At 38.4% G+C, this 72,089-nt stretch overlaps 1 protein-coding gene across 1 annotated transcript; it reads left to right on the top strand.

The window, feature by feature from the left end:
- The first annotated feature begins 46,716 nt into the window (after positions 1-46,716).
- LOC141618808 (uncharacterized) lies at positions 46,717-47,193 on the top strand. Its single transcript, XM_074435881.1, has one exon. The coding sequence runs from the start codon at positions 46,717-46,719 to the stop codon at positions 47,191-47,193; it is 477 nt and encodes a 158-aa protein (XP_074291982.1).
- Positions 47,194-72,089: the final 24,896 nt, after the last annotated feature.

Below are 72,089 nucleotides of genomic sequence, written 5' to 3'. Positions count from 1 at the left end.
ACCCCTTTCTCAAGATCTCTGTGAACATCCATGTTCATTGGCATCACGAGAATCATTCTAGACATAGAATGCTAAGGGTAACGAATTTCTTAGTGTTCATGTCACTACTTTGTGTCTTGACATGACGCGAAGTATTCGAACGGTTCCAATTTTCCACAAAAATTGGTGGCGACTCCACAAATGCAGGCTTATTAATCCTTTCACCGGTTTCAATGCCTTGCAAATCGGTAACGGCCCATGACGTGCCTCGGGCTCGCGCTGGAGTTTCGTGGGAGAAGTGCCGCCGCCTCGAAAGCAACGTGGGGGTGCGCGCGGCGCGGATGGCTGTGTCCACAGTTTGGCGAGTCCGCTGGGGATGATACACTTAGACTAAGTCTAGTGTTACCTAGGGTGAAACTTGAACAAGGTTAGGGAATTGGTTGTACGAGACAATTGTCAATTTTCATTACTCGACCATCATAGGTCGTTTTAGCCAGCCTTCCTAGGCTTAACCCAACCAATTCGACCGATCGTCCCATCTGGACGGTGCAAGTTCCTATTTGCGCCCAAAGATGGATAGCGATTGACGTCCACTATACCACGATACTTACTCATGTTTGTATCAAGAGCTTTCACTACTCGAGCGAATGGACTAGGAACCGACCCGACTCATGTTTGGCATGGACCTCTCCACAAACCGAGGTATGATAGCTTGATATGGCAACTCACTTTTAAACCAAAACCCTTCTAAAGGCACTCAGCATACCGTTATAATAACTATGTTTGTGTTTGTACCTTCTATGTAATCACCTTTTGTAAACAAAACAATGACGAAATTTTCAAAACCTTTCTTCAAAATACAAAAATGTAAATCTTTCAAAATGGCCTAAAAGGCTCAAAGTCAACAAAATCAAGTCGAAACTCTGTGAAAATTTCAAAAATGAACCATTTTCAAAAATCAAAATCAACACGCCTTCAATCACACACAATGATTTTCTAGGATAACATTCCAAAACCAACCTTTTTTTTCTTTCAAAAACCCGCATGACACAAAAGGACACACGTCTCCTTTTCCCTTTCGAGTCAGTCCATGAGTCTTGTCTTGTTTGAGTAAGTGTGCAAAGTAATCGATTGTTTCTTGATTCCTCGTCGGTTCTTATCCCCAATCCAAAATGGTCGGAGCAAACGAAAGTCCAGCAAGCGTCCAGGGTCCACCTGATGGTAATGGTAATAATCAAGTTTTGGCCGCACTAGTGCGTCTCCAAGCTAGTCAAGACCTCACCTATGCTTGTTTCCAAACAATCGAAAGTTGCATTGTAGCCGTGGAGGCAAGACTTCCTCCTGCGGAGGGTCCTATTCCTGACATCCATTTGCACGACGACAATCCTCCACCCTTCGAAAAACCTGAAAAGGATTCTCCACCTATCCTTACTGAAGCTGAAACGCATCTTTAGTACTTAGAAGAGCAACTAATGTACCTCAAGGGAAATGACATCTACAGGGAAAATAGCCAAAAGTATGAAGCAGTGAATGGCCAACTACAACCAACTTCAACATGACTGACATCCCGAAATTTAAGGGGCACGAAAACCCTCTAAACCACATTCGTGCTTTCAAAGATTACATGTCTATTAAGGGCATCAAGCCAGAGATGTTCTTAAGAATATTTCCTTCATCTCTCGACACCATTCCCAAACAGTGGTTCTACTGTCTAGACCACAAGAAAATTTCTACTTGGGATGAAGAAGCCATCGAGTTCACTAAGCAATACGCGGATAATGCTGAGATCCAAGTTAACATGCGCACTCCAGAGGTTCTTACGCAAAACTAAAAAGAAGGTTTCACCGACTTTCTATGTGGGGGGAGGAAGACTAGTACCCAATTTGTTGAACGTCCAGACAAGGCCACTCTTGTGGAGAAGTTCCTGGACAATCTGAGGCCCATCTATGCAAATCACTTGAGGTAACAAAACATCAAGTCTATTAAAGATTTAACGGTGTTAGGTACAAGGATCGAAGACGATATTCGTAAAGGACTCTTGTCCAAAACTATGGGACGTGGATATCAAGGTTCAACACCAGCTGGAAGTCGTTCCCACGGTTCCACTAGTAAGACCGACAGTGTCAATCTCGCCAAGTCATCCAAGAAGAACAATACACCAAGAAAGTTCACCGACATTGGTGACACATATACAAATGCGCTGAAAAGGTTAATGAAGCAAGGTAGAATCCAACCAATAGGACCCACACCTGACCTGGAAATAAAGTACAAATTCTGGGATGACAATGCTTATTGTGAGTATCACAGGTGTAGATACCCATATCTGTCGATATTGGCATTTATAGAAATCCTGTCAAAACACCCGATGATGATAGGACAACATGTATTTGCTAGTTGGCATTGTCATTTTTTAGAGTTCGTTTTACGATATGGAATGAGCGTCGTCGATGAAGCGTTTTATTAATGATATTTAATTTAAACGTTCTAATTCTTATTTAATTTAAATGATGTTTAAATTAAAGGTTTTAATTCATTTATTTTGAATTTATTTTCTCAAGTGTATTTTATTGAAAATAACATTAGTATTTGATTTGAAAAATCATTTTATGAGTGTATTTGATTTGAAAAATCATTTATTTTAGTGTGTTATTTGATTTGAAAAATCGATTTCGAAAGTTGAAAAATCGTTTTAATCACACGATTTGTGATCTCGTTTTATGCTTGATTTGGGCTCGATTTTCGACACACTTTCGACCCAACTTCCTCTCCAATAACCCACGTTCGATTCTTAGCCAAAGCCTACCCCAAATGCTTTGTTTAACCCACCTAAAGCTTCTTCCAAACATCCCCCCAACACAGCCCAATTCCTTCCTTTACATGTGTTTGTATAGCCCATCGAAAGCCCTTCTCAACCGACTCAAACTTGGTCCAAACCCGCAACCCATCACAACTAACCCGTGCTCCACATTACTCACAACAAACAAGCACCTAGACCACCTCGAAAAACTTCCACAAGTCCATCCAAAACAGGCCCCAAAACGAAACAGCCCACGACCCCCTGTTTTCGTTCAGCTCAAACCCGAGTCCAAAACCCGCTCCAAACACCACTTAAACCCGTGCCCAATACCCTAAACCATACCCTAGTATCCTAACCATATTACCGTAGCCTAACCACCAAGAAAACCCTAAAACCCCACGAAATAGCTGCTGGACAGCAGCTATGCGCAGAGCAGCCCGTTTGCCTCTCCCCTCTTAAACCCTACTTTAACTCCCTATAAATTCCTCCCCTATAAAATACATCAATTTATATAAGCTCTCCACATATCTTACTGACATTAACAAGTCTCAACCTCCATAAATGAACTCTAGTTACCTCTCAAAACCCTCGACAAAACCGACATACAAAACTGAGAATCAGTTTGTGTGTCCTCCTTTCAACCCTTCGTTCAACCATCAAACCTCCATTAAAACTCGAGTTTCTTGCTCCTAATTGACCATATAACATCAATCTACACCTTAGATAAAGATTCACGAGCCAAATTGACCTTGAGAGCACACGAATCCCTTCGAAAAACAGAGTGTCATACACTCTGTTTTCGCGGCTTTTCCTGTCTGTCCAGTTCTGTTTGTGCTCGTTTTTCGTGACCAATACCTCAGAACAAGCTTGTTTTGTTTTAAAATATATGTTCTACTCTCTTTCTAGTTTTCAAAACATCTTTCAAATCTAATTTTCATTGAGAAACGAGTGACAAATTGTAGTTTGAAGGTTGCTGTCCAGGTTTACCAAAAAACGTGTTGTTGCTTTGTTGCTTCGTCGACGACGGCCCCTCGAGATAAAATCTATGATCGATTACGAACCAAGACGGTGTCAACGATACATGTAGGTTGAGGGTGCATAAAAATCTCTCCTTTCTCTTTTTTAATTCCGTCATTTAATTATGTTTATTACATCGTATTAATATCGTATAAATTGTTAATTATGAAATAATTAGTATAGATACGAGTATGAGTTGAAGTGCTAATTTGAATACCCGCGTTGACTTGAGTTGGGGAAAGAAAGCCACTAGATTGGTCGGTCATTTCCCCTTCTCATTTACATATCCTCGCATTCAGATTCGGACAGAACTAACCCAACTAATTTGTTTTAATAAACGATGTTTATTGTATCTTGTTGTTGTTGAATGAAGGAGAACGGGATTAGTAGTATGATTTGAGCATGATGATTGAATTTATGAACTACACTTGTCTTAATTTGGTAAAGTTTATGTCTTTGATTATTAAAGCATGTTAATTTGATTATCTTATCATGTTTTATTTAATTAATTCACATGTTTGTTAATCTATCTTATGCTAAAGAGTAAGAATATCTCTTTCCTTCGTCTCTTTGTTTGTTTCTTGCTAGAATAGCTAAATGAACTTCATATGCTAAAATAACTTGACGAGTTAAATGCATTAAATCGACATAGAATGAAATTCACATGTTGAGGTTTAAAACAATGATTGGATACTCGCATGAGATACGTATCCAAAATAGCCATCGTTTTATTTAGTAGAGACCGTTATATTTACGGGCGGGGTTGGGTGTTAATTAATGAAATTAAAATAAACTTCCCAACACGTAATCTCACAACAACTTAAAATTTCTACAATTTGGTTTCTAAATTCCATTTAAAAATTTAGTGGCGACTCTTTCAAAATCAAAAGTGTTTAATATGAAATAATAAACATAAAGCGGATGTAAATTCTCTTGTCCAGAATTTGGCGACTCCGCTGGGGACAGTGAAACTTGAAAAGTAAAACAATGGCTATTAGGAATATCTATCACATGCATTTTTTTATGTTAATCATGCATAAACCCTTTGAGACTTTAGGATTCGGACCATCCTCCTCAAGAGCTTTCTTGTACGCTCGAGATAAGGGGATGACGTCCACTGTGTCTGATTTAAATATCAAAGGTGCTTCCATGTGATTATCAAGTGCCATACCTACCATATAGCAACGTGCGTATGGGGGGAGACCACTCCTTTAATCTCGTGGGATCACTGGCACGGACCTTATTTTTGAGGACCGACCAAAACTTATAAGAGTATAGGCTCATGCATAATCCATAATATGTGAATGACTAAGTGCTACTTGTCTTCCCAAGTCTGTTTTCCTAACCAAGTCCTTTTCAAAACCCATCCTTGGATCAATGTTTTCGAAACAATCGGTTTGCCCACCCCTTATTTTTGAAATTTCTGGACCTAGTTAGGTCCAAATCTTTAAACCTCTTTTTAATTCTGAACTTTTGAACCTACCTCTTTTGAAAAAAGAATCATTTCCAAGTCGAAGTGCTGCCGAATTAGGATTAGAATTTTGAGCAAATCAAGCCTTTTATAAAACGGCCTGCTGCCCATTTTAAAAGCTTATTTCGATTCAATCCTTTTTAATTTCAAAATCCAATAAACCATAATCCAAACCTAACACAAACCTAGAATAGAGTTTGAGTCAGTTGGGTCAAGTCTAGTCTAGTTGCTCTAGTTTAAGCCAGGTTTGGTTTTATCTAGGGTTCAAGTGAACCAAGCTTGTCTAGGCTAGAACACAACCCTAGTGGGTTACCTAAGTCACCTCTTAGGTCCAAGTCAAGTAGGTCGACCACTTGGTCAAAGTCTAAGCCACAAAAACACCCCATCTAAGACACTATGGGGTGCCCCCATTTCCAAACCAATGAGCCATGTCTGGTTTCGATCACGGTTTAGTCACACCAAGTCTATGTCAAGTCTATGCTAAGTCTGTATCAAGCCTATGTCTAGTCCAGTCTAAGTCCAAGTCTAAGTCAGTTGAGTCAGGTTTTAGTCCTAGTTAGGTCTAGAACCCTTCTCCTACACCTTAACCTTGCACAAGTGAGTCACTTAGCTTATTTCCCAGGTCTGTCTGTCTTTGAATCAGGTCTGAGTCAAAGGTCGAGTATGTGAGTCGAGTCCTTTTTGTGCAGAGGTTTGATTTAAATTTTTGATTAGTTCGGGGTTCCTTTGTAGAATGGCCGCCCCAGACCACAAAAATGTCAACGGAAGCACTATTGACTAAGATGAACGACACTTTGGAGCTGCTTATAGCTTTCTTGGCTGTAGTTGAGACTAAGGTAGGTTGGGAGGCCCCTGTAACCACCACCCCGGAAATATCTGAGCTTGAAAGGCGATTCAAGCTTGTGGAAGACCAACTGAAGCTCTCTCAAGGGGAGAGCATCCACTACGAGAATGCTAGGGCATATGCCCCAATCCAGGAGGAGCTCCCTAAGAACTTTGTGCTCACAGATATCCGTAAATTCAAGGGAACTGAAAATAATCTGTAGCGCATTAGGTCCTATTAGGAGCACCTTATTCTAAAGAGTGTGTCTGCCAGCATGCTAACTGCTATTTTTGCCCAATTCTTAGAGGAGCATCCAAGGGCATGGTTTTACAACCTAGATCTAAAGAATTACCCTACATTCGAAGATCTAACTATTGAGTTCTGTAGGCATTATGCTGACAATGCTGAAATCCAGACAACAATGAGGACTCTCGAGGTTATAACCCAGAGAGAAAAGGAATGCTTTACAGATTATCTGGCTCGTTTGCGCGCTGAAAGCGTGAAATTGACCAAGAAACTCGAAGAGGTCAATATGGTCGATAAGTTTGTAAAAAATCTGCAACCAGCTTACTGTAATGAGCTAAAATATCAAAACTGCTCACATTCAAATACTTGACTCAAATTGGGAGGAAAATCGAAGATGACCTCCGTACGGCGGAGTTTTCTAAACCCAAGAGATACCCTGGGGCTTCCTCCTCTAAATCGAAAGCAACTACTAGTGCCAATCATGTTCAAGCTATTAATTTCCTGGGAGGAACTTCCAAGAAACCACAATGCTCTACTCCAAGAGTGTTTACTGACATTAGGTGTATTTATACATATGCCCTTGAAAGACTCAAGGCCCAATAGAAGCTAAACCCAATCGGCCCAACTCCTGAACCACCCTTGGAACAACGACCCAAGTGGTACAGGTCGGAGACATACTGTGCCTACCACCAAGGGAAGGGGCACGATACAGAAAAATGTTTCTGCCTCAAGCATGAAATCCAAGATATGATTGAGAATGGAACAATCTCAATACCCACTGTGAAGCCCAATAATGTCACCAATCCATTTGGGGATCATTCAAATGCGATGTTCGTTGAAGACAGCATCGATGTGTCCCACCTAATCCATCCTATATGTGGCCTAAATGGTTTCCTTGTGGGGAAACATTTCATTGATTGCTCTAAATATCTCCCAAGCATAGAGAATGAAATTTGATTTGGAGATTTTGCCATCGACGACCCCTTACATTCTCGGAAGTGCCAATGAAATCAATGGCATCTAGGATGATGATGAGGATTATGTGTACCTTGAGAAGGGCACAACAATCCCCTATACTCGGGACGAAGTCCAAAAGCTAAGGAAAGAGGCTCTCGAGTCTAATCACTTGACACGAGCTGGCTGATACCCGCACGACCTTTTTACCTTCACTTTGCATCATCTGATAACGGGTCGAAGTACAAAACCTCGACTTTCCCAACATATGCATCTGATCCATGATAGTGCTTTACATATTGGCCGTTAACCTTGAACCTTTCTCCAGCAGAGGTCTCCAATTCAACTGATCCGAACTTTGTAACTGCTGTGACCGTATAGGGGCCGGTCCACCTGGATTTCGGCTTACCAGGAAATAAACGGATACGAGCGTTAAAAAGAAGTACCTTATCGCCAATATGGAACTCGCGCTTGATGATTCTCTTGTCGTGTCAGTGCTTTGCTTTCTCCTTGTAGATCCTTGCATTGTCATAGGCCAGCAGCCTAAATTCCTCCAGCTCATTAAGCTGTGTCATGCGTTTCTCACGAGAGAGGTTAGGATCCAAATTCAAATCACAAATAGCCCACCAAGACTTACGCTCTAGCTCAACAGGTAGATGACATGTCTTACCATAAATCAATCGGTATGGTGACATCCCGATTGGCGTTTTAAACGCGGTTCTATAAGCCCATAAGACATCATCTAACTTAAGACTCCAATCTTTCCGTGATTTAGAAACAACTTTACCTAAGACTTCTTTCAATTCTCTGTTAGAAACCTCAACCTGACCACTAATTTGGGGATGATACCCCAAACCTCTACGATGTTGGACACCGAATTTAGTCAATAAAGCACTAAGTTGTTTCTCTTTAAAATGCATTCCCCCATCGCTAATGGCAACCCGAGGGACACCAAAACGACGGAAAATGATATTTTTGAACAGTTTAATCACGGCCTTTGCATCGCAATGGGGGGTAGCGATAGCTTCCACCCATTTGGATACATAATCCACAGCTACGAGGATATATTTATTACCTTGACTGCTCGGAAAAGGTCCTTGATAATCAATGCCCCAGACATCTAAAATCTCAACCTCAAGAATGCCTACCTGTGGCATCTCATGTCTCTTGGAAATATTCCCCGACCTTTGACAAGCGTCGCACTCAAAGAACAAAATTGCGACAATGCATGCACGATTGGCCAATAGAAACCAGTTGAGTACCTTAGCTACGATCCGGACGGACCGTGATGACCACCATAAGCAGAAGAGTGGCAAGCCTCTAGGATATCCTTCACCTCCCACTGAGGTACGCATCTCCGGATGAGACCGTCTGCGCATTCCTTGAAAACATAAGGATCATCCCAAAAATATTGTCTAGCATCATAGGCAAACCGCTTCTTCTCCTGCCATGAAAGCTCGGGTGGTATCCTACCTGTCACAGCAAAGTTAGCAAAATCAGCAAACCACGGAGGTGGATAAGACCCTGAAGTAGTAATAGGTAAAAGACTCTCATCAGGAAAAGAATCATTGATAGGTAACGAATCCTCCCTTTCTGTCAGCTGTAGACGAGATAGGTGGTCAGCCACCACATTCTCAGCTCCTTTCTTGTCTTTAATCTCCAAATCAAATTCCTGCAAAAGGAGTATCCACCTCAAAAGCCTCGGCTTCGCATCTTTCTTAATAAAGAGAGTCTTCAACGCTGCATGGTCAGTATAAACAATAACCTTAGAACCTAACAAATAAGACCGAAATTTGTCTAAGGCAAAAACAACAACGACTAGAAACTCTTTCTCGGTGGTAAAGTAATTAATTTGAGCCTCATCCGAGTTCGGCTCGCATAATATATGGCATTCGAGCTTTATTCTTCCGCTGTCCCAAAATCGCACCGACCGCATAATCGGCATCACACATGATCTCAAATGGGAGGTCCGAATCAGTAATTTGAATGATTGGCGCAAAACTAGGGCCTCCTTTAACCCGTTAAAAGCGGTAAGGCACTCATCGAAATTCAAAGACAACAGCATCCTTAAGGAGCAAATGTGTAAGTGGTTTAGCAATTTTTGAAAAATCCTTAATGAAACGCCGGTAAAAACCAGCGTGACCAAGGAAACTCATCACTCCTTTAACATTCACGGGAGGAGGTAATTGCTCAATCACCTGCACCTTTGCCTTATCAACATGTATACCTTTATCAGAAATCAGATGCCCTAACACAACTCCCTCATTGACCATAAACTGACACTTTTCCCAGTTTAAAACAAGATTAACATCTATACAACGCTGCATGACTTTATCAAGGTTAGCTAAACAACGATCAAAGTCACTACCATAAACTGAGAAATCATCCATGAATACTTCCATAATATTTTCTATATAATCAGAAAAAATCCCCACCATGCACCTCTGAAAGGTAGCAGGGGTGTTACACAATCCGAAAGGCATTCTACGATATGCAAAAACACCCTGTGGACAGGTAAAAGTAGTCTTACTCTGATCGTCCGGATGAATAGGGATCTGAAAGAACCCTGAATACCCGTCTAGAAAACAGAAAAATTTGTTAGAAGAAAGTCTTTCAGTCATTTGGTCAACAAAAGGGAGGGGGAAATGGTCTTTCTTGGTGGCGGCATTCAACTGTCTATAATCAATGCACATCCGCCACCCTGTCACTACTCGAGTTGGTATTAATTCATTTTTATCATTTTTGACCACGGTAGTCCCTCCTTTCTTCTGGGACTACCTGAATCAACTAACCCACTTGGAGTTGCCAACTGTATAAATAATACCTGCATCGAGTAGTTTCATCACCTCGGCCATAACAACTTCCTCGCATCTTCGGGTTCAACTTGCGTTGACCCCATGCTCAAGGCTTGTGGCCTTCTTCCAACTCTATCCTGTGCATACAAACAGCAGGGCTGATGCCCTTAATGTCATCCAAAGAGTAACCCAAAGCCTTCCTGTTTTTTTTAAGTACACACATCAAAGCAGACAGCTGGTCATCATTGAGCTTAGAGCTAACAATAGCTGGGTACTGCTCCGTATCATCGAGAAAAACATACTTAAGATTAGGAGGAAGTGGCTTACGCTCTGGCACTTTTACCTCTACAGCATAGACAGAATCAGCTTCAATGGTGTAGCAAGTGTTGACCAAGTTATCGTTGGCCAAGCTCAAAAGCATCTCATCTTCTTCCTAATTGAGCTCGTAGCTCTCCATTGAGGCTACCAAAGCATTTGGCTCCTCAAGATTCTCCATCAGATTACCCGCACACTCATCTAAACGGGTTAGATCGGCTAAGGGATCCTTGGCTAAGGATTCCCTCCAATTACAAGTAACAACCCCTCAACAATATCAATGGAATAACACGTATCCTCATCAAGAGGTTCGATCCGCCTTGTGAGCAAGACTGAACTCAATGGTGTCATCCCCTACCTCTAAGGTGATGGTTCCGCGTTTGACATCTATCACAACCCCAGCTGTATGTAAGAACGGTCTGCCTAAAATAATAGGTATCTGACTGTCCTCTGCAATGTCCAAAACAACGAAATCGACAGGAATAAGAAACTTACCCACTCGAACGGGTACATCCTCTAGAACACCTATAGGTCTCTGAGTCGATCTATTTGCCATTTGAACGGTAATATCGGTCACCTTAAGTCTACCAATGTTTAACCTTTCGCAAACAGAATACGGCATGACACTAACACTGGCCTCTAAGTCACAAAGGGCCTTTCCAATTACGTGGTTACCTATAGTGCAAGGAATTGAAAAACTACCCGGGTCCTTTAATTTAGGTGGCACATTAACTTGTGAAAGAGCATTACATTCCTCCACAAAAGCAACATTACCATCATCACGAAAATTTCTCTTACGATTCAAAATATCTTTCATAAATTTAGCGTAAGAGGGTACCTGGGTAATTAAATCAGTGAAAGGAACCGTTACCTCGACATTCTGGACCATCTCCAGAAACTTACCAAACTTACGCTCCAGCTTAGTAGCCTTCAAACGCTCCGGATTTGGGACTGCAACACTGGCCGTAGGATCAGTAACCTTCGGCTTCCGTAGGTTTAAAACCCCCATCAAATCATCAATGAGTGACGAATCATGCAAACTAGTTGACGGATTTGCATCCTGCTCTGGAGTACCAGTCGATCGACTGATATGAGTGGTCGATCGACCAAGTAAGCAGGGCGTGAATAGTTTCTGTCCAGAATTGACTTCGTCAGGTGTCTCAGTCGATACACTGAGAATGTTGGTTGATCGACTGGATGTGCTGGGTGTGAATAGTTTCTGACCAGAAACTGTTTTATCTGACGCTTCAGTCGATCGACTGAGAATGTTGGTCGATCGACCAGAAGTACTGGCATTCAAGCTCGTTTTTGCACCAGAATTTAAACGAGCTTCTTCATCATTTCCCGAGTCTTCCTTTGGCTTGTCGGGACTTTCATAAGAAAGGCCACTTTTGAGATTGATGGCATTGATCGTCTCAACCGGCCCTTCACATTTGCTTGAAGAATTAGCAGCTTGCTTAGCCTCCATATTCTCCAATTGTTTCACAAAATTCCTTGAGGACTCAATCCCGGCTGCTTCCATATTCGCCACTTGAACCAAAAGGAGTTGGACCATCTCTCTCAACTTCTCGATCTCATCTGAGTTTTGAACAGGAATTTCGACTTTCTCCTTGGAAGCTTCAGAAATCTCGAGCTTCTCGAGACGGGTAGAAATGGAAGTTATAAGTGTCACAACGGCAGTCATTTCATCACTTTGCTTTCGTGACTTTCCACGTGAACTTCCAAACTCAGCTCTATGGACTGCCATCTCCTCAATAGTGTTCCAACCTTTACTTTGACCGGTATTGTTTTGAAACCTGCCATTAGCAGCTGCATCCAGGATGACCTTGTAATCATCATATAGAGCGTTATAAAATAGGTTGCAAAGATACCATTGCTGAAAACCATGGTGAGGAACAACTCGGACCAAACTTTTGAAACGTCTCCATGCTTCACAAAAATCCTTATCGGCTCCTTGCTGGAAACTTGTGATTTTACTTCTCAAGGCGTCAGTCTTTGAAAGTGGGAAGTACTTCTTGTAGAAGGCTAATGCTAGAGATGTCAAGTCCGTGACTCCAGTTGCTACCCTATCAAGGTAGCGGTACCAATCTCGCGCTGAATCCTTCAAGGAGTATAAGAACATCAACCCCTTTACTTCATCCCCGTCACCCCATAGGTATGGAACAGCAGTAGTCCGTGAAAATCTCCATATGCTTCAAGGGGTCCTCATCTGGTAGACCAGCAAACTAATTTCGCTCCACTAAATCGATATAATAAGAACGAAATACGAAGCTACCCGTAGTAGGGGTAGGTAATTGGTACCCCGTCGGAAGATGGTGTTCCTTTGGCTGTAGATTATCATATATTGTAGCCATAATTGCCAAAATGAGAGTACTCAAGTCTTCCTCTCAAAAACCTGTCTTCTAACTGTGCAAAAGCAAAACTAGAAGCAAAGGTAAGCAACGGTCTCAAGGAACAAAAGTTCCTTGAGACAAGAAAAATAAACTAAAATAAAGCAAACAGAATTACACCGTCCCCCCGGCAACGGCGCCAAAATTTGATACCGTCGTTTAGTACCAAAATTAAATTTATAATTCCAAACTAAAACTATAGCTAGTGATAGTAAGGGTCGAACCACAGAGAGACAAGGTTGATTTTGTTTGCTATTTTTCAGTCTATAAAAGTAACAATTAATTGGGGGGTTTTGAGTTGGTTGATTAAATGGCTAATTGCTAAAATAATTAAATATTCTCAACAAGATGAAACAGGGATCGGGAACTTCGGTTTACCATGGCAAAAGTCAGGTCAGTAAGGCAGCAGAGGTCTTATAATACGGTCTCAGGGAATGTAAGCTAACCTTTCGATCGATGCTCAATTAACCTTACGGCTTATTTATTCCCTAGAATTTATCAAAGCTTTCGCTCAAGAGAAAGTCCAAATCTAACGATAACTCAAATTACCAATCTTTCAATCTAGTAAAAAAATTTATCAAAAGATAACAAGACCAATACGGAAGAACTCATACTACACAACAATCCTATATTAATACCATGGCTCACCTTGTTCCCAATCAAAGAAATTACCTACGCATAATTATAACTATACTAACTTCAAAATTAATAGTAAAGAACAAATTTGACATAATTGAATCAAACTAAAACAAAAGGAAAGAACTCAATTGCTGAAATTAAATTGATGAAAACAAGAATCAAAATAACAAGGAAATAAGGAAGAGAAAGAATTGCATAAAAAGCTTACTAATTGAATTCAAGAACAAAGTATTAAAATCGAAGGTTTCCGTCTCCAAGCTAGATCTAAAACTGAGTTTTTCCAGAATGAAAAGCATAACCTAAAGTTGTTGCGTTCTACTGATAAAAAGATACTGAAAGTTAATTACAAGTTGGGCTTTTAAAAGTCTAACACGAAGAAAAACGTATCAGCTTGAAAACTGGTCGATCGACCGGTCAGCGTGGTCGATCGATCGGTTGTAATCCAAAGAACCGATGAGCTTTAGTGGTCGATCGACCTTACACCTAGTCGATCGATCGATGGTGCTGTCGAAAACACTTCCTCTCTTCAAAAACAGCTCCTCACTCCAATGCACGCATCCCCGAGGTGAGTGAGTACGACTCTCCTTCTTCTGGGCTTCCTTGAAGTTGCCTCCGGAGGACGAGTTAGGCTTGATTTAGCTTACTTCCACTCATTCCTACAACAAGTCATAGAAAATGCAAAGTAAACCGTTTAGGGAGAAATAGTAGCCTTAAGCTAACAATTATGCATAGAAATACGTGCCAAAACCGCAGATAAAGTGTATAGAATATGCACGTATCACTGGCCGCCCATTTCGAGTGGAAAAGGCCACTAATGCTCCAACTGCACAAGCTAAGGAACCTACTGTAGTCGAAGCCCTTAGTGAGGGGATAACCCAAGAGGTCCCTCTCATTAAGCAAATACAAAAGACTAAGGCCGATGTTTATATCTGAGAGCTCATTTTGAGTTCATTCGAACATCGACAAGCCCTATTACAAGTACTAATGAGCATGAACGTGTCTCCAGATATTGCTCCAAATGACGTGGTGGCCATGTTGTCCGAAATCCAACACGACTTGTCAATGCAGTAACCCTTTCTGATGAGGATCTACCCTCTATAGGGCCCAAACACGGCCTAGCCATGTACATTGATGTGACATACCTTCAAACGCATGTCCTATGACCCTTGTCGATGACGGGTCAGCTGTTAATGTTCTACCACTAAGGACAGCACACGTTTTGGGCCTTGACAAAAAGGACCTCACTCCAACCACTCAAACGGTTCGAGCCTTTGATGGGACGATTCGCAGGGTAACCGGGATTGTCGACCTAGTAGTTCAAACTGGGCTCATTGAAAGGAAGGTTTGTTTTCAGGTCATTGATGTGGCCTCATCCTTCAACTTATTACTGGGAAGGCCCTGGATCCATGGAGTGAAAGCTGTAGCCTCCACTTTACATAGAAAAATTAAAATCCCTCACAAAGGAGAAACTGTCACCATCGATGCTACCCCTATCGTAGTAACTGGAGGAGATCTGGCCTCAGAAGTAACACTCGATACCTCACATGATGCTTGTGGGTTCGAGTTTATAAACGTGATCGACTCCTGTCCTGAATTATAAAACATGGACTTGTATACTGGAAGTCACGTCTGTTAAACCATTCTCAAGACTTGGAAGTACTTTGGTTTCTCTCTATACCCTCGAAAGGAGGATACCTTGGTACTAAAGGGCGTAGTCCCTAAAGGAACGACGTTCGGGTTGGGATACGAGCCTACTGAACAAGATCTCAAAAAGAAATGAAGGACGGTTACAGACCGAAAACCTTATCCACTAACACTGAATGGATACTTCGTGAAAGCCGGAGAAGCAGAACGTTGTCTCGACTTTCCCGAACCTCCTTTTGGCGAAAAGAGTAAGAAGTTGGTCCCTGGAATTGAAATATTCCAAGATTGTCACTACATTCCGGAGGATGTGCTATCCGGGACACCCAGAAAGGCCGAACCTACCCTAGTTGAAGACGGGAATGCCTTAGGTCTCCTTTTTTAGGGAAGAGAGAGAAATGGAAAAACCAAACAAAGAGTTGGTTAGTATGATCCTGCGAAGCGATAGATTCAATCCCTCTACCCTCAACACTGATGTAGCTCCTAAAGGGACTATATCTGTATGGAGGAAAACTATCAAATGGACTGACAACAGAGGTTTGCTCTTCAAGCTGACCACAGGAGAAGGAGAGATGCTTAATCCAGATGATGATTCTGAGTCTGAGTCTGAGTCTGATAAGAGTCTTAGGGTTGAGTCTAAACAATCGAGTGTTGAAAACACCCCTTCCCCAGTCTTTCCTTTTGATGTACCTCCCCTAGCTCCGGTATTCCAGGGCCTGTCCCGAATGCCACTCCCATTCCGCAACTGACCTCTGATCAGTTGGACCAAATGTTAGCGCATTTTGCGCAGTTTCAAATTAATAATAAGATGAACCAGTTTGCTTAGGACTCATCTCCTTTACATTGCAATCCCATTTCTGAAAATGTTGGTTTTAATAATGACTTTGAGAATGAGGCCGAGAAGGGACAAGTTGAAGAAGAGGAAGAGGAGATAATACCGCCTCCGCAATTGGTTAAGGGGTTAGAGGAACATGACCAAAGAAACTCTGTTATCGAAGATACGGAAACCATCGATGTAGGAACCACCTTAGAACCCAGAGAACTCAAAATAGGTACCACTCTAGATCCTACAGAAAAACAAGGGTTCATAGATTTGCTGAATGAGTTCAAAGATGTCTTTGCATGGTCTTACAGAGATATGCCAGGAATCGATAGGGAAATTGCAGAACACAAAATCCCAATCAAGCCAGGGTTCAAACCAATCAAACAAAAATTACGTAGAATGCTTACTGAGTGGTCATTGAAAGTCAAAGAAGAAATCGATAAACAACTCAAGGCCGGGTTTATTAAAGTATTCGAGTATTCAGATTGGGTAGCCAATGTAGTACCAGTACCTAAGAAGGATGGGAAAGTCCGTGTGTGTGTGGACTTCTGGGATTTGAACAAAGCTAGTCCGAAAGATGACTTTCCATTACCTCACATCGATATCTTGGTTGACAATACCGCAAATCATGCCCTACGATCTTTCATGGATGGGTATGCCGGATACAATCAGATAAAGATGGCCGAGGAAGATATGCACAAAACCACATTTATCACGCAATGGGGAACCTATTGTTACACGGTAATGCCGTTTGGGTTGATAAATGTCGGGGCAACGTACCAAAGAACCGCGACAACGTTATTGCACGATATGATGCATAAGGAAGTCGAGGTGTATGTCTATGACATGATTGCGAAATCAAAGGAACGTGACGGTCATCCAAAGGCCTTATGAAAATTCCTTGAAAGATTAAGGAAATATAACATGAGGTTGAACCCTAAAAAATGCGCCTTCGGGGTTACTTCCGGGAAGCTCCTGGGTCACATCGTCAGCCACCGTGGTATTGGGATTGATCCTTTGAAAATCAAGGCCATTATGGAAATGCCTTATCCCAAAACTGAGAAATAAATTCGAAGTTTCCTGGGTCGAATCCAATATATAAGCCGCTTTGTCTCGAAGTTGACAATGATATGTGAACCGATCTTTAAGAAATTGAAAGTCGGAGAACACGGGATGTGGGATGACGAATGTCAAGCCGCATTCGACAGGATCAAAGAAGTTCTGTCTGCTACACTCGTGCTTAGTCCACCCATAGCCGGATTGCCGCTATCCTTGTATCTAACAGTAACAGATACCGCGATGGGAGCAATGTTGGCCGAAACTGTGGAAAAAGAAGAAAAGGCAATTTACTACATCAGTAAAAAGTTCTTAGAATATGAAGCTAAGTACACCACATTAGAAAAAACATGCCTAGCCCTAGTCTGGGCAACAAAGAAGCTGAGACACTATATGCTGTGTTATAGTGTCGATATACCCGAATGGATCCAATCAAATACCTATTTGAAAAACCAGTATTAAATGGCAGAATGTCGAGATGGACTCTCATGTTAGCTGAATTTGATCTTAAGTACGTACCCTTGAAAGCAGTGAAAGGAAGGGCTGTCGCCGACTTCCTCGCGGACAATCTAATAGAGGAAGACAGTGTTACGGACATGTGGTCTTTCCTAGATGAAAACGTGGTTCATGTCGAAGACGAAGTATGGGATCTTTATTTCGATGGAGCAACGAGTAGCATAGGATATGGGTCAGAATCCTCCTCATTTCACCAAAGGGAGAACATGTACCTGTATCCATCAAGTTAGATTTCCTCGCCACCAACAATGCTGCTGAGTACGAAGCATGCCTACTGGGTTTGCTCAGTGCTATCAGTTTAAATATAAAGAAGTTACTGGTACATGGTGACTCATCTTTAGTCATTAACCAAGTAACAGGGTCGTGGAAAATCAAAATTAATAGTCTGGCACCTTACCAGGCTAAGATAGAGGAATTTGAAAAGTATTTCGAGGAAATACACTATGTCCATTTACCTAGAGAAGAGAATCAATTCGCCAACGCTCTGTCTAAGTTGGCAGCCTTGGTTAACATCCCAGATCATATAGACAGCATGCCACTATGTGTCGAATGAAGATTGGCACCATCATACATAAATGAGATTAATGTCACTGAGGAAGATGAGATCGTACCTTGGTACACATCGATCTTGAAATTCAAAGACACAAGAGAATACCCTGACAACCATGATGCTCGGGGAAAGCGAGCATTACGGATGCTCTCGACCCAGTTCGTCGAGGCTAATGGAGGGAAACAATACAAAAAGACCGTGCAAGGTGTCTTATTGCGATGTATTGATCAAAAGACAGCCGACAAAGTCATGGAGGAGGTTCATGACGGGGAATGTGGACCCCACATGAATGCTCACATGTTGAATCGTAAGATCATGAGACTTGGTTATTACTGGACCACAATGGAAGCAGATTGCCGACATTATGTTCGACATTGCCACAATTCCCAGATATTTGCAAATGTACAGCATGTACCGCCCTCTATGCTATATACCATGACATCACCTTGACCATTTTCAACCTGGGGGATCAACATTATCGGAAAGGTCAACCCTTCTGGGTCAGGAGGACATTGTTTCATTTTGGTCGCAATCGACTACTTCACGAAGTGGGTAGAAGCCAAGTCTTATAAAGTGCTAAAAGCAAAGCAAGCAGCACAGTTCATTCAAAATCAGATCATTTGTCGATATGGGACACCCCACGAACTCATCAGTGATAACGGGACCCATTTCTAAGCTGAAACGGAGGTTATACTCGAAAAATATAAAATCAAGCACCATAAGTCATCACCATACAGGCCACAGACAAATGGGGCTGTAGTAGCTGCCAATAAAACACTTACAGCCATTTTGAGAAAATGTCTGATAACTATAAAGATTAGCCATTGAAGACACCCTTCGCCTTGTGGGGATATAGAACTTCAATCAGAACAGTCACGGGGGTAACCCCGTACTATTTGGTTTATGGGATGGAGGCAGTTCAGCCCATAGAACTAGAGGTACCATCCCTAAGGATATTACTTGAGAGCCAAGTTTTTGAAGCATATTGGGTCCAAGCTAGATATGACTCTTTGGTTTTACTGGATGAACGACGCTTGAACGCATTGTATCAGGTTCAACTCTATCAGAAAAGGATAGAAAGGGCTTTTAATAAGAAGGTGAAACCTAGAAAAATCAAAGAAGGACATTTGGTGTTGAAATTGGTTCGTGCACTACTGCCAGTAGACCTGAGGGGTAAATTTAAACCAAATTGGGCAGGCCCGTATTTGGTGAAAAGAATTCTGATAGGAGGAGCGGTTCAGCTGACTGATCTAGATGGAAACGACTTTTCGAATCCTATAAATCTGGACCAGTTGAAAAAATATTATCCCTAAAGAACTCATTCTCCAATGTTACGAAATAAAATTCGGATTGCATTTGTATTTGAGTCTAGTTTCAAAGTCTGACATTCGTTGTCTCTGTATTATGAATTATGAACTATGAACCCGGTTTGATTCTGTTGAAAAGCAGATACGTAGGCAACTCTTTAAAAGAGTACAACCGAAAAAATGTAATTCTAAATGCAAAACTGGGAATTTCTAATAAATAATATTTCCTTTATTTATTTCAATAATTATGGGCGAAGCCCATGGTGTCTAAACCATCTAATAATAATAAAACATAATATAATAGCTACATGTCCCTCCTATAGCCGAGTCATGTAAACCATCACGAGACTAAGTCTCACCCATCTTCACTCTAGCCCGTTTCTTCTTAGGAACTGCACTCTCTTCACACGGGCCCAGTCTGTCTTTTGCACTTGGTCGGGGACCCAACCTCTCAGCCAATGTCGGCCCATCATCAGCCTTTACCTCCAATCTTTTCCAAACTCTTGAGAACTTAGGATCATCTTTAGGGTTTTTTTCAGTCTTAGGTTCAGACCCGGTCGCAGTTAAATTCATTTCAAAGAACGTTCGATTTTTAAGGCTTTCCTCATAGTACTTCCAATCTACAACATCATCCTTCTGAAGTTTCCTTCTGATTTCAGGGGAAGTTTCTTTGACCCATCTTAAGTATGAAGGAGACACCCATGTCGAGGGAATTAGCTTGGACATGCGCCATAAGGTCCTACGGTGCCAGGTATAGAGCCACGCCTAGCAACGAGAGTGAGTGAGGTTGAAGGGCAGTCCTGGGGCGGTTTCTATTAAGGGAATCATTTGTGGATTGCCAAATTGTCGAAGAACACGGTCCGAATAAATATAGATAGGGTGATCCAAACCCAATAGAGGAATATGTCTTGTCTTATCAGCATCAGAAAGGCCTGTGAAAGAGTCTATAGCCAGCCCGGATAAGACCCACCGAACATGGGACCCCACACCAGAGTCAGCACTTCATGCCAATAAACAGACAACCTATTCAATTTGTACCTCAGAGGCTGACTGATACAACGCCTCACATGATACTTCTTAGGTAGGGCAGAACAATCAAACAATTCAAGGTGATCGAAGAGCCATACCTAGTAAAGGTAGGAAGTGAATAAGGAGAAAACAAAAAAAGAAGAAAACAAAAAAAGAAAAAAGGGAAAAACGACGAAAAAAAACAGAACAAAAAAGCGAAAAGGAGAAGAAACCTGAAAAAATAAGGAAACCTGAAGAAATAAGGAAACCTAAAGAAATAAGGAAAGCTGAAGAAATATGGAAACTGAGGGAATTCAGGAAACCTAAGGGAAATAGGAAAACCTGCCTAAACAAGGATTGACCACCATGCTTTCGGTCATAGGGGAGGCCGCGGCGCCCTTCAACCAGATTTTTGTCCTTCTGCATCCCTTGCGCGGATTTTTTATTGTCACATTTCGAAAGTCGGAACGGCTAATTTACATTTCTACCCTTATCAAGTCAAAATGTTTGAGTTAAAACCCGTACACACTTACGGCTTTTTATTTTTTTATTTTTGTTCGAAGGTAGCGGGCTACGCCCACATCAGTCACGAGTCTCACCCTTTTATCACATTTCAAAATGCAAATCGAGTCTACCCTATCCTTTCACCTTTGAAAATCGGGATTTTAAAAACTTTTTTCAAAGATCGATGATCATTTCCAATTTCAAAACGCTTATCCGGGTCGATGGCCCATTTTCATGTCCATTTTCAAAATGTTTATTCGGGTCGATGACCACTACTACAAATACAGGCAACCACAACGGCCCTTTAACAACGCTTATTCACGAAAATCATCAAAACACGTTGTAGAATTTATTCCGCGAATTTTACCAAACTTAATTACAACGGTTATGTGTTGTTAGCCGTTGTTATTTGTTTTAACAACGGGTCATACTTAAACAACCGTTGTTAATGAAAAAACTAATAACAACGGTTAAATTTTAACCGTTGTTAATGGTTTGGCGCCAAATTAGTGAAAAGTAATCACAACGGTTATATTAGAACCCGTTTTTAATACTTTTTAACAACGGTTGTAATCTCAATAACCGTTGTTATTAATATTATGAAAATCTTAAGAACAACATATTGCTTTATTCTGCTATACGCTACAAACACAAACACAAGCTAATACTGCTACTATATCATCCTCCATTCCTCCCTGATCGTCTCTCTGTCTTCATCTCCGTCACTGTTGTCACGTCTTCTCTCCCTCATCGCGCGTGTTTATCAATCAGGTATATATATGTTTCTTAGCAACGCTTATTATAACTAGATATAGGATTTTTTGGGTTATTATCTAATTTGTTGATAATTTAGCTTAATTGCTTTCCTGAATTTCGTTTATTTGTTTGCCTATTATTGTATTTTCTGAATTAGTTGCCTATTATTACGAATGTAGAATAATGACTCGAACTTGGATGATTGATGCAAATATGAGTGACCGCACCTACAAGGATGGTTTAGCTGAATTTTATGAATTCGTTTCGAACAATTTGAATGGTTCTTCTAGTATTGCATGTCCTTGTGAAAGATGTGGTAATATTAGCTATATGGCTTTTCTGGACGTTAAAATACACCTAGAAAAGTGGAGATTTAGTCGATCCTATACACTTTGGATTTTTCATGGGGAATCATTAGAGGAAGAGAATAACTCTTAAGAAGATGATGTTGAGGTACACGAAAGGCTAACTGATGATCCTGAGTTTGCCGAGTTTTTTGAGTTGGAAGAGTTGGAAGTAGAGAAGTTGAATGTTGGGTCTATAGATAATGAAGAGAATGATGATGAGTCCATTGCTTTTGAAGATGTAGGTGATGACACTAGTAATTGGGATGACCTTAACAACATGTATGAGAAGTTGTGTGAGTCTGAAGCACCTCTTTATCATGGTTGTAAGTTCACAAAAATGTCGGCTGTGGTGAAGTTGTATAATATCAAGGGGGCAAATGGGGTGAGTGACACGTGTTTCACTAGTTTTTTAGCCTTAATAAAGGAGTTGCTTCCTGATGGTAATGTTCTACCTGTTAAGACATATGAGGCGAAAAAACTAATAAGAGGAGTGGGTATGAAATATGAGAAAATACATGCATGTCCAAATGATTGCATATTGTATCGGAAATTATATCAAAACTTAAACAATTTCCCTAAATGTTTGGAGTGGCGTTATAAGGATAAGGAAGGGATCCCGGCTAAGGTGTTGTGGTATTTTCCATTGATACCAAGAGTCATAAGGATTTATGCGAATCCCGATGATGCAAAAATGTTAACTTGGCATGAAACAGGAAGAATAAATGATGGAAAGCTAAGACACCCGGCAGATGGTAAGCAATGGAAATCGTTCGATGCTAAGTATCCCGAGTTCGGCAATGAACCTAGAAACTTACGTCTAGCGCTGTCCACTGATGGAATGAACCCACACGGAAACATGAGTAGCCAACATAGTACTTGGCCAGTAGTGTTGGCTATTTATAACTTACCTCCATATGTGTGCATGAAAAGAAAGTATTTGATGTTGTCGTTGTTAATTTCCGGCCCTAAACAACCTGGAAATGATATAGATGTATATTTGGAACCTCTTCTAGATGATTTGCGATTGTTGTGGGATAGTGGGATAGAAGTATTTGATGCATATAAGAACGAAACTTTCAATTTGAGAGCGATGTTATTGTGTACAATAACTGACTATCCGGCTTATGGCGACCTTTCTGGGCACACAGTTCATGGGAAAGAGGCTTGTCCATTGTGTGGGGAGGATATCGAGTCTGAATACTTGAAGTCTTCTCGTAAGTATGTGTATATGGGAAATAGGAGGTTCTTGTCTCATGACCATTGTTATCGCAAGATGCAAAAAGCATTCAATGGAAGACAAGAACTTCGTCAACCTCCTAGAATTTTGAGTGGGCATGAAGTTTATCAAAAAGTAAAGCATATTGAGATAGATTATGGGAAGAAGAGCGGCTCTAAATTGTCTACTCGTGGGTATAAGAAAAGATCCATATTTTTTGATAAACTTCCATATTGGCCTGACACGGAGGTCGAGCATTGCCTCGATTTCATGCACATTGAGAAAAATGTCTGTGATAATATTATCAATACCCTTCTCAATGTTCCTGGTAAAACAAAGGATAACGCCGCAGCTAGGGAAGATATGAAAATGATGGGTATTAGGCTAGAGTTGGCACCACGGAAGAGAGGTAATCGTACATTTTTACCGCCAGAGCTTTTACCCTTTCACGGAATGAGAGAAAAGAGTTCTCAGCATGCTTGAATGGAATTAAAGTGCCACATGGTTATTCGTCGAACATCAAAAGCCTAGTGTCGATGCAAGACCTAAAACTCACCGGGTTAAAGTCACATGATTGTCACACTTTGATGCAACAATTACTACCTGTGGCTATTCGTTCCATTTTACCCGAAAAGGTAAGATATGCTATAACTAGATTCTGTCTCTTCTTCCAGTCCATATGCTAGAAAGTCATCGATCCCGATGACGCGGATTCATTGCAGGACCTCGTTGTAACCTCTCTTTGTCATGGTTGGAAATGTATTTTCCACCCTCTTTCTTCACTATCATGATTCATCTGACCATTCACTTGGTTAGGGAGATTTTGTACCTTGGGCCCGTGTACTTGAGATACCCGTATCCTTTCGAAAGATTGATGAAAGTCTACAAGGACTATACATCTAATCGGTATCGTCCGGAAGGTTGTATTTTTGAACGCGCTATTTTAGACGAAGCTCTTTCATATTGTTACGCTCATCTCTCCCCTGAGGAGTTGATTGGCGTTCCTAAGAATCGTCATAGTGACTGGATGACCGAAAAAGGTATTAGGGGTCGGGTTGAAAAAATTGTGACACGTGAAATGTTGCATTTAGCACACATGTATGTGCTAAACAACGAAGATGAGGTGCAACCTTATATTCAACAACACAAAGATGAGCTCAAATACGATCACCAAAACAAGACCGAGAAGTGGATTGCGAACGAGCATACGAAGACGTTTCCAGAGTGGTTTAGGAATATTGTCTTACAGTGTATTGATCAAACTGGTGATGACATCTCTCCTAGGTTACTACGTCTTGGTTTAGGTCCAAATGCCAGGGTCACCTTTTACAACAGTTTTGCCATTAATGGATATACTTTTTACACCCGCGAGCAAGATGAGGTGAGCACAATGCAAAATAGTGGTGTGAGTTCTGAATTTGAGGCAATGCACTTTGCTACTTCAAAAGATAAAAAGCCTATTTGGGGAAAATGCCTTTATTATGGTGTTATTCAAGAAATATTGGTACTAGATTACATTGATTTCACAATGCCTTTGTTTCGATGTAATCAAGGGTTGATAACAACATCCATTGTGTCCGAAAGGATAAGATGGGATTTACGTTGGTCAATCTGGGTAAGGTTGGCAATAATAAGGATGATCCTTTCATAATGGCATCCCAAGCTAAACAAGTGTTCTATGTCACCGATCCTATGGATAAGAAGTGGTCTTTACTTGTCTATAAGGAAAAGAAGGAGTAGTCCATCCGATAATGATGATGATGATCGGGATGTCGTTTTTGAGGAATGGATCAGTCTACCACTTGTATCTTATTTCGACGATGTTGACACGATCATGAGGACACCGAAAAGCATCTATATGCGTGATGACCATGGTGAAGGTATTTGGGTTAACGAAGAAACTATGACATCCAAGAAACGTCCCGATCCTGAGATAGTTCATCGGGACACATACGATGCATGCATCTTTGGTGTAAGTTGTCTTATTTTCTTGATCTTATTATTAGATGTGGATGCTTTGGTGTTGAAATTGCTGAATAATGTATTATTACAGTTTGGTATGTAATGGAATTACAGTAATTTTTTAAAAAAAAAGAGGTTCAACAATAACAACGGTTATATTTAAATTACCCGTTGTTAATACTTTCAACAACGGGTGTAGTACCTCTACCCGTTGTCAATTATTTTTTTGACATATTTCATTTTGGCGCAAATTTGGTGAAACTATATTACAACGGGTATATTTTAACCGTTGTAATAAAGTTTTGACAACGGTTGACTTTTATTGACCCGTTGTTATTAACATATAACAACGGTTCTGCTTTGAGCACCCGTTGTTAATAGTTTGTCTTAATAAAAAACTAATATAGAAACCCATCCAAAGATGCCATACACAAACACACACAACATTATTACTCCAACCGTTGGTATCCTGTGTTAATCCTTCTCTCTTCCTCGCTTTTTACATTCTCGTCGGCCGTCGCCCGATTTTGAAGCCCGATTCCGTTGCCTTCCCTTATCATCCTGCTCGTTCTCTTTATCATCATCATCAACAGGTATGTTCACTTTAATTTTGTGTTTCGTCATTAGGGTTTTAAGACGATCATCTTGTTTCTTTTTTCATGCATCTGTTTGTTTTTCGTCTTCTTTGTTATCTTTATCATCCCGCATCATCTACTTTACTCCTCTTATCGGGGTTTAGGATTTTAGAAGCTCAATCTGTTGTTTTAAGTTTTCATTCCTATTAGGGTTTAGGGTTTTAGATAATACTCTGCATGTACGTTGTTAAGTTGTTCATATCCAGCTATATCATTCATATTTGGTTTTTAGGATTATCATGGGTGAAAAACGTAAAAGAAGTCAAAAGAATAATGAGCCTGGTGATAATAAGCCTGGTGAGAGGGTGCTACGAAGTGCAAGAAAGTCCTTGCGGCTATAGCCGCTAAAAGTAGTTCGAAATAACATGGAGTGAGAAGGGTTTCCCTCTTTTTGGTCCAAATGCGGGTCTTTTCTCCAGTTGGATTGGTGCTTGCACAAGACAGTTTGTGCCTATCCATTTAGAGGATGTTAAAAGTTTGAATCCAAAATTGGCGGAGTTATACTTGGCTCGTATAAAGGAAGGCTTTATTATACCCGATGAAAGTCATGATGAGTATTTAATGCATAAGGCGGTGATGTCCACAGGCCGTGGAAGTGTGGCGTTGCTAGGGATTGGTTGTATGTGGACAAGGCAACGGGGAGATGCGTAAGAGCCCACCGGAAAACAAGTGTCCCACCATCAAGCGGGAAGAATGGGATCTTTTCAAAAGATGAGAACTAATGAGAAGTTTCGAGTTAAATATCCTCGCCTTTTAACGATTTACCTATCATTTTTTAATTAATGAGTCCTTTATATAATCTTTTTATTATCTCATCTACTTGCGCTTTTATATAATTATTTGAAGGCCGTTAGCAAAAGAAATCGTGCTAACATTTCATGCAAGAAGGGGAAATTCTATGGTTCTCGAGGCGATTCTGAAAAGATAGAAGAGGACCTCGTAAGTAGCATGCATTATTGCCCTGTGAGACTTTATTTTTTTAATCACACTTGGACTTGCATTGATACACATTTACGTGTATAAATGTTACCATGTTAATGTGTAGGTGGCAAAGGGAGTGAAAGAGGTGGATCGGCATGTAACTTATAAACATGGGCACACGCCTAAAGGATCCCGGTCGTCGCATGACAAATACGATGTGGAAGTTTTGGCCAACATAGTAAGCATTATTTTATTAAGACGAGTTCATTACTAACTTTATTATTTTAGTCACAAATATAATTTGAAGTTTATTTAATATATTATAGGATAACGTATTGAAAGAGGTAGAAGAAGGGAAATTCACTCCCGGTGGTCGTAATGACGTTCTTGCTTCAGAGCGATCGGCCGACCCGAACATCCAGTCGTTTGAGGGGCGTCCCGTTACGAGTTGAAGTAACGAAATATTATGGGAAAACTGCCCGAGATAAAGAAGAAAAGGAAGACTAAGTCCGAGAACGCCGACATGGTAACATTTATTCTATTATTTTCATTTAAGTTCAATTCACATGTTATTGTTGGGATAAAAATTGTGACACATTACATTCTTGGCAAGCGACTTGATTAATGGCATCCGTACTACTAAAGTGAATCTTTGGAGGTAAGCTTTCCGAAGAAGAAGTGAAGATGATGGAGGATGTCATTTCTAAAGGGGTAATAATAAGGTACAATGATTGGTGAAGAGGCCGATACTACCTTGGCAATACATGAGAAGGAAGTATCGGTCAACGAGATTCAGAAAGATCGGTACCTAATAATGCTTCAAGTTGTAGCAACTAAAGCCGATCAGGTACCTAATACTTCCTTATTTTTCTTTTGTTTTTTTTTTTTTGGGTAAGATCGGGGGTGTGTTCACTGCCAACTTCCGACATGGTGCCACCGAATTGGTTAATTTTATTAGGTAAATAATGGGTCCGAAAAGGAGATGCAACTTGATGAGAAGATTTACTGATGGAACACAAAGATACATCCCCTTCAAGTCGGTTCCTGTTTTCAGAAGGTATGCATGAAGTGTTTAATTAGTTAAATTTATATGAATGTTTGAAGTTTGTGCAAAAATCGCCTGAGACGAAAGCGTTTTGCAAAATCTTTGAATCTTTGAAGCGTTTTTGCAAAGATATAATAATGTATATGTATGTGTATATTCTTGGGCCGTAAACAAGAGGCCGATTATTCTTGCTCGACCCTAACAGAATCGAAAAGCCACCGTGCGTGTTGGCCGGTCTCGTAGAAAACAAATCTGCGACGTGAAATCGTAGTTCATGGCGAAAAACTTTTGCCGAATCATAGAATAGTAGAGATAACTACGGTCAATCCAGGCCATGAAAAATTTCCACCGCTGTCCCGATTCGTGACGACATTACCATTATGGGAGATGCGCTTGGAAGTTTCATCCAATGGCCTGATACTCACATCTACTTGGCGAAGATATCTCCGCCGCCTCCGCTGAGCGAGAAGCGATTGGGGTTAGAAGAAATACCTTTATATATATATATATATGTGTTACATTTTTAATTGTTGAATGTTTTTATATGTTAAATTTATATGTTATTTTTTTTTTTTGTAGGGAACAAAAAAGGCGGCTTTGGCGGATAAGCCTAAGTCCACAGACATGCCAACGACCTCGACTTCACAACAACTTGATGAGGTATGTATTTAATTAACTTCTCCATTTTTTTAAAAATTAACCCCGCCCCTTTATTTATATTTTGTCTGTATTTATAAAAAGCATGGTAATTTTGTGTAGGCGACAAAAAAGACTGATAAGCCTAAGTCCCCAGTCTTACCTGCTACTACTACCTCATCATTGAAAGAGCAGGTTGACGAGGTATTTAATTAAGTACGCTTTTATTTTTATTACTCCAACTAGGATATGTTACCTTTGGATTTTTTATTATTTTAATTATCTATACTACATGTGTAGGCTGGTGGTAGTAGCACCACATCAAAGACTCATTCTTTCCCGGCCGTGAAAGTTAGGAGTATAAACTCCACAAAATATAAAGGGAAGGATTACATGCAAAAAGTAAGAACGGGGACGATGATGAGACTGTATGAGGAGGCTGGCCATCGCATAGCCTCCGAGCAACTGATAATTATTCCGCTCGAGGAGGATATTCTAGGGGTTGAGCGCCAAGCGCTTATATCATGGGATCTCGCTGGCCGTATGGGGTGGACTAGACCAGATTGATATAGCACACATATTTGTTTGGATGAAGTAAGTTTCTTAATAAATAATTTCATAGTCTAATATTCTGACTACTAGGTAGATAGTGTTTTAAATACCGGAATTAATACCGTAATAATGTAGGATATTGCAATTGAGAGTGATCCCGAGAAGAATATTCCATCCGATCATTACGGTTCACTGTGCCCTATGTTTTATCTTTATTTATTCCGGATTTCTCGTTCGAACAACGGGTAGATTATATTGCTCGGAATTGACGACAACCAAGAAGCCGATTTTTGGCGCTTATAATGAAAAAGGGTAATAAACAAATTAATATTACGTTTCCCCCTACAATTGCATTTTCATAACTAATATATGTACTTGTTAATAATGATGATGTCTCTTGATGTAGGACTCATTGGGTGCTAGCACCATCATGCCGACAAAGAAAAAGTTTTACGGTTGGACTCTTTACATCACCAACCAAGCGAGACTTTTAAGCGCTTGATTAATATGTAAGTTTATAATACTGATTTATTTATAATAACATTAAGTTTCAATTTTTATTTATAGAAAAAAGCACATTTTTGCCCCTAAAAAATGAGTTTACGCCTCCTTTTTTATTTTTAAAAAAAGGGCCTTTGAGAAGAAAAGAGCAAACGAGCAGGATCAACCCACGAAAGATTCTGATGTTGGCCCCGATTTTATTACGATAACGAACAGTGCGTGCTCAAATACAATAACATTAAGTGCAAAATCTGTGTTTAATACTAATACAATACCTAAAGTTCAAGATTCTGATGTAAGCCTTCTCTCGTCTATTTGTTTTTATGTAATAATAGGCCCCTCAAACCGGATAGCATACAATGTGGATACTACGCTTGTCGGTTCATGTTGGAGATTATTAGGCGAAGATATATCATTATTCCTCCAAAGGTTAGTAATTTAATAATGTGTTTATTACTTTTTTAAATTAGAGCTAATGTTGTCTTGCTTGTCGCTATATATGCCATGATGTTGCTATGTTGTCTTGCTTGTTGCTATATATACCATAATGTCTTCTCTTTGTTTTTTTCCGCAAGTATGCAATCAACCCGTCGAGCAGTTGAGCAGGTACTCAAATATAGATATAGACGAGGTAAGAGACATGTGGGGCAACTACGTCTTAGAATATATTAGAAATGCATGATACTCAGAGTTTAGATCAACTTATTAGTAAATTTTTGTTGAAGTTAGGGAATGATTAGTTCATGTAAATTCAACTCCTTGTAAGTATATATATATATGATGCATTTCTTGTTGTGGTTGAATTGAATCTATTGAGTTGATGAACCCAGTGTGATTTATCTTTGGTCTTTGGTATATGGTGCTTTGTGACATATGCGGTTTTTGAATGGCATGAAACCAATTTATTTTTTCAAAACATTAGGCGTTTGTAATAAAAACGGTTACTAAAAAAAACCGTTGTGAATACCTTTAACAACGGTTAATAAAAATAACACCGTTGTGAATGACATTCACAAATACCCGCGCATAATATTCAACAACAGGTTTTAATCGAAGAACCGTTGTTAAAAGTATTCACAATTTTGGAGGTAAAATTACAACAACGGGTATTAAACAAAGAACTGTTGTTACTAACAATTTCAACAACGGGTATGTAACATAAACCCGTTGTCAAAAGACTTCATAATTTTGGAGGGAAAGTTACAACAACGGTTATACATACGACAACCGTTGTTATATAATTCCCTCCAAAATTTTGAGACACTTTCCACAACGGAGAGCATCCAATAACAACGGCTTTTAACCGTTGTGAATAATTTAGACAACGGTTCCACTAAATAAGCAAACCGTTGTAAATACCTTCTACAACGGCCGCTTTAACAACGTCCGCTTTTTTATTTTACAACGGTTTTTACCCGTTGTTATAGGCTGTATCTGTAGTAGTGGACCCATTTATCATTTCCATTTTCAAAATTTCCATTTCCATTTCTATTTTCAAATGTCTATCCGGGTCGATGACCCATTTTCAAATCCAATTTCAAAATACTTATCCGGGTAGATGGCCCATTTTCAAATCCTTTTTCAAGGATCGATGGTCCAAATAGCAATACATCCCCAGCATGAAAATATTTTTCAAAATCCAGGCCTAAGGCCCATTTCAGCAATGGTTGTTTCAAATCCGAACTTCGGGTTGATGACTCAGTTTATCAAAATGTTTCAACATTAAAAGTTCGATGATCTAAATGTGTGCTTATACGATAATATGATTATTGTTGTATTTGTTTTCCATGTTTCGAATGTAACGGGAAATGCTTCAACTGGGGGCTCTAAAGGCTTCGCCTTTAGACTCATTGCAACATTATCAAAATCAAAGGATGACATCCACAATCCAAATCAAATCAAATTCAAATCGATCCAATTCAATACAAAGTGGAGGAATTCCACAGCCGAAAGCAAAGTTTTGAAGGAATGGTAACCTCAATTGGAAAACCCCATTCTATTCTGGGCATAGATTAGCAGAATGCATGCCAGCAGTGTCGAACTACGATACGGGTTTGATTCCGTCACAACGGATACGTAGGCGCCTAAGGATAAGGCTCAACTCACCACCTTTTCAATGGGTCGATGATCACCGATGATTAATCCCCAGCGAAGCTTCAGGTATGATCTCTTCTTATGGCTGGAGAGCTTATATACACAAGTCTAATGGACTATAAACGACACGCGGAATCCTTAGATCGAGAGGGACATGGGGTATACTTTGACTTTCGCCCTGTCCAAGCCTCAATCAAAGTGGGGGCTCTGTATATACCCATATCTGTCGATATTGGCATTTATAGAAATCCCGTCAAAACACCCGATGATGATAGGACAACATGTATTTGCTAGTTGGCATTGTCATTTTTTTGGAGTTCGTTTTACGATATGGAATGAGCGTCGTCGATGAAGCGTTTTATTAATGATATTTAATTTAAATGTTCTAATTCTTATTTAATTTAAATGATGTTTAAATTAAAGGTTTGATTTGAAAAATCGATTTCGAAAGTTGAAAACTCGTTTTAATCATACGATTTGTGAGCTCGTTTTATGCTTGATTTATGCTCAATTTTCGACGCACTTTCGACCCAACTTCCTCTCCCATAACCCGCGTTCGATTCTTAGACAAAGACTGCCCCAAACCCTTTGTTTAACCCACCCAAATCTTGTTCCAAACATCCCCCCAACACAGCCCAATTCCTTCTTTTACCCATGTTTGTATAGCCCATCGAAAGCCCTTCTAAATCGACTCAAACTTGGTCCAAACCCGCAACCTGCAACCCATCACCACAAACCCGTGCTCCACATTACCCACAACAACCTAGCACCTAGACCACCTCGAAACACTTCCACAACTCCATCCAAAACAGGCCCCAAAACGAAACAGCCCACGACCCCCCTGTTTTCGTTCAGCTCAAACCCGAGTCCAAAACCCCCTCCAAACACCACTTAAACCCGTGCCCAATAACCCTAAACCATACCCTAGTATCCTACCCATATTACCCTAGATTAACCACCAAGAAAACCCCTCATACAAACCCTAAAACCCGACGAAATAGCTGTTGTACAGCAGCTATACGCAGAGCAGCTCGTCTGCCTCTCCCCTCTTAAACCCTACTTTAACTCCCTATAAATACCCCCCTCTACCATACATCCATTTCTATAAGCTCTCCACATATCTTACTGCCATTAACAAGCCTCAACCTCCATAAACGTGTTGGAATAAGTGTCCTCCGACAATAATGCGATCACAACTGTTGATCATGATGATCACATGTTTAAATCTCATTTTAAGAATACATGTGGGATGTAATATTTTACTGTCAACTGGTCCACACATATCGTTAATGATTGGCTGACTAGAGTTTGACATTACTGTCGTGCGACGGTGGTGATCAGTTGATTATTTAATTGATCGTATGCTGATACGGGTTAATTAAATTGCTTAAAATTGACGGACGATTTTGTGAGTATTATTGACGTATCTTATTGTAATTCGATTAAATAAGATACGGTATAAGTAATCAAATTGCTTTATTACTTAGATAAAATTATTGTTTACGAAACAATTGAATCTGGATGAATAATTTTTTATAAATACAAGATGTGATTTATAATTGGTAAACCGTTTTGGTACAAGTAATTATGAATTACTAAGTCGATTTTGTACATGACGTATTTTTATTAATACGTTGATTTTTAATATGTTAAAAATACATTACAATTACACATGACTAGTGACATGTGACAATTGACAAATGACAAAATATAAAATGGACCTCACATTTTATAAGTGCCGAAAAATGGAGGGAGTATAATGTTTAATTATGTTAAATAATTAAGTGGAATGCAAAATGATTACATTACTTCTAGCTATGCATGCATAATTGCTTTTGTGAAGAGCATCTTGGCCATGCATAGGCTCCTTTTCTTCCTCCACTCGGTTTCCACCTAGAAAAACAAGATGTTTCTTCTATAATCATTCCACTCTACACTACATATTTTTCTAGTGTAATATTTACTCTACTCTCTACTTTTTGTGAAAAAAACATTTTAGAGATAGAAAATACTCCATCATTCTTTCCTTCTCTTGACCGAAATACAAGAGTTCCAACAATAGTTTTGGGTGAATTTTTAGTTAAATTAATATTGTTCTATATTAATAATATTAATTTTTAAGAGGTTATCTTGGGTATAATTCCTTGGGAGGGATTCTAAGCTTGAATCCTTGTTCATCCAAATATTAGGAAGCTCAAGAACAAGTGAGTAGGAGAACTCATGTGTTCCCATATATCCGAAATCTCTATGTAAGGAAAACGATTTCTTCTTTACTTCTATTTATGTTTGCATGCATAAGATCTAATTTAATTTTATGACTAAATTAGATTGTAACATATAAGAATATGTTGTTTATGAGATATAGATTTCCAACATGTGGTATCAGAGCCTTAGGTTGTTTGCATGCAAATCGGTTATTGTTTTTCCGAGTTATAAGATTAACAAACAAAACTTATAAATTTGTGTTTATTATGATATATCACGAAATTTATTATGCATATTAAAGTTTCTGGTCCTAAAATGTTTTAGGATATTTTGGTTTAATTTATGGATTTTATTGTTCATTTTATATAATAATGGCATTAAAATGTGATTTTTATGATAAAAATGTCATTTTTATGATAAAAATGTCATTTTTGGACGAAAAATAGCTAAACTTCGATTTTTCCAGTGGTTTTTGGATATGTTTTCACATATATTATATAATGATAGCCTGTAAATGTTCATAATTGTATGAGTTGTTATTCTTGAAATATGGATTTTTTTATGTTAAATTCGAATTTAAATGAGAAAATAGGTTAATATGAGTTATATTTCGAATCTGGTCATAGCAATTTAGTATGTTGTCACATGCAATTTTACAAGATGTGTGTAAAATATTTGGCTATAATGAAATCTTTATGCACGATTTATGAATTTTTGATGAAAAATCACATAAATAGTGACTTTAATTAGTAAAAATGCTAAAACATACTTCATGACTAAGGAAAAATGTCACATGTTGCATTTTATCATATATTTCAGATCTAAAAGTGTAAAGTTAAGAAAAATATTTTTCTCATATTTTTATGATTATAATTGATAAATCCGATAAACCGCAACATTATTTTTCTCGATAACTTTCGAAATTTTTAACCTAAGTTTTTGAACATTATGAGTGTCATGGTATTTTTCCAGAATGTTCATGAGTTTAAAATTTCAAATTTCAAATTTATTTGAAATTTTTATGATTTATTTGAAGTTTATCGCATTATTTTGTAATTTTAAGCCCTTTTATGAACAATATTAAGAAATATAAGTTAATTATTGTCAAATATGTTAGTGGAGACTAATTTTGAGTCCTAAGATGGTTAGGGTAATTAACTAGTACATAAATATGATTTTATGTAATTATTGTGATTTTTAAAATGTTGAATCACGCAAATCCGTAAAAACCGATTAATATATGATATTGGCTCCTTAAATGCGATTTAGCATAAAATTGGGCATGTTCATACATATTATAATGCTGCATTTTATTTATGATTGTCATAATTTTATTTTATGTAATTTTGAATTATGTAATTTTACTTAATATGGCCTTAGTTTTTTAATTGGTATTACCCGAAATGTATGGGAATATCGATTCGGTTGTAATTTATTGTGATCTCGTATCACCGTTTTGTAATTTAATAGATTTATTTTATTTTAATTACAAATTTATAATAGGAAATTATGTAATTTGTTATGTAATTTATTTTTTTCGGAGTACCTTGAAGACGGTGCCACTCGAGAAGGCGATCCATCAAAGAAAGTGTTGTCTTGAAGTGCGTGCCAAGACAGAAGTTCAAGGGACCAAAGGAGTTGGTTTCCGAATTTGTAAAATATGTTGCATGCATCGCTAAATCGCCATAACTAAACATGCATTTTGAATCGAGTTTATCGACCGTGTCAATTACAATTATCGTAGTTCACCGCTTTAGTTCACTTAAAACGTGATAGATAATAAATTGACATGACCTCTCGCTAAATAAACAATTGAGACTTAGCCTTACCAAAAAGTAGAAACCATGAAAACCTATTTCGTGAGGGAGTGCCCAAGTTAATGTGGATTTGGATCATGGACACATTTATTCGAAATTTGGGTTGAACTCAACAAAAGTATTGATACGAGATGAATCGGCTACACCGTGCCCTTGTCGGATGTCTTTTGGGCTAAAGATAAATGTTAATGTAATTTTATCGACCAAGAGTTCTAAAAGTAGAATCGATTAAAGAGTTAATCCAACGAGTTATATTGATAAGTGATGTATCGACCACACCGTGCCCAAGTTAATATGAATTTGGATCTTGGAATCATTTATCATAGTTGGGTAGAGGTCACTATGTAAATGCTTTACTTGTTATTTACAAGTATTAATAAAACGATAAATGTTAAGTTTTCCACTATTCCGTTATCATATTGTTCTATTTCTTTACCACAATTCATATACGATATCATTTCGATTTTTGATTCAAATCTCCATTAAAACATCGTAACTAAAGACAAATACGAATTTTCTTCTAAAACCTCGAATTATCCATTGTAAGGATCTCTTGTGAAGAGTATAGATGGAAGTTATTTGTGATCAAAAGGGTTTTTGATTCTTGACTAACATATCTACTTACAATTGTTTCTCATATGCTTAATTAAGTTAAGTACTTTGAAACGTTAAATCATTTTGGTAACTAGATTTGTTGGAAATCAAAATTGACCAAAATACCGCAACCACTTCAATGAAAGTTTTAAGACTAAACAAACGAATGAAGAGTAGTCTTCAGGAAATTAAATTTTGCTTCTCTAAGCAAAGACTCATTGGAATGAGTGGGAGCATTCTCTTAAACAGTTAAGAAAAGGATAAGGTTCTAAGAAGTAAAATTAGAATGGAATTGATACAAGGTAATGTTAAAAGTAACGTTATTGAGAATAACAATACTAAACCTATCAATCCCGACCGATAAAGTTTCCATTGTCTTAAATGTTGGACACTAGAAAGGAAACTACCCCAAATTATTGAAGAATCAACAAGTTAGTTGTGGGACATCTAATGGGTCCTTCTTCTTTAAATGTTTATTTGATTAACATAAATTTTGCTAGTACTACTTCGTCAATATTAGAAACCAATGGTGGTTTTCATCATTGTGTTTGATACATATGATGATTAGAATATGACGACTAGCAACATATGATGTCGAGAGATAGAGTCATTGTGTACTAAATCTAGTTTTGGGTTTATATTTACACCTTAATTATGACTATTAAGTGAATAAACTCTAAATAAGAATATAAACTTGTTAAGATACAAAAAGAGGTTTTACTTTTGTGACCCTATACATCATGATTTGATGTATGGCTAGCCCATTATCAAGCTGATTATATTCTAAACCAAACTAGAATGACATATCATGTAGATGATGCAAGACTCAAATTGGTCACCCAAGATTGAACCTTAGATTCTGGAATGATGAACGCAACGAGTTATCGAGTACTCTTGAAACCATTAGATGTTATGGTATTTGCGTATCTTGTATTCAAAGCAAGATGTCTCGTGCCTTTTGGTTGAAAAGGAGATCGAGGTTGTAAATCATTGATCCAAAATAGGTTGATCATTTTCTTTTACCAACGATTTAAGTTGACGCTAATGTGTTCACTTAATAAGGTAAATAGAGAAATCTTTGAAGAAGTTCAAAGAGTTCAAGGAATCACGATTTAGTCGTGATGGGATTATCAAAGTGAAGACTTTGATATAAGCCAAATGAAATGTGGTATAGTATCACCAGTTAATCTCTCTTAACACACATTATGGGATAATGTGTGGTTGGATAAGAAATCAAACGCTATTCGATATGGTTTGGACTTCAATCAAGTTACTTTGAGTTACTTGATCCTTTTGGGGATTTTATCATTTTGTCTTAATTATTTTTCCACTAAATCTAAAACGAATCATATGAGATATGAAATGGTAGGGTACCATGCTTGTAAGTTTTCACAATAAACAAATGCTCTTTTTTCCTTACAATAATCACGAGTACAACGGGTTTGTGGCTCGTGAAACTGTCTTACTAGAAAACAAGTTTATTTCTACAAGACAGAGTGGGAGAAATTATTCAAAGAGCCACAAAGAATGTTATGTCATCGCAAGAAACTGGTCTTTCTTGCCTACATGAGACATTTTGCGTACGACGTTGTTTCTTCAAAACCTAGGAGGTTAAAGTCATCACTTGTTGAAGATGATGAATTAATGTTACTTTTAAGAAAGTAAAGAGCTTACAACTTACAAAGAAATTGTTTGATTCAAGTTGATTACTTCTGGAAAGTAATGAACATATGACTTACATGAGAGTGTTTAAGTCACAACTCAATACAAGGCTTAGAGCCATGAAAATCCGAAATAAAAGGCTTGATTAGTGACAAAGGGTTTTGCACTAATAAAGAGAGATTTCAAAGCTTGATTGGTGGCAAAGATTTGTTTTTTTCACTGGTTGAAATGCTTAAGTCTATTTGGATCTTCTTAGGGATTGTGTTTCATTATGATAATATACATATAGCAAGTGAATCTAAAACCCACTTCTTCAATTAGAAGGAATGTATTCAATACATGTCTTGAGTTTTGTAGATTTTTGCAATCCTAAGATAATGTGAAACTTAAGAGAGGGTCTTAAGTAGGACATCAATGAGTTGGAATCAATGTTTTGATCATTTTATAAAACTTTTCTCGATAAGTCGAGAAGTTGTGTTTATACATGGAGTTTAGTGGGAGTCACTACTACAAATATAGGCTATAACAACGGTCAAAAACCGTTGTTATATAATAAAGCGGACGTTGTTAAAGCGTTCGTTGTAAAAGGTTTTAACAACGGTTGGTTTTCTTAAGGAAACCATTGTTAAAAATATTAACAACGGTTTTAAGTATAAAAACCCGTTGTGGAAAGTGTGACTCAATTTTGGGGGGAAAGTTATAACAACGGGTTTTAATATACAAAACCGTTGTTATAACTAAAGACATAAATAACCGTTGTTGTTTGTTCTTAAAAAATAAAAAAAAATTAAATTAAATATTACTAGATGCATGCATAATTACGGCCCGTTATAATTCCGATGCATGCATTATTACTGACATCACTGTGCATATGAACGGTCAATATGGAATGAGAAGGGTTAGTAATAAGATTTGAAGCAGCATTGAGAGATATGATGATGATTATGCATGGCACAACTTCCTAACATATATATTAATTAAAAAACAACTCAACCCACACATTGCTTAGTATAAATACATTGCATTATCTCAACTAACATTTCCATTATCTCAATATATACATCTCCAAACCCTAACTGCTAAAACAAACTCCAAATAAATAACCCTACTTAATCTTTCAAAATAAACTCCAAACTCCAACAAAATGAATGATTTCATCCTTAAGACTCTTACTATGATCGAGAACAACAACAGTTTCATCCGCCGGTTGCTCCATATTGAGGAAAGTTTCAAGAGCTACCTTGCGGATGCTCGATCCGCATCTTGAAGGACGCCAAAGAAGATGGCTTGACGGAGCGAAGATTGCGGCTATATGACGATATAGCAACTGCTGAACGGAACCTCCAAATAGCCAAGGAGGAGAGGACGGATATGATAGAGGAGAATAAGATCCTCTATGAAAATATAAGAATTGCATTTTTATTAATGTATTTTTTTTAATTTATGTATTTATAAATATAAATATATATATATATATATATATATATATATTAATTATGTTTATCTTGCTTCTTCATTGTTTTACTAACTAATTATGCGAACAATACTTAAACAAATAACATAATGGTCGATAAAAACACATACATGCAAAAGAAATAATTAGAAAAAGAAAATAATGACGATGAAACTAACAGTGACGGCGAGATTTACCCGATAAATACAGAACGTAAGAGACGATGAAATCAACAGTGACGGCGAGAAGATAAAGCGACGATGAGAAAGAGAGAAAGAGAGAAAGAGAGAAAGAGACGATGAGAAAGTGTGTGTTTTGTGTTTGTGTTTGTCTGCTGTGTTTGTGTTTGTGTATTAAAGGTTGTGTTTTGTGGCTGCAGCAGACTTGTGTTTGTGTGGTTTATAGTATGGAAGGTATTGACAACGGTTATTAAAAAACAACCGTTGTCAAATATGTTGTAACAACAGTTATAAAAAACACCCGTTGTCAAATATGTTTTAACAACGGGTTACAAAAGTAACCGTTGTGATTACTTTTCACTAACTTTGCGCCAATTTTGCGCCAAATTATTAACAACGGTTGTGCATGTGTGACCCGTTGTTAAAACTAATAACAACAGTTTTTATAACCATACCCGTTGTAATTAAGTTTAGTAAAATTCGCGCCATACATTCTACAACGTCTATTGTGATTTTCGTGAATAATCGTTGTTAAAGGGGCGTTGTAGTTGCCTGGATTTGTAGTAGTGAGTTACGGAAATTTTAATTAGTCTTATATGTGGATGACATATTGATCATTGGGAATGATTTAAGACTTGGAGTAATATAATACATCTTTAATATCCAGATTTATGTAGATAAATCCACATGATATTAGCGTCAAAAAAGAAGTCTTATGTTGATAAGATTCATGACTAGTTCAATCAAGTTGAATATATTTGATTGATTCCATTTGCTTCCATTGCCGGATCAATTAAATGAGTAATGATGTATAACACTTCATATACTTTGAGTATGATGAATTATTTCAAATCAAATTTAAGTAATTGTTACCAAGTAAGCCATAAAGATTACCCTTAAGTGCTTTGATGCAATTTTGTGTAAGGATGTTACACAAATGACAAATTGACAATTGAGATTGCGCATGGTTTCCGACAAAACCATAATAAAAATACATTAGGATGGTTAAGATACCATTGTGGCTATGTTATCTAAGAAATAGATTTTTTTGAATCGTTCTAGGCAATAAAAAACAATGAGAAATATTTACAACGGAAATTGAGTACACTTGCAATCATGAGATGTGCAAGAAGGATGAGTCCCGCACACTGTGAAAACAGTGGGAGCTATTCTAAGGCTAGAGGGCCTATGTCTTGATTGGATCTCGACACGTACTCAAAAAGTTTTGCAATGCAAATGTATACATTACAAAGGAAAACGAGTATGTAGTAAGGTTGATTTAGGGACAAGAAGTTGATAAAACCTACTAACCAAAGCCTTTTCATAGGCTTAACATGATGAGTCATGTCATTTCAATTGGATTGAGATTAATAACTACATAAAATATTAAATTAGATTATAGAATATGAAATAGTAATCAGGTATTGACTATTCATATGTGATAATCACATTTATCGTTCGAGTTTTTAAGCTGAAAAACTCCTTTTATACTTTGTTACATCCAAACGGGTTGTAGAGACAACTTTGAACCCCGTTAAAGTGAACCCGTATTAACATGGTATTCGCCCATAGACACTTGTATGAGGTGACGTCTCGAAGTGACTAGAGTGTGATGCGATTGATGGCAAGTTCAAGTGCCATAGAGTCATGTGAGATGACTAGTTGATCACATAAGCAGACTGTTAGGAACACTTTGTCGGGCCTTATGACCGTTTATAGAGTTCTGGCAAATTTATATAGCTTGGTCGTGGCGAGAGCTACTATAGTATTCTAATGAGTCGATTCTTTTGACTAAAGACTGTTCGCCTAAGGTGGCACAGTTTCAGATTAACTTTGATTTGTGTTACTACGACCTTCGTAAATGGGGTCAAATGGGCATATTTTGGGTTATGATGGTTGTGGCTAATCAAAGGGAATAAGTGCGATAGGAATTGTCCACCCCCTTGTCAGGGTTAAAACAATATCTCATGGCCACTCGAGGAGTAATGAACTGGAAATGTGTGGCCACGCTCGGAAGGTATCTATGGTAGATAAATCCGGTCAATCAGTTATTCTCCAGATTGAGGAAACCACTCTCGATATGATCACTTGCAAGTACGACCTGAAAGACACCTTGCATTGAGTGGGAGATAGTAATAGGACAAGAGAATTGGTGATGCACACTTGTCGAGGACAAGTGAGAGATTGTTGGAATAAGTGTCCTCCGACAACAATGCGATCACAACTGTTGATCATGATGATCACATGTTTAAATCTCATTTTAAGAATACATGTGGGATGTAATATTTTACTGTCAACTGGTCCACACATATCGGTAATTATTGGCTGACTAGAGTTTGACATTACTGTCGTGTGACGGTGGTGGTCAGTTGATCCCCTTAGGTCATACCTAAAGGGTAACACTCTTAATTGATTATTTAATTGATCGTATGCTGATACGTGTTAATTAAATTGCTTAAAATTGACGGACGATTTTGTGAGTATTATTGAAGTATCTTATTGTAATTCGATTAAATAAGATACGGTCTAAGTAATCAAATTGTTTTATTACTTAGATAAAATTATTGTTTACGAAACAATTGAATCTGGATGAATAATTTTTTATAAATACAAGATGTTGTGATTTATAATTGGTAAACCGTTTTGGTACAAGTAATTATGAATTACTAAGTCGATTTTGTACATGACGTATTTTTATTAATACGTTGATTTTTAATATGTTAAAAATACATTACAATTACACATGACTAGTGACATGTGACAATTGACAATTGACAAATGACAAAATATAAAATGGACCTCACATTTTATAAGTGCCGAAAAATGGAGGGAGTATAATGTTTAATTATGTTAAATAATTAAGTGGAATGCAAAATGATTACACTACTTCTAGTTATGCATGCCTAATTGCTTTTGTGAAGAGCATCTTCGCCATGCATAGGCTTCTTTTCTTCCTCCACTCGGTTTTCACCTAGAAAAACAAGATGTTTCTTCTATAATCATTCCACTTTACACTACATATTTTTCTAGTGCAAGTTTTACTCTACTCTCTACTTTTTGTGAAAAAACATTTTAGAGAGAAAATACTCCATCATTCTTTCCTTCTCTTGACCAAAATACAAGAGTTCCAACAATAGTTTTGGGTCAATTTTTAGTTAAATTAATATTGGTCTAGTATTAATAATATTAATTTTTAAGAAGTTATCTTGGGTATAATTCCTTGGGAGGGATTCTAAGCTTGAATCCTTGTTCATCCAAATATTATGAAGCTCAAGAACAAGTGAGTAGGAGAATTCATTTGTGCCCATATATCCGAAATCTCTATGTAAGGAAAACGATTTCTTCTTTACTTCTATTTATGTTTGCATGCATAAGATCTAATTTAATTTTATGACTAAATTAAATTGTAACATATAAGAATATGTTATTTATGAGATATAGATTTCCAACAAAACGAACCCTAGTTGCCTCTCAAAACCCTCGACAAAACCGACATACAAAACTGAGAATCAGTTTGTGTGTCCTCCTTTCAACCCTTCGTTCAACCAACAAACCTCCATTAAAACTCGATTTTCTTACTCCTAATTAACCATATAACATCAATCTACACATTAGTCAAAGATTCACGAGCCAAATAGACCTTGAGAGCACACGAATCCCTTCGAAAAATAGAGTGTCATCCACTCTGTTTTCGCGGATTTTCCTGTCTGTCCAGTTCTGTTGGTGCTCGTTTTTCTTGACCAATACCTCAGAACGAGCTTGTTTTGTTTTAAGATATCTATTCTACTCTCTTTCTAGTATTCAAAAACATCTTTCAAATCTAATTTTCATCGAGAAACGAGTGAGAAATTGCATTTTGAAGGTTGTTGTTCAGGTTTACCAAAAAACGTGTTGTTGCTTTGTTGCTTCGTCGACGACGGCCCCTCGAGATAAAATCTATGATCGATTACGACCCAAGACGATGTCAACGATACAAGTAGGTTGAGGGTGCATAAAATCTCTCCTTTCTCCCTTTTAATTCTGTCTTTTAACTATGTTTATTACATCGTATTAATATCGTATAAATTGTTAATTATGAAATAATTAGTATAGATATATAATACTCCATAATTTCGTAAGCGTTTATAAGAATAATTTATGTAATTTGGATAATTAATTAAAAGGTTAAAAGGTTAATCTTTAATAATTGTGCATAAGACAGAATGATATAATAAAGTAATAAATAATAGAATTGCGAGTCGGGATGGCAATTGGGTAATAATAATATACGATAACTAGTTTAGGACCCGTGCAAAATTGCACGGGCATATATAAATAGTATTTATAAATACATTTTAAATTTTTGATACAACCTTGTATTAATTTAAATATACATTATCTTATGTAAATGTTCCATACTAATTGGAAATCTTATATAAATGTTTTACAGTGTGGGAAAAAGAATGCACTCAAAAATCGTCTTGTATAAAAGAAGATTAAATCTTATTGTTTCTGTTATTATGTATGCCCGTGCAAATTTTTGGTAATAATATTTTGAACTTCAGCCAACTATTGATTAAGCTCATTACCATATGTAGAAGACATCTTTTGAAATATGATAGATTATACTAAAATTTTGTGATCCTAGCATTAAATCTCCGCTTTGGGATGTTATGACTGACAATAAAAAGTCTTTTTATAAAGGTAATGAATAGATAATTACAGTATTCAATATTTATCTAATCGTAATAAATTATACATTCGTAAGATGAGATCTATACATATGAGATTTATAAGGAACTTCTTCCAACTCCGACCTCTCCTTAAAGTCTCGCATTGGTTTTTTATTCCTGCGACGCTCTACAAACTATGAACATGTTTATCAAAATGCATCAATAGCAAAGATGTCATGGTCAAGATCGCCGGCCATAACGGTGAAGTTGTCAATACATACTGTTAAGGAACTACCTTGGCTTTTAATTTGATCACTTTTTAGATGCATCGCCTTCTAAATATGTGCCCTCAACCGAAATCTTTAAAGATTGATATTCTATATGCCTAATGTACATAAATGTTACTCCTTCCGTTTCAATCATTTGTTTATCTTTGATTAAAATATTACTCACAAAAAATAAAGATGACAAACAAATAATTGGCACAAAGAGTATAATAGAATTACTGGTATTTAAATGGAACATTAGAACACAAGGGTTAAAGTAAATGTTTAACAATGTCAAACTTTCATTTAGAATATGCAAATAAGAATATGTAAAGATAACTACAAAAGAGTGAGAGTCTATATGAAATACTTAATCGAACAGCTGATTCGAGTATATATATATAATTCATGTAAGTATATATAGCTAATTAATTAATTAATTCATGTAAGTATATATAGCTAATTAATTCATAGTAGTAGCTAAAGCAATTAAGCACGAAGTACTTTATCTTATGCGATTTATTCATTGAATGAATTTGTCCCAACACAAGTACTATTTACTTACTCATTAGATAAATGATTGCCTTGCAAAAATATATTTAGCGTTTTTGACTACCATCTTATTTATTATGTGCAATCCCCGTATGGTGCGTCCGATAAACATGGACATCATGGACATCACTATAGTAACTGTGGATAGCTCTATGAAAATAATTAGTCTCATTATAAATGAATATATTTGTCTAAAGTGAAAGACGGGTCAAATATGCTTAAAGTGGTGATATTTTTGGATCCCACCATATAACTTATTGCTTGTCTTATGCTTAAAATGGGTGAATATTTGGCCCGTTTATAACTATAGACGAATATCTCTCGTTTATAATGAGAATTTGTGCTTTGAAAAAGTGAGGTACACCTTAAAACAAACAATAATTATTTTACAGTAATTTTGTACTCCGTATAAAATCCAGCCTCCTTCTATCGATAGAAATAAATGAACCATTACAACATTATACTATTCCGAAGAAAACATTCAAAATTGTGACCTAATTATCAAATTTCACTCCCAAGTTCTTAAATTACACCGAGAACATTCAAATGTGGCCTAATATGCATATTCATAAAAAAAAAAAAAAGCTCCTCAGAATCCCAATGAATATAGTTTCTTATTAACTACTCTGAACTTATAAGCAGCATATAGAGCTCAAATCAATCACAAATAGAGAAATTAGTTAATAAAAAAACAACTTACACTCAATTGATCAATCGAAAAGAGATAAATTAGATATCGTAACAAACAAATCCGAGTCAAATATAGAACAACCAATTGATCAATCGTGGGAAAAATCTGGACCAAAAAAAAATCAAAACAATTCAAAGGCAATTGGAGATTGAAGATTGGAGATTACCAAAAGCAATATATTTAGATCAGGAGTAAAGAGGACATGAAATAAAAGGGTCTAGGCATAGATGTAAGAGGTATTGTTGACTTAATTGAGAAGAAAGACAGAGGAAGTCGGGTACAGTAGAGAGCAGGGGAGCACGATGGGAAATGAGGCGGCTAAAGAATAGGGTTTAGTAAAGTGTTTTTTTAATAAGAATTTTTTAGGGTTTTTCTTTAATGAGGGGTAAGGGGTAGTGAGAGATTAGGCGGGAAAAGAAGTCACCAAAATTTGACACGTGTATAGTATAATCTTTAGTGGTTCTTCTATTATATATAGATATAGATTGATATAGTGGTAATAAATGATAATTATGTTATAATAATAATAATAATAATAATAATAATAATAATAATAATAATAATAATAATAATAATAATAATAATAATAATAATAATAATAATAATAATAATAATAATAATAAAAATAAAATTAAAGCTAAGATTATGCACTGGGCTAATAGCTCTTTGAGTTATGCAGGGAAGACTCTGTTGGTTAACTCGGTTATTTTTGGTTTGAACAACTTTTGGGGTGCTAGTGTCCTTTTGCCTAAGGGCATAGCTAAGAAAATCACTAAAATGTGTAAGGATTTTGTTTGGGGTATTGATGAGGGTCATAGGAGGCATATTTTCATAAAATGGCAACTGTTGTGTGCCCCAAAACTGGAAGGGGGTATGAGGATAAAAGAGGTTCTTAGTTGGAATTGTGCACAAATGACTAAGTGGGTATGGAAGCTACTGTTCAAACCTCAGTGCCTCTGGTCCAGATGGGTTCAGACCTATGTTCTTAAAGGGAGGGACTTATGGTCTGCCACTGCTACTATATCTCAATCTTGGTATTGGAATAATGTTGTTCGTATGAAGGATTTGCTTTTGGATTTAACTTGATCTGCTGACCAAGCTCTGTTGTTGTTGGAGTCTTGCTCTCCTCAGGATAAGTACAGCATCACTATGTACTACAATGTTCTGAGACCGAGTCAGGATACTGTCCCCTGGGCTTCTCTTGTTCATGGGAAGGGCTGTCTCCCAAAGCATTCTTTTATAGGGGTCTTGCTGATGCACCACACTTTACCAACTACTGATCAGCTGGTTGCTAGGGGTATGGTGATGGTTAACAGATGTTCTCTATGTGAATGCCAAGCAGAGGATCTCCACCATATTTTCTTCTCTTGTGGCTATTCATCTAGGGTTCTTACTGGGATTGCAAATTGGTTGGCTATTAGTGTTGGATCTACTGAGTTACAGGAGGTTGTTCAGGCTTTTCTCTCATTGAAGTTATCCAGGAAGCAGCAAGCTGGGTTCATGGCTATGGTCTACTATATTTGGAAGGAACGGAATGACCGTATCTTTAAGGGGATTTGTACTACTCCTGAGATGCTCTGCTTTAAAATTCGTTCTCATGTAAAGTTGCGTCTGTTTGGTTCTTAGTAATCTGTCACGGGTATGGCTTTTTGTTAGGAGTTTTTTGTTTTCATCTTAGGGGGCTTTCTTGGCTTCCTTTGTAGGAAAGAATGGACTGGGTCTTGTAATTATGATTATTTTTTGATATATAGATCCAAGCTTTTCTGCAAAAAAAAAAAAAAATTATAAAAATAGTAATTCTAATAATAATAATAATAATAATAATAATAATAATAATAATAATAATAATAATAATAATAATAATAATAATAATAATAATAATAATAATAATAATAATAATAATAATAATAATAATAATAATAATAATAATAATAATAATAATAATAGTAATAAGTTAATTACATAGTTTCCTAATTGTTCTCTTATAGATCTAAACCTACCCTATAAATAGTGATAAATACCTTACCCTAGTTTATGATATGAAAACTGAAAATTTGAGAGAAGAGGAGGTGGCGTAGAAGGAATTAAGACGGAATTTATATCGCTAATTAACTCGAGGTAAGCCGTCTCACATATATACTTTGCTTTGCTATAACTTGTAAACTAGACCACCATAGATCAGGCCGTAAGTACTGTTGTGACCGTGGACCACCAGGGATCTTAGTTGAACTCCGTTGACCACCATAGACCGGCGGGAAAGGGGTGGTTGCAGAGGTTTTTGTGGCAGCCGTGTTTCACGATAGCACGAGTTTTGAACCCTTTTCTGTGACTCGTCTGACCTGCGCTTAGTAAGGCTGGGTCGTGGTGGTTGGGCCGACCATGGGGGTTATGTTGGGGTGGCTATAGGCGGTGTTTCGTGCAGGGGTGACCGGAGATTCGCGAAACAGGGGAAAAACAGGGGTCGAAGTGCGTTTGTGTGTGACCATTTTGAGACAGTGATTATGACTTCAGTAGTTGACCATGGGGGAAGTGGGGACCACCCCTGGAATCACCATGGGACAGTGGTGTCAACGGTGGCGGCCAGAGGTGGTGTGGTTGTCGGTAGAGGCCGTGGTTTCAGGTTTAAGATAGTGTGTTCGCGGTGGTGTTGTGTGTGTCGTGTATGGGAGTTGCTAGCTAGGGCTGCCGTAGAACCGCGTGTGGTTGTTATCGTGAGGGATGGCCACCATGGCTGGATTGGGTGAAGTAGGTAGTCCACGGTGGTGTGTGAGGGAGGAGGTTGACATAAATGAATTGGTTGTTTAAGGGGTTGTTGTTGGTGCGGTTTTCGTTGATGTTTGACGTGTTGGGATTTGGTGTTTATGGCTTGTCGGGTGGGTTTGCGTGGGTGAAGGGTAATTGGGTTATTCGGGTTCATAGTTTATCGGGTTTGTTTATGAAAACGGAAGTTTATAATTATACGAGATTATAATTAACATAATTAATTAATTAAATTAAATTGGTGGTATTATTTAAATAAAGTAAATAATTAATTGTAAATATTATTATAATTGTTAGGTAACAAATTGTGAAGGGCTTATAATCGGGTTCATCTGCTTTATTATTTGGATCACTTTGAGTTGCGTGATTGGAGTGCTTGCTCTCGAGGTAGGATAAATACTCAACTTGTCTTGCTATTTAATTGATAAGAGAAATTGTGGAACCGGGTGGTTAATTGTCATCGGATGAATTGTCGGATGTGAATTATATGTCACGGAATTATATTTTGGTTATTGGTTTATTCATATAGTTTATTGGATACCTCAGATTCGGTCTGAGACTAGTTATGGTTAATGTTAGTATTACATATCTTTGAGTGGATACCTCAGCCTCGTGTTGAGATGGATTATTCTTATTGTATTGTTATAACTTTGTATTGGATACCTCAGTTTTATACTGGGATGGTGGATACCTCAACTTCGGTTAGGATGGTGGATACTTCAACTTCGGTTGGAATGATGGATACCCCGGGCCAGGGATGGCGGGATGAATGGGTGTTTCGGGTGATGAGCTCATTTGTTTTGGCATTATATATCATATCATTTCACATTGTATTGTTGTTGGTTATTCCTACTCAACCTCGTGGTTGACAGTGTATTCGTGAACACCTGTGATGAACCATAATGGGGAGCAGATTTGACAGGTACTAAAGATTAGTTGACTTGGGAGCATTGGGACGTGAGCACGACTTGGACCATAGTTGTTATCTAGATCACTTAGTTGACTTATATAACTTTATTTATGTAATTTCCGCTGCGTAGTATATTGTAATGTTAAGGTTTAAATTTAATCGGTTGACAATGTAATAAAACCATTATTTCAGTTAAAGTTATTAAAGTACTTTGGTTTGTTTTAATTTGTATCAATTACCTCGGGCAACCGAGATGGTAACAGTCCTATTTATTGGGAATGTCTTGCTAAAGGCTCCTAAATAAATGGGGGTGTTACAAAGTGGTATCAGAGCAAAACGATCCTTAAGCCTAACCAATGAACATAATAATGAACATAGGACGTGTCTAATAAAATGAACCCGGGTAGAAACTGTTAGGAGCCCACTTAAGGCCTGGGATGAGTAGGGCCCCTCACACCAAACTTCTGGCCCTTCCACTTTTGAACCGGTTACCTTGAGAGTTGATGAAGAGTGGGGTAAATTAAAATGAATTTTGTTTCTTTTCTTATGAGTAATTGTTGCCTTAGATGTGTATTGTTTTCGTTGATGACCAATTTTACGGGACGTAACTTGATTTTAAGGAGAGTGAGATGGATGAAATAAGGATTTGATGTTGAGTTGACTAGATCATGAGCATGAAAGTGACTGTCGAGTTGTATTGATTATTTGATTGGATGATTATAGTAGTATCATGTCTAGCGATATGCGGTTATGTGGATCCCGAAACCATGCTATTTACAATATTATTTAATGATTTAATTTGTGATAGAGATGCTTTAAAATAGATGCCTAGTCATGTGAGTGAAGTATGATGACTAAGTTGAGTTAATACAAGTATAGGAGGGTGTTAATGAGGGCTTGTGAAAAACCTAGAGCTGAACTTTATTCCGTCAGATTTTACCCCTATTTTATTTAGTTGCCAAGTGATCTATGTTTATCGTCTAAGGTTGAAATTTTTATGAGTGATAACCCAGTGAGTTAGCTTACCGATGTCGTTGGTCTCAAGTTTAAAAATTTTATGGTTTGGGAGAAATAAATAATTTAGTGGACAGTGGTCGGAATATTCCTGTACAGTTAAGTGATACTGTCGTTTCGTACCAAAAATAAAATACCTAGATTACTGCTAACAGAAGTCAGCGGCAAGTAGGGTCGATCTCCACAGGGAGGCGGTGTACTATCTATTTGTCTATCTATCTGTCTAATGTCACTAATGGGGGTTTTGATTGATTCAACTAAACTAATAGGCGAGAGAGGAAAATAAAAGGAATTAACAGCAAGAGGGGAAGAAGTATGCTAAGAGTCGGTCCACCGTGGCAGCTATCAGATCTATACTATCGGGAATATTAAGGCGATTAGACTATTGATAAGAAGAGCTATGGTCGTCACCTTTCGGTCCTTAAACCGCCCTAGAGTGTAAACAGCTTAACTTTCGCCCTCACTGCAATACCCTATTGTAATTAAGCAAGCCTTCCCTTCCAATCTTTCGATCTAGGTCGGGGTTAACTAGAATTATTGGTCTCCTGCATGCATTCATTTGACCGGATAACAATTAAATTGCCTAATACAATTCCTATCGCAAGGCTAATCTATTTAATACAGTTAAGGCATGCTACCACGGCTTCCCTAATCCTAACATACTAGGGGAAATTAGCTAGACATGGGAATGGGGGAAACAAGAAATAAAGGAGAAGAAATAAACATAAATAACAAGAAGAAAAGAAGAGAAAGAGTTAATACTAATTATTGATCCGGAAATAAAAGCAACAAAAGCAAGGGTAGGGAGAAGAATAACGTGATCCCCGCCTCCGGTAAAGAGAGATCCTTACAAATGACATCCTTAACTCCTATTTATAAGAAAATAGGAGTAGGGTTAAACCTAATTAACGAATTAAAGCTTAAAAGCCCAACCCGTCAGCGAAGCCACTCGATCGAGTAAAGAAATCACTCGATCGAGTGATCTTGACTCAAAAACCTGCTCGATCGACTAAGAATGTCCTCGATCGAGTAAATGCATAAAAAGAACTGGTTGATCGAGTAAACTAACCACTCGATCGACTTATTATTAAATCCTAACCACTCGATCGACTTGAAAAGCACTCGATCGAGTGGATCTTGACTTCAGCAGCTTGTAATTCTCGTTAGTTTGCCTTGACTCGTCCTTTTAGCTCCCGAAACACCTTCACGCATCCCAAGACAGCAATATCTCCCGCTCCAAATCTACTCTTTCTCCAAATGCATGCAAAATGGACGGTAAATGGCTCGATTTCCGCTACTTTCTGGTTCATTCCTGCAAATAAGACAAAATAACCCAAAGTAGCATATTCGGGGCATTTCGTAGCGTAAACCACGATAAAAGCATAGAAATACGTGCATAAAATAGGCTAAAAAGACTATATAAAATGCACGTATCAAATCTCCCCAAACCAAACCTTTACTCGTCCCCGAGTAAACTCAAAACTATACGCTAATGGAACGGAAAAATAACTCAGAGCTAGCTACAAATGCCCGCTTAAGCCAATTTAATGCAGACAAACTAACACTTATAGCTGAACAGTCAAAAGCAAACGAGTTATAAGATGTTTATAATAAAGCTGAACCGTCGACCTTGCAAGACCTTTAATAATGGACTCTCACGGGTCACTCTTCTCTCATGAAGCAAAGGGTAAGCAAATGAATGTAAGAGAGAAGAAGAAAAATAGTCGCTCACCTAGACTACGACCCATATAAACATGCATGCAACTCATATGATAGACAATTCTAGCTACCGTTCATACATTCCAACCAAACAAGGTCCGTCACAGCCGAGGGCTTACAAAGATATGGTAAAGTGAGGCAATGGGTAAGAAAAGGCAAAACATTTATGGGGATGTGGAGGTATAGGTGATCAAGCTAGTACCTAAACAGAACCATATGACAACATCCAATTCTCAACTCAATTATGGAATAAGCACATGCCCTTCACTTGGCATAAAACTCACCAAACCGAACCAAACATACTCCTCATATGAAATAAGGTAGAACATAGGAGTAGAAACCGTCAATCAAACAACATCTTTTTTTTTCTTTTCTTTTCTTTCTATTTCTTTCGGTTTCTTCTTTTTCACGTCTTTTCCTGTTTTTTTTTTCATTTTTCCATTTCTTTTTTTTTCATCATCACGTCTTATTTTTTCATCTTCCTCCTTTTCTTCATAAATTACCAACTCCGAATCAATAGATGCAAGCCAAACTCGATACAATAGACAATATACCGCCGAAACAATCTAAACTAGCTTGACAAGGCAGGCTAAATTTGGATGTAGCTAAGGGTCAACAGGCAAATTTGGCTAATGTGGAGTTTATGGGTAAAATGAAAGAAAGGGAATTTGTAAGCACCTCCCTGCATGTGACACCAACCACTAACCCGAATGTATGACGGCAAAAAGCAATTGAATTTCATATATGTGCAAATTGATGATACATGTTATGCAAGGAGTATACTACTCACAATCCTACATGAAACTGGTCATAAATGACACCAGTTTATAAGGCTCTAATCCTTAGAATATATAAGTAGGTTGCCAAAATTTCAGGTCAAGTCTATTCGTTCAGCTAAATTAAACATTAACTCGTAGACATGCAAAAGACAAAGCTAAAAGATAACAGTTCAATGCAAGGCTAAAGCAAAAAGACAGTTATAGAGCAATATCATCATGGAAATCTACCGTTCCGACTCAACCTATATGCTAAAAATAAACGTGAATTTTTTCGAATTTTAACAATTTTTATGGGATTTTTGAAATAAAAAAAACAATGCAAACAGAAAATTAAACGTGATAACGGAAATGCAATAAAAACAAAATGCAGACACAGATATGGATGCATAACCTCCCCAAACCAAACCGTACAATGCCCTCATTGTACCAAAACATGGAAAGGAAATGCAAACTGAAGGAGAAAGAGAGTAAAAGCGGGAAAACTCACAAGATAGCGCGAATAAGGGGACCTCCCCAAACCGACCATGAAATGGGAGGTTGCTAAGGTCCCGGAAAACCGTCTCAGGAAGCTAATCCAAGTCAACAATACTCGATCAAGAGGAATAGTGTCTGATCGAGTAGAATGGGCGTCTAAAACTGCTCGATCGAGTAAGATACCAGTCGATCGAGTAGTTCTCATCTTGCAGGGGGTCGATCGAGTGATTAATCACTCGATCGAGTGAATCCTTCAGCTACAGTGCTCGATCGAGTAGAAAAAAACCACTCGATCGAGTGATGCTCGATGAATTCCTGCAAAATGCAAATGAAAACAGCCCGCAAACTAACAAGACAAGCACACTGAGATAGTTTTATGGTATAAAACCATTTATTACAACTGGAATGAAATAAAAACAAAAATAAAATCGCCGGGTTGCCTCCCGGGTAGCGCTAGCTTCAGTCAGGTCCCAGCTCGACCTTCTTTTTCTTCGAGCCTCTATAATTAGCCACAATCAAAAACAAATTTCAAAGCGCGCGCAACTTTGTCAAATAGCTGCGCATGTGCTACACAAAAGCATAAGTAGCACAAAAGTGGAATAGCAAAGTAGGAAATAAAGATATGTAAACATTTAAGTCTAACAAATTTCCTATGGGCGCTCCTAAATTTATCCACCAAATAAAGGAGCGCGGGAGCAATTGTCAATAATTTAGGGCTCCAAATTAGATTAACAATTTTAAAATGACAAGGATGGTGAGAAATTGCTAATTTATGCGTCCACATATGAGGGGGTATAGCTTTGAAAAAGGAAGCATGAATAAGACGAGGCAATTTACAAATAATAATAAAATTACCGTTTACTACCTCAGGTGGATCACTCTTAATGACGGAATCATAGATAAAAGAATTCATTACCTCTTCCGTGCTAGGAGTAATTACCGACTCAGCTGTCCTTTTGTCGCCCTCAGTGGAATCCGTCCCGTAAATCTCAGCCTCAAGTGCATCCAGCTCGGCTTTGAATAAGGGAGACTCACCATAACTGTTGTCATCATCAAAGTCGTCATCTAAATCAAGCCCAAATGACGAATTACAGCTCCCAATGACCAAATCGGTCGATCGAGCGAATTACTACTCGATCGACCAATCTCTTCCCGCAATTCACTCGATCGAGTGGCAGAATCACTCGATCGAGAACTATCCTCCTGCATTCCACTCGATCGAGTAGAATTTTCACTCGATCGAGCAAGTTCTTCTGGAAAGTCACTCGATCGACCAATAATTGTCACTCGATCGAGTGATTCCTCCCGTCTGTCTGTTATGAAATCTTCGCGTGGGGTAGTGAAATATGATAGGAACTCGTCGTCCGAGTCATAGAGGTCATCCTCATCATTGGGCAACACGGTTTCCTTACGAGAAAAACCGCTCTCGGAAGATAAACTTCTTCTTCTTGCATCTCACCGCTAACGAGCTATTTGTGACTCGATTCGAGGATTCGAGCATCCATATATCTATCACTCTCTTGCATTTGTGATACAAGCATTCTCATCAAATATGTCGACTCCGCGATCTCTTCTCTCCCCATCTCACCGCTAATTGAGCAACTGCAGACTCGAGCTCATCAAATCGCGAGACATATTCTTGCACTTGGAATGCAAGTTCCTCCATCAAGAATTTCAGCTCCGCAAGTCTTCTTCTTGTATATCGGGGAATCTTGTTGCGGTGGCCATTGATAGGGCGGATGTGGCGGCACAACTACAACCGCATTGTGCTCAATGAGAACCACATCTCCCGTAGTAAATCACCGGCTGTTCCATAAAATGGGACATCGGTGGTGGGTCAAAGGTACTCAAGCCTTCCCTTTGATTGTCTTTCACCTAGAACTGTCTAGGTAGTACCCTGTAAGGCCTATCAAAACAAACACTAAACAAAAGATTAAAAACGCCTCAAGGGAAAAATCCCCTGAGGCTAAAAACAGATAAAATTAAACAAATAAATAAATAGATTGCCTCCCCGGCAACGGCGCCAAAATTTGATACTGTCGTTTCGTACCAAAAATAAAATACCTAGATTACTGCTAACAGAAGTCAGCGGCAAGTAGGGTCGATCTCCACAGGGAGGCGGTGTACTATCTATTTGTCTATCTATCTGTCTAATGTCACTAATGGGGGTTTTGATTGATTCAACTAAACTAATAGGCGAGAGAGGAAAATAAAAGGAATTAACAGCAAGAAGGGAAGAAGTATGCTAAGAGTCGGTCCACCGTGGCAGCTATCAGATCTATACTATCGGGAATATTAAGGCGATTAGACTATTGATAAGAAGAGCTATGGTCGTCACCTTTCGGTCCTTAAACCGCCCTAGAGTGTAAACAGCTTAACTTTCGCCCTCACTGCAATACCCTATTGTAATTAAGCAAGCCTTCCCTTCCAATCTTTCGATCTAGGTCGGGGTTAACTAGAATTATTGGTCTCCTGCATGCATTCATTTGACCGGATAACAATTAAATTGCCTAATACAATTCCTATCGCAAGGCTAATCTATTTAATACAGTTAAGGCATGCTACCACGGCTTCCCTAATCCTAACATACTAGGGGAAATTAGCTAGACATGGGAATGGGGGAAACAAGAAATAAAGGAGAAGAAATAAACATAAATAACAGTAAGAAAAGAAGAGAAAGAGTTAATACTAATTATTGATCCGGAAATAAAAGCAACAGTAGCAAGGGTAGGGAGAAGAATAACGTGATCCCTGCCTCCGGGTAAAGAGAGATCCTTACAAATGACATCCTTAACTCCTATTTATAAGAAAATAGGAGTAGGGTTAAACCTAATTAACGAATTAAAGCTTAAAAGCCCAACCCGTCAAATGAAGCCACTCGATCGAGTAAAGAAATCACTCGATCGAGTGATCTTGACTCAAAAACCTGCTCGATCGACTAAGAATGTCCTCGATCGAGTAAATGCATAAAAAGAACTGGTTGATCGAGTAAACTAACCACTCGATCGACTTATTATTAAATCCTAACCACTCGATCGACTTGAAAAGCACTCGATCGAGTGGATCTTGACTTCAGCAGCTTGTAATTCTCGTTAGTTTGCCTTGACTCGTCCTTTTAGCTCCCGAAACACCTTCACGCATCCCAAGACAGCAATATCTCCCGCTCCAAATCTACTCTTTCTCCAAATGCATGCAAAATGGACGGTAAATGGCTCGATTTCCGCTACTTTCTGGTTCATTCCTGCAAATAAGACAAAATAACCCAAAGTAGCATATTCGGGGCATTTCGTAGCGTAAACCACGATAAAAGCATAGAAATACGTGCATAAAATAGGCTAAAAAGACTATATAAAATGCACGTATCATTAAGTTTTCGACAAACGATTTTGTAAAATTTCTCATTTAATTTGTCCTTAAGATTTTTGCCTAATTATAACTCCAATGATTAAATTATTCAAATATTTTTTCAAATTGATAAGCCACGTTGCAAGGTAAATTTTTGACAATTAATAGTGATTTTTACAAGTTGACTCTAGTTTTTGACAAATTGCTGATCGGTTTTTGTTTGGACCAACTGAATTATAAAAATCTTTATAAAATGGTTAAACGAGATTTCAGTTTGATTCTTTTTCTCATGGTTTGAAAACTCCTTATATTTTCTGTAAAGTATAAAAACTCAACGAGGAATGTAACGGTTATTTAATGGTGGAATATATATCATATCATTTCACATTGTATTGTTGTTGGTTATTCCTACTCAACCTCGTGGTTGACAGTGTATTCGTGAACACCTGTGATGAACCATAATGGGGAGCAGATTTGACAGGTACTAAAGATTAGTTGACTTGGGAGCATTGGGACGTGAGCACGACTTGGACCATAGTTGTTGTCTAGATCACTTAGTTGACTTATACAACTTTATTTATGTAATTTCCGCTGCGTAGTATATTGTAATGTTAAGGTTTAAATTTAATCGGTTGGCAATGTAATAAAACCATTATTTCAGTTAAAGTTATTAAAGTACTTTGGTTTGTTTTAATTTGTATCAAATACCTCGGGCAACCGAGATGGTAACAGTCCTATTTATTGGGAATGTCTTGCTAAAGGCTCCTAAATAAATGAGGGTGTTATAAGATTCGAGTATGAGTTAAAGTGCTAATTTGAATACCCTCGTTGACTTGAGTTGGGGAAAGAAAGCCTCTAGATTGGTCGGTCGTTTCCCCTTCTCATTTACATATCCTCGTATTCAGATTCGGGCATAACTAAACCAACTAATTTGTTTTGATAAACGATGTTTATTGTATCTTGTTGTTGTTGAATGAAGGAGAACGTGATTAGTAGTATGGATGTGCCGATGGATGGCCTTTGTATGTTGGATTTGTCTTCTATTAGGATAAGAATTATTCTATGTTTATCGCATGACGAATTTAACATGTTTGATTGATTTAATCTTGTTTAAATTAGTTTGATTTGAGCATGATGATGAAATTTATGAACTACACTTTACTTAATTTGTTAACGTTTATGTCTTTTATTATTAAAGCATGTTAATTTGATTATCTTATCATGTTTTATTTAATTAATTCACATGTTTGTTAATCTATCTTATGCTAAAGAGTAAGAATATCTCTTTCCTTCCTCTCTTTGTTTGTTTCTTGCTAGAATAGCTAAATGAACTTCATATGCTAAAATAACTTGACGAGTTAAATGCATTAAATCGACATAGAATAAAATTCACATGTTAAGGTTTAAAACAATGATTGCATACTCGCATGAGATACGTATCCAAAATAGCCATCGTTTTAGTTAGTAGAGACCGTTATATTTACGGGCGGGATTGGGTGTTAATTAATGAAATTAAAATAAACATCCCAATACGTAATCTCACTAGAACTTAAAATCTCTACAATTTGGTTTCTAAATTCCATTTAAAAATTTAGTGGCGACTCTTTCAAAATCAAAAGTGTTTAATATGAAATAATAAACATAAAGTGGATGTAAATTCCCTTGTCCACAACCGGGGTAAAGGACACAACACAGAAAACTGTTATAGGCTGAAGCATGCTCTCAAAGACATGATTGAAGATGGACGTTTGCCTATCCCTCCCGCGAGTAAGCCTAACAACACAAAGAATCCTCTTGGAATTCTGATGATCTCGTGGGCAAGAAATGTGAGTAGACATGTTGTTGAACTGGAAGATGTCGTGTCATCCTTGCGAAAATCAAATATCTCAACTCAAGGAGCCACACAAATGCCCATCACCCTATCATACGAATCTAAAAAGCAAGAAGTCATCACGGTAGTTGCCGATTCGGTTCAACAGATTCTCAATCTTGAATCTGAAATCCTATGCTCAAAAGAGCTTAACACTATTAATAGCGTTTGGGCTGACGATGACGAAGATGTTTACCTCAAAGAACATCCTTTGGTCAAAACTTTGGAAGATCTCGACATAGATCATCTAACTTGATCTGGTCGCCCATATCAAAATGTCATCCCAGTGCAAACAAATAATTCAGCCACTAATGGGAATGTCACATCTCCAATACAGAACAATGAATATTCGATCACTGACCACTTAATGAAGCAACTACAGAAGACAATGGCTGATCTTTCAGTTTGGCAACTAGTTGCTAGTTCATTCCACATCGTCAAGCTTTGCTGCAAGCATTAGCTAAACTCAATGTAGCACATGCCTCTATTCCAGACGATGTGGTCAACCTTGTCCTTCAGGACTCAATCAAGCTAAGTAAGCCAGTTAACTTTCTCAGATGAAGATTTGCCACCTTTCGGTGTCACTCTAGCCTTGTACATCACGGTCACATGTCTCAAAAAGAATGTAACTGTGACACTAGTGGATGATGGCTTCGCAGTCTATACCAGTGAAAACAGCTTACAAGCTAGGCATGAAAGTGTCTGATTAGACGCCAACTAATTCAGGTGTTCGTGCATACGATGGGACGCGACGCAAAGTTATAGGTCTCATCACTCTTACTATAGCCACTTGACCAATCGAAAGAAAGGTCAATTTTCAGATAGTGGACATCGAGGCATCTTTTAACATACATCTAGGAAGGCCATGGATTCACGCTTCCAAAGTTGTGACATCCACACTTCATCAAAAGATAAAAATCCCTCTAGATGGTCGGATAGTGACGTTCACTTCGTCACCTGTCAAAGCAGTAATCGAGAAAATGTCCAGCAATCAAGTCGTCTCAGATTCGGTGCACGAGTTAGGAGGATTACAAATCATCATTCTTGTTGAAAGTTAATTGGCTCCTCCATACTTCAATCCATACTCTAACCTAGTGGTCAACCACATACTCAAATCCCAGGGATACGTCCCAGGAATGCCACTAAACCCTATCCGGAACAACACCTTCCCACCTTTCAAAGAAGGCCACTCTCAGAAGATACCACTAGGATTAGGATACGAGCCTACAACATCTGAAGCTTTCAAAATGCTCGCTCAAGTTCATGATCGCAAGCATCAAGGAATCCAGATGCGACCATATCAGTCTACACTAAATGGGTATTTCATCAAAGAAAGGGGACTATGAATCTTTTCACAGATTTCCGAAACCTTGGATGTTCAAAGGCAACAAGTTAGCTGGGATCGAGGTGTTCCATGATTTCTATTTCACTCAAGAAACGGTTCCTACCGTCAAAAATCGTCCGACACCTTGTCTCGACGAACAAGCCGTTAGCCTGTTGTTCGGAGAAGATCGATTTGTTAAGGCAGCCCAAAACGAGATTATTACAATGATACTATGGGATGACCATTTCAACCCTACAACACTCATCACAGATGTAAATCCAGGCAATCAGCAGAAAGGATGGAGAAAATCAATCAAATGAACCAATAACACGGGAAGGCTCTTCAAGCTCACAACTGGAGAAGGAGAGATGTTCAACAGAGAACGCGAAGATGACGAGTTCGAATATGGGTCAGAGTCGGAGTCAGAAACTGAGTCTAAGTCTAGGGAAGTCGTTAAAGAGTCCCATCTTGTTGTCTCAACCCATCCCATCGTCTCTCCTTGTTTAGCATCATCTAGTCTAGGGAAGTAGCTTGGGGAATGCCCCAGCAACTGTCCCTTTGCCGCCACTGACTACCGCCTAGATGGCTTCTTTGTTTCAGCTATTTTCAAAAATTAATATGAATAAATCTGATTCTGCTTACTCCTCGTGTTATTTTGATTGCAATTCTGTTTACGATGATACTCAGGATGATCCTGACCCAGACTCAATCGAACTACCTCCCTACATAATTTAACAAATACTAGAGGAGGGAAAATGGGCACCAGTTATAGAGAACACTGAGCCTATCAACGTAGGAATAGATTTAGAACACCAAGAACTTAGGATAGGGACAACCCTAGACCCAAATGAAAGAGCTCGCTTCAACGACATTCTTCACGAATTCAAAGACGTTTTCTCTTGGTCCTACAAAGATATGCCATGGATAGTCAGGGATATTGCAGAACATCCAATCCCAATTAAGCCAGGTTTTAAACCCGTAAAGCAAAAGCTTCGCCGAATGAGAACAGAATGGGCTTTCAAGATTAAGGAGGCAGTGGACAAGCAATTCAAAGCCGGGTTAATCAAAGTTTCCGATTACTCAGACTGGGTGGCTAACATAGTCCCCATACCCAAAAATTATGGGCGGATTCGGGTTTGTGTTAATTTTAGAGATCTGAACAAGGCTTGTCGAAAGGACGACTTCCCTCTCCCACACATTGACATATTGGTGGATAATACAATGGATCACGCACTCCTCTCTTTTACGGATTAATATGCGGGATATAATCAAATCAAAATGGCTGAAGAAGATATGCATAAAACGGCGTTCGTCACTCAATGAGGCGCCTTTTACTACACTGTTATGCCATTCGGATTGATCAATGCTGGAGTAACCTATCAGCGCATAGCAACTACCCTATTGCATGACATGATGCACAAAGAAGTAGAAGTATATATAGATGAAATTATTGTCAAGTACAAGGATAAGTAAGGTCACATCACCAACCTTCGCAAGTTCTTTCTCAGGTTGCGCAAATATAACATGAGACTTAACCCTCAGAAATGCAAATTCGAAGTCACATCCGGCACGCTATTGGGGTATGTAGTGAGTGAAAGGAGAATAGAGATTGATCCATCCAAGATCAAGGCTCTAAACGAGATGCCACAGCCACAGACAGAAAAGGAAGTTCGAGGATTCCTGGGGAAGGTACAGTACATAATCAGTTTCGTTTCAAAGCACACTGTGATTTGTGAACCCATATTCAAAAAGCTCAAGAAAATGGACCACTCCATGTGGGTCGACGATTGTAAAAAGGCATTTGACAGAATCAAGGAAATATTGCCAAATCGCCAGTTCTAATGCCACCGTAGAAAGATCAACCCTTATCTTTGTACCTCACAGTCACAAAAATAGACATGGGGCTTATGCTCGCATAGATCGTCAGGAAAGAAGAAAAAGCTATCTACTACCTTAGCAAGAAGTTCTTGGAATATAAGACTAAGTATACACCACTTGAGAAGACATGCCTCACTCTTGTGTGGGCAACCAAGAAGCTACGCCATTATATGTTTAGCTATTCCGTCAAGGTATACTCAAAAATGGACCCCGTCAAATACATTTTTGAAAAACCTGTCTTAAATGGACGTTTGGCAAGATGGACTTTGATGCGCTTAGAGTTAAATCTCAAGTATGTACCGCTGAAAGTCATTAAAAGACGAGCAGTGGCCGAATTTTTTATAGACAACCTCATTCATGATACTCAAGTGATAGATACATGGTCATTTCCGGATGAAGACATTCTACACGCTAATGAAGAATCATGGGACCTTTATTTTGATGGAGCTTCCAATCTAAGAGGGTACAGTATAGGGGTGTTGCTCATTTCTCCTGAAGGCAATCATACACCAATTTCTGTCAAACTCGACTTCGAGGTAACCAATAACGCGGCGGAATAAGAGGCCTTCCTCTTCAGTTTAGAGGCAGCAGTCAGTTTAGGTATCAAGAGGTTTTGAGTCCATGGCGACTCATCTTTAATCATCAACCAAATTACTGGATCTTGGAAAATCCGGAGTGAAAGTCTTGTGCCATATCAAGCCAGTATAGATCAAGTGGCTCAATTCTTCAACCCAGCGGTCTACTTGCATCTACCCAGAGAAGAAAATCAGTTTGCAGACGCTCTTGAGAAACTTGCTTCCTTGATTAACATGCCCGACGGCATGATAGAAATGCCACTATGCATGGAACGACGGTCCGAACTAGCTTATGTGCATTTTCTTACCAATAAAAACGAAAATCATGAGGAGCCTTGGTATCAAGCCATTCTAAATTAGAAGCTCAACGGCGAATACCCACCCGATATGGATAAGAGGGGACAACGAGCGATTCGTTTATGAGCATCTCAATATGCCCTAAATCAAGGGGAGTTATATAAGAGAATGCCACAAGGCATCATTTTGCTTTGTCTTGAACATTCAAAAGCAAAGAAAGTTATGGAAGAAGTCCATGATGGAGAATACGGTCCTCATATGAGTGGACCAATGATGGCAAAGGAAATCATTCGTCTAGGATACTATTGGACAACAATGTAGACAGATTGTATCAAATACGTAAGACATTGTCACAATTGCCAGATCTTCGGGAATGTACAACACGTCCCACATTCTCTACTATACACAATGACATCTCCTTGGCCGTTTTCTACTTAGGGAATTGACATCATCGGAAAGATCACTCTGTTGGGGTTGGTGTCCTTAACAGTTAGTGCAAGGACTTATAAATCTCTAAAAGGATCAAAGGGTATACTTTGTATCATAATCAGTTGATCCACGTTTATCAATAACGGTTGGCTTGCTAGATAAGTTTGACGTTATTGTCATACAGATGGCGGTGATCAACTGGTCCCTAAAAGTCACACCTATAGGATACGTCTTGAGTGATGTGACGGTATGAAAATACAGTCATATAGATGCCAAATTTGACTAACCAGTTAGTCTGAGTTATTTGACTAATAATTAGTCTAAATGTGATGTTGAGATATTATATTTAATACGGATTAAATATCATGAGCTAAAGGCGAATTAACCATTAATTAAATAAAATTAAATATAAGCGTTTTATATTTAAATTAAATGTATATTGAATATAATTATACAATATTGTTTTGTCGGACATGTATTAATAATTCAACTAACCCGTATTATTAGTTGATGCCTTAATTTCCGATAACCGATAACAGTTTATAATTAAACCGCGTCGTATACACTTAGCAAGTTTTGGACCGGACCACGAGTTTAAGTGAAGAGGAAATGGAAGCCCATTTCTCTCTTACTCACTCGTTTGGCGAATGATACAAAGAGGGAGTCCCTCCTCTTTGTAACCTAATATTCATTTGACAAAAGGAATTAGGGTTTTGGGAATTGTGCCTCCTAGAATTCGGATCTCACATCCAACACAACTCACAAAAACTATCCTCTCAATATTGCAAAGGCAATTAGAGGAATTGATCTAGCACAAGGGCATTACTCGGACTATCTTGGGTGCATCGTTTAGGAGGAGATTTGCTTTAATCTCTCATTGCCTTTTGCACTAGGACCGAAGGTTATTTCTACATCTTTATCGTCTTCATCATGTTTTTGTTTTATGACTATAAACTACATATAAATTTTACGTTATAATCCTATAAATAAAGGGTTTTATACGGATCTAACCCTACAAGTGGTATCAGAGCGAGGCCACGTAAATTTTTATATGTGTTTTTCATCAAACGATTGTTGAAACGATGAATTTTGTTCAAAAAAATGGTCTCGGCTGCCTAATTTTTGGTCTCGGCATTTTTTTTTAAAAAAAAAAATTGCTGCGTTTTTTTGTGATTGTTGGAAACCGTGTCTAGTTTACACGGTGTTGATTGTCTTGTTTTAATTTTGATCTTTGCATATTGTCTATGTAATCGATTTTCATCGCTATATGTTAAAGATCGGTTAAAATCATTGCATAAAATTTCGTGTGGCAATTTTTATTTCGGCAAATCTGTTTTTTTTATAAAAACCGTGTGGCCTTTACTGTACACGGCCTGTTTTCTGTTTTTATTGCATTGATTTGCGTGCCACAAAATTTTGTTAGATCGTTTGATCTCTTGTTTTCGTGTTGTTCTTAGCGATTTGTTGTTTTAATCGATAATTACAACAAAATGTGAAGAACATGTCAATTGTATTTTTATTTTAATCCGGATTAGAGTAAATTGCAATTGTGTTTTAATCAAACCGCTTTGTTTTGATCTTTCTTTGCTCACAAATTGAGCCGTGTGAAATTTTTTCGCCTTTAGAGGCTCTCGGCATTTCTGCCGTTTTTAAAAAAAAAAAAAATTTTTTTGGCCCCACTGTCACGTCAACGATGAAGAAAAAAAAAAAAAAAATTTTCTGTTTTTTTTCCGCCCCTTTTATGCATAAAACGTTTTTATGCTCTCGCTTGTTAGTGAAACGGTTCACCCACGTAAATTAAAGTTACTTTAAAAATTTAAAGTAACGGATTATATCAAATTAAAATTAAGTTGATGAAGCGGTTTTGTCACATAATTTTAATTATCTTTGGTGGTTTGGATAAATTAAACATAATTACGGAATTATGTCACGAATTAATTTAATTTAGTTGATGCATTATATTTATCGTTTTATTATATATATTTTGAATGTTTTGAATGCCTTTTAATTACGTATTTAATTATTTTGCAAACGGTTGTAACTTAGTGTGGCCTTAGTAGAACGTGTTACCGTAATGATGGAACACGGTCTTGGTTGTATTTTGAGATCTCGTATCTCCATTTTTATTTCTTTTAATTACGGTTTTTATTTAGAATGTAAATAGGTTTATATTTGTAAATTTTAAATTGTAATTCTTGAGAAGACTAAAGATGGAGACCGGATGCTCACTCCCGCTACTTGGATGAAGATGGAACATCAAGACAAGCTTTTCGGGTCCAACGGTGGATTCCAAAGTTGTATTTTGTTCTTTTTACTAGGATAGGCCACACTAGGAATTTTTATTTACGTATCGCATTCATTTATTTATTTTATTGTAACGATAGCTTGCATCATTTTCCGCCTAAAACCAAACCACCTAATTATTGCATGAAAACTGACACATATAGAGGTCACGAGTTAGTTTTCATTGACATTCGTATGTCACACGATCATGCTAAGCCATCACCTAAATTGATTCATTCACGCAGACGCTAGTTTTTCGTTCACTTAAAATGAATTATAATTAAGTTGATGGGATCTTCCTCGTATAAACCAAAATTGAGAACGGTCTTTATAGGTCAAACTCCAAGGACTCCCTTCTTCGTCGGTAGGCATACTATGACCCCTTCTACGTCGGGTAAATTGGAACCGATTGACTTATTTTATCTCAACACTATGGTCACTCGTACGATCCTGTGACTATGGTGGACTAATAGATAGGATTTACATAAATCTATCGACCAAGAGTTCTTCCGAAAGAATTAGCTAAACAGTTGGCTTATCAATTTACTGAAATTGAGTCTTGGGATCACTTGTATCTTTCTTGAGGGAGATCAATTATGCAAGTGCGAGAGTCTACATGTTTTAAAATGAATTTTAAAATAGACTTAAATCACCTCGATGAGTTGCTTATTTCGTTTTGTTTTTCTTTCTTTTCCGGTGTAGATCACGATTTTAAACTGCTAAACAACAAATGGCTGGTTCAAGTGATAACCCAATGCCAAGTGCCACATTGGACCGTGAGTCCGGCTTCGGATCTTCATGAATCGGATGAATCGGTCTACTCGATCAAGAATGATGGATCCAACTTCGCGGATCGGGAGGCGGCATTACGGAATGCTGCCGCTGCCGACGGGAAGCTCAAATATCTATTAGAGCCACTCCCGGCAAACCCAGTCCCACGGCTAGAGTCTTTGAAATCACCAAGTTTAATGATTTACGTATGGAAGCGGTGCGATTAAAAACGTACTCATTTTTGCAATGGAACCCAATTTGCCGAAACGCTTCATAGCCCATGGTGCAAACAAGATTTTCACCACGCTCACTAAGGAATTCTCGAAAGCACCGAGAATCGTGACCTATGAGCATACCACTCGCTTCTTTGATGCGAGACTCGAGAAGGGCCAACCGGTTAGCCCACACATTCTCGGCATGATTGAGAATGTCGAGAAACTGGAGACCTTTAATCGTAACATCGGCGAGAATATTGTTATCGACCGTATTCTTCATTCACTCCACGATGGTTATTCGCAATTTAGAGCGAATTACTATATGAATGATTTGAAGAAAACTCCCCATGAATCGCACTCCCTTCTCGTACGCAGGCACCGAGAAGGACATGAAGCTCAGTGGGAGCATGAAACAGGATGTTCTCGTTGTGTCAAACAAAGGGAAAGGTAAGGGCAAAGCTCGAGCAAACCTAGCGATGGTAAACCGAAGTTTAAGAAGTCGGGTCCAGGTAAGAGTGGGTCCGCAGTGAGTCGAGCAACTCATCGGGCGCGACAAAGAGCAAAACCGAAAACATGGAATGCCATCACCGCCACAAGATCGGGCATTGGAGGCGGACATGTCCTGTTTATCATGAGGACATAAAAGCGGGTCGCGTTAAACCTGTTGGTATGTCTTCTCCTTCTACTTTTATTCATATGATTGAGATTAACCATGCAAGTTACGGAACTTGGGTACTAGATACTGGTTGTGGTTCTCATCTGTGTAATCATGTGCGGGGCCTCAAAATCTCGAGCCTCTCGTAAAGGGTGAGGTTGACTGCGTGTTGGGAATGGAGCAAGAGTGGCTGCCATCTCAAAGGGGACATATGTGATCCAGCTTCCAAGCGGATTTGAGTTATCATTATATGATTGCTATTATGTTCCTAGTCTTTCGAAAAACATTATTTCGGTTTACGCACTTGACAAACTTGGTTTTTCATTTGTAATAGAAAATAATGCTTGCATTTTCTCTTTACACAATATGATTTATGGCAAGGCGATCTCCTTGAACGGAATTTATGTTTTAGATCAGACGACCGAAATATTACACGTAATGAATAAAAAGTTAAAGGTAGGTGATAAAGATCAAACATATCTATGCCACTGCCGCATGGGACACATTAATGAGAAACGCGTAAAACAGCTCATTAAAAATGGAGCTATCTCGGCCTTTGATTTTCAATCATTTGGCACGTGTGAATCATGTCTCATCGGTAAGATGACTCGTATTTCCTTCAAAGGTGTTGGAATGCGCGCTGCTGACCTATTAGGGCTCATACACACGGATGTATGTGGACCTATGTCAATCACCGCACGAGAAGGCTATAGGTATTTCATCACTTTCACGGATGATTTAAGTAGATATGGTTATGTCTACTTAATGAAGCACAAAAGTGAATCCTTTGAGAAATTCAAAGAATACCAAAATAGGGTACAGAACCTACTTGGTAGAAAGATAAAAACACTACGTTCAGATCGTGGTGGCGAGTATCTTTCTCACGAGTTTGATCAACACCTTAAAGACTGTGGGATCGCCCTACAGTTAACTCCACCTGGAACACCTCAACTGAATGGTGTGTCCGAACGGAGAAATCGAACACTACTTGATATGGTTCGATCCATGATGAGTCACACGGTTTTACCTGATTCATTATGGGGTTATGCTCTTTTGTCACCGCTCTAATACTTAACCGAAGTCCGTCTAAAGTCATGTTGACAAAACTCCATATGAACTATGGAAGGAACGGTCCCTAACTTGTCCTTTATACGGGTTTGGGGCTGCGAGGCTTATGTCAAGTGGAGACCTAAAGATAAGCTCGGCCCGCGATCGGTCAAGACATACTTTATAGGTTATCCTAAAGGATCACGTGGTCATTACTTCTATTCGCCAACCGAACAACGTGTTTTTGTTGCGGCTAGTGCGACATTCTTAGAGAAGGAATTTCTCGAGAATGCAAAGAGTGATAGAACCTTCGACCTGTCGGAGATTCCAGAACCAAACACCGAGCAACCATTGGAGGAACCTATTCCTTCAATCCCGGCTGCGGTAAATATCCCTGAGGAACCTAGGAGGTCGGGAAGAGTCTCTATTCCTCCAGACAGATACATTGGTATGGTCGAGGAACATGATATAGATGATGTTCTACTCTTGACGAGTAGTGAACCCGCAACCTATAAAGGTGCCATGACTAGTTTCGACTCAAAGCTATGGCTTGAGGCCATGCAATCCGAGATGGACTCTATGTATGAGAACAACGTATGGGATCTTGTTGACTTACCTGCTAAGGTTCGTCCCCTTCAATGCAAATGGCTTTACAAGATAAAGCATTCAGTGGAAGGTCAACAAGATATCTACAAAGCACGACTAGTTGCTAAAGGTTTCACCCAAGTGCCAGGTTTGCACTACGATGAGATTTTTGCACCCGTAGTCATGTTGCGTTCCATCCGGATTATCTTAGCGATTGCCGCTTTTCATGACTATGAAATTTGGCAAATGGACGTAAAAACCGCCTTCTTAAACGGCTTTTTGGAGGAAGAGTTGTACATGGTACAACCCGAAGGTTTTATCGATCCAAAGACATCCTAAGAAAGTGTGCAAGCTTAAGCGTTCCATTTATGGACTTAAGCAAGCATCAAGGAGTTGGAATTATCGCTTCGACCAAGTGATAAAAGAAAATGGATTCACTCGATCAGTCGAGGAACCATGTTTATATATCAAGTCGAGTGGGAGCAAGATTGTCTTCCTAATATTGTATGTTGACGACATACTCCTGATTGGGAATGACATACCTCTCTTAACTTCGGTGAAAGTATGGTTGAAAAACCATTTCCAGATGAAAGATCTGGGAGAGGCACAAAGAATTCTAGGCATCCGTATCTATCGAGATAGATCACGACGGATGCTATCTCTCGATCGAGAGTCTTACATAGACAAAGTCCTAGAGAGATTAAGCATGACTAACTCCAAGAAGGGGTTCCTTCCTATGTCTCCAGGGGTGCATTTGAGCAAGTCTCAGGCACCAGAGACACCGGAAGAGAAAGAGCGCATGGCACGGATACCTTATGCCTCGGCAATAGGATCTATCATGTATGCCATGATATGCACACGTCCCGACGTGGCATATGCATTGAGTATGACAAGTCGATTCCAACAGCATCCAGGTGAATCACATTGGTTGGCTGTCAAGAACATTCTTAAGTACCTACGGAGGACTAAAGATTGGGCATTGACTTATGGAGGCGAACAAAAGTCATGCGCAACCGATTCTGCAGATGCTAACTTCCAAACGGATCGTGATGACTCGAAATCTCGGTCGAGGATTCGTTTTTACTCTTAATGGCGCTGCAGATCACCGTGGAAGAGTTCGAAACAAACTGTTACAATGATTCTACGACTGAGTCCGAGTACTATGCCGCGTCTGAAGCTACAAAGGAAGCGATATGGATGCGTCAATTCTTACATGGGCTATCTGTAGTGCCTAGTTCGAATGACCCGATCACCATCTATTGCGACAATAGTGGTGCCATCTTCCAAGCTAAGGAGCCAAAGTCTAGCAACAAGTCTAGACATGTACAACGGAAAGCTCATCTAATCCGGGATTACGTGGAGCAAAAGACGGTAGTGATAGAAAAGATTGCTAGATGACAACATAGCGAGATCCTCTCACTAAAGCATTACGACAAGATAAGCATGAAGGGCACGTTAATTCCATGGGAATTAAACGTGTTCCTAAGTTGTAGTACTCTTTTATGGATTAGATTCATTCGCTTTTGTACTCTATACAACATCATCGTTTTGATATTTTATATATATATTTTGTTTTTCATGTGGATTTGTACGACAAATTTTGAACACCACAAAGTGAACTGCAAAAACATTATATTTTTTTTTAGTCCTTAATTGCCCACATGAGCTGATAACTCTGGCAATTATTTTGTGACGTTGGTTGATGGTGGGTTCAACTAGCCATAAGTCAACAGGTTGACTGACCAATCACAGAGGCGTTTTATACGGATATTTCGTAGGACACAATTGTGACATCGACGTGGAGTCCTAAATGTTTTATAACATTCGATGCCCGGTCGTGGATAGGACCTCCATGGTGATCCTAAGAGTCGATTCTTTTGACTATCGACTGTCTCTTGAGACTAAGGCAGATTTTGGGTGACTTTGGTTTCTTTCTCACGGTCATCCGTAACAGGGGGCCAAGTAGATTGTTTCTGGGTCATTTCATGCTGTGCTTAGATCGGAAGGAGTTCGAGTTGAAGGAAATATTCAGCCTTTATCAGGTACTCGATATTTCTCAGGGCCACTCGAGGAGCTGTAACTGAAATGCATGGCCATGCTCGGATACGGATTCGTTTTATCAGTTAAGTTACTCTCTAGTCGGGGAAACCACCAGAATGAAACAATGACCACCCGTCCCAGCTAGAGCCTTCAACAAGAAAGTCAAACCCCGAAATATCAAAGACGGAGATCTAGTGCTTAAATCTGTCCAAGAGCTTTTACCAGTCGACCTAATGGGAAAATTCAAGCCTAATTGGGTCGGTCCTTATCTAGTCAAATCTATACTCTCAGGCGGTGCGGTTAGAATTATAGACTTAGACGAGAATGAGTTTTCAATAACGACTAATCTAGACTAACTCAAGCGATATTACCCTTAGAATAGACCTCAAAAACGCGCACCGCAGGATCCACGTGCCTCTCTTGCGACACGTAATACATGACACCAGCCAACCTCGAGATTCGTGCCACCTCACTCTTGTGTTTTGGGCATTTTGTATTTTTATTCTCAGTATCTTCAACATAACTTAATTGTATTCCTAAGAGTAAGTAAAGCACCATGCTTATTCCCTATGTTCATTCCAAGCTCTTGCTTGGGACTTTATTCCTTTACATTTTCTATTTCGAACTACTTTCTGGGTTTGATTTTATTTTTGATGAATACGTAGGCAACCCTTCACATGATACAACCCAATCAATTTCTAATCGAAAAAATGTAAATAGAAGGACATTTGCTTTGGCACTTGGAATTGGAAAGAATAAATAAAGGGAATTGATTTTACGTTCCTAACTAAAAGCAATCAGTTCATCCATTTATTAGTAATACGCTAAATAATATAAAAATGCTGAAATAAAATGCTAGCCTAGGATTCTAAAAATCCCGTCGTTTATTACAACAATAATTAATAATAAAATAAAGACTTGGGCTATTTCTATTCTTCCATCTTCCCATTGCCTTTGTCATTTTTGTCATACTTCTTGTCTCGACCTCGAGGGGGACGTTCTTGCGTTATATCTTACCTAATCACCAATGGTCTTTCTCGAGGCCTGGTCTTTCAATTCGATCAACCATCATCTTCTCATCAGGGGCATTCTTTGGCTTCTTCTTCGGGCGGACGACTCGGAATATGACTTCTTCTTATTCTTCGGTCAAGAATTTCTGGTTCTCTTTCGCCACTTCATGGATCTTGTAATCAATCGGCTCATGCCTTCTCAGCTTCTTACGCTCCTCCGAGGTGCTAGCCTTAGCCCATTGCAAATACGAATCTGACACCCACAACGAACCAACTCAGACAGGCATAAACCACATGTTCCTTTGGTTCCAATGCAATGCCCATTCACGGTAGGACTCAGAAGTATGTGCCAAAGGAGTCTGCGGAATGTTGTCAAGCTTAGGGATTTTCGGTTTCATGCCAACTTGCCTCATCGGCATCTCCGGGAAAACGTTGACCATGAACCCCAAACCTGGGATGCGAATAGATCGAGTAGGATCAAGGGGTGATACTCTTATTAATGTCCTGAGGTGCCACCAAAGAACGATCCATTTAATCAACGG

This window comes from Silene latifolia, chromosome X (assembly GCF_048544455.1).
Source record: "Silene latifolia isolate original U9 population chromosome X, ASM4854445v1, whole genome shotgun sequence".
NCBI classification, from domain to species: Eukaryota; Viridiplantae; Streptophyta; class Magnoliopsida; order Caryophyllales; family Caryophyllaceae; genus Silene; species Silene latifolia.
The sequence above is the reverse complement of the archived record's forward strand: the minus strand, read 5'-3'. Positions and strand labels throughout refer to the sequence as shown.

Coding starts and splice junctions, on each gene's coding strand:
- LOC141618808 (XM_074435881.1), top strand. CDS start 46,717: ATGTACTACAATGTTCTGAGACCGAGTCAGGATACTGTCCCCTGGGCT.